This window comes from Macrotis lagotis, chromosome 3, assembly GCF_037893015.1.
Source record: "Macrotis lagotis isolate mMagLag1 chromosome 3, bilby.v1.9.chrom.fasta, whole genome shotgun sequence".
Classification (NCBI taxonomy): domain Eukaryota; kingdom Metazoa; phylum Chordata; class Mammalia; order Peramelemorphia; family Peramelidae; genus Macrotis; species Macrotis lagotis.
The window spans coordinates 183217265-183289353 of record NC_133660.1 but is presented as its reverse complement, the minus strand read 5'-3'; the positions used below and the strand labels follow the sequence as shown (position 1 = coordinate 183289353).

Below are 72089 nucleotides of genomic sequence, written 5' to 3'. Positions count from 1 at the left end.
ATAAAAGTTAAGTCAAATTCTGAATTTCATATGCCAACATGCTCCCTCAAGACATATCTAAAGTTCTGTCAATCTGAGCATAGCGGTCACTTTCTTTGGCTATCATAGCTGACCTTTTATGAATCCATAATTTTGTTTTCAAATATATCTATACTGAAAGAAAGGAATGTCAAACAAATTTAAACATTGAATTAGAAAAAAATTAAAGAATTGAAATCTTTCTCCCTAAGACTAAAAGAGAAGAGATAGACTTGGTCTTACATATGTTAAATTATATCTTCAACTTCTGAAGTTTTGCCCTGATGCTTCTATTCTCTAAGCTTAGAACTTCTACAGGACTCATATCTCTCATCTATAAAATGGGAATAATAATAATAGCATGTACCTCAAGGAGATATGATGGTCAGTTGATATAACAAATGAAAAGACCTTATAGATATTACTATAAAAATGATAATTATCTATAGTAGTGGTAACAGTAACGATAGTATCAGCAGGATTGTTAGTAGCAGTAGTTGTAGCAGTAGCAGCAACAGTCCTTTTCAGGGCTCCTTTCCAACTTTGAACCACCTAACTCTTACCTGTTGCTCCTGAAGTTGTAGCATGCACAACAACCACCCTAGAATAACTTCTCAACAGGCTGAATAAACTAGGATGGGCGAACTGAGGGAGTCTCAAACTCCTTGATGAGTTGTGTGTGTGCATGTGTGTATGGTAGATGTGGGGGGCAATTTCTACCCTAAACATGTTAAATATTCCACTGGGGAATGGGCAGATGAGAACACTTCATTCCACCCTTTTGAAGGCCACTGAAGCAGGTCCTGTGGAGCACTTAGATAGACATTTAAGATGCCAAGGTCATTTACTGCATCTAGAGCTGTCTCCAGTTGTCTTGAGTATCTTGCCAATTTGTACCACTCTGTCTTATCTAAATCCAATTTTTGCACAATTCAAAAGACATTATCTATACTATTTTACCATTTCTATCTCAAAATCCTACAGTGACAAGGAAGAGATGACACAGCAAGTGCGGATACATTGGGGCTCTAGTCACAATTCTGCACCTGAGTGGCCCAGACCATAGGGTCTTTTTCCCATTGAAAGAAGCGGTGTGATTTAGCAGCCTCCCTGGGTGTCTGAGAAGCCCTTTTAATGATAACCTCCCTATTGGGAAGAAGGGGCTAGAAAAGATGCCTTAAAAATTGTCTGTTTACCCGACCCTGCCTTGATTGCTGAGACAGGTGGGTATTCCACCCCAGAGTCAACATATACACAAAAAATCTACAAAGACTTCTTCAGAATTCCAACTGTATATTTGCTAAAGACAATTTTTTGGAGAACTCTCACAAGGCAAGTTCTCACAAGGAGACCAGAAGATACAATATCAGAACACCCTGAATTTCTCTCTTGAGAACTTTAGAATTGATTGTACATATGGAATATACTGGCACAGGATGGACCAGTATTGTATGCCCTCATTAGAGAGGATGTTGAGCTCTATGAATTAGGTAGAACTGAAACAATTCAAAGGAAACATGAGACATATAAGTTTAAAGTTACCAACCCAGGTGTTCATATGGCCTATATGTACCCAAATATTGTGCCCAAATTCTGAGCTCATATTGGCCTGATCAGACAGAGTCAAACACATTTCGATTTATCTGTAACGAAGTGATGTTATTTAGGTCTTTTTCAATAAATAAGGACAAGAACCAATCAAGTAATGAATCAATCAACCAACCAACCAACCAACCAGTAGTAGTAGTAGTAGCAGTAGTAGTAGTAGTAGCAGCAGCAGCAGCAGCAGTAGCAGCAGTATTAGTATTAGTGTTGTAGATGAGAATTAGCTTTGCCAATTAAAGATAGAAGAATGAAAGTTATTGAAAAGTAAAGACATTTACATGCCCCCCCCTCGAGATTTTAAAACAACTAAGGATTTATGATAAAATATTGCAAGGCATACAGTTAAAACATTTCTTCTCTAGGAGATGGGACAAGTACCTTGAGGACAGGGTGAGTAAAGAAAGACTAGTTGAGGTTGCTTGGGAGACAGAGACTGAAAGAGAGATAAGGAGGGAAAGCTGACTGGTCCAGCTCATGTTTTTATAGCCCTGCCCATTGTCTGGACACTGAGGGCAAAAGGGAATATTACTCACCCCTATGTGACCCAAACAAGGTAGAAGGTGGCAAGCTGGGGGTTGGGGAGGAGGCGACAGATACAAATTTTACATTTAACAATGGAACCAAAGGAGTCAATTTATATCTCAGAAGTAGACTGCATTTTATACATTAACAAAATTTGACAGCATAAAAGATTACAAAATTTATTTCTAATGACAAGTTTCCTATATTCATAATTCTCTGCATCAGTAGTAGTATATTGTCCAACAGTTCATTTCCTATAGACTCAGTTTTCCCTGAGAAAATTTTTTCAACTATTAAAATACTAAGAGTGATGAAACAGGCAAACCTGTTGTTATTCAGTTATTTCAGTCTTGTCTAAATCTTCAAAAACCCCATTTGGGGTTTTCTTGACAAAGAAACTAAAGTAGTTTGGCATTTCCTTCTCCAGCCCACTTTTACAGAAACAAAGGTGAGTTGCCCAGAGTGATTTAGTTACTTGAAATTATGTGAAACAAAAATTTTCAAATGTCATCCTACAAGTTTGCTTAATGTTGACCAATTCTGAGTGTATCTCAGAAGTTATCAATATTGTCAAAAAATTAGCTCCAAAGTGATAATTTACTAGTTTTAATCTCCATGTTTTTATTCTGAATGTAGAAATGAAAGGAAACTATGCATAGTAGGGAAAGAAAGAATTAAACTGTAGTAAGAAAGAAATCTGCCCCTCCTTACTGTCAGGATAGAAAACTGGTTTTAGGTTCAGGAAGATGTGAATTCAGACTGGAATTCAAGATCTCTTTCTAAAGCAGATTGAGTGCATGAACATGGACAAGTCACTTAACACTTAAGTCCTCCAAATGACTTTCTATAATTACAAAAAGCAGAGGATGTCTGACATTGAAAGAGACAGTTTCTTCATTCATAGTTTTCTATGAAATTGTATCACAGGTCTAAACACAAGAAAAGAAAACATCTGCTTGTCATGGAGTAAACATTTCTGGATTAAATGATCTCTAAGGTTCTGTTTTTGCAAGATAAATGGAGTTAAGTGGCTTGCCCAAGGCCACACAGCTAGCTAATTATTAAGTGTCTGAGGCTGGATTTGAACTCAGGTACTCCTGACTCCAGGGCTGCTGCTCTATCCACTGCACCACCTAGCCTCCCCTCTAAGATTCTTTATAGATCTATTATACCATGAGATTTGAATAATATAATTCACTTTATCAAAAACAAATACAAAAGAAACATGAGGCATAAAATAAATATACAGTGAAATAGTCTGAATTAAGGATCGGGGTTGTCTTTCATGCTGGTAAATTGCTGTGCAGCTGTTAATCCTTCCTACTTGATTGTCACAACACTGAGTAGAATAAAAAAAATCTTTGTCTCAGTGAATTCTTTTTAAAAAAACATTTGCAATTGAAATTCATTTAAAATTTATGTTCTTGATATCTTTATAGAAAAACTCAGCTCTACCCTGTGCCATGCATTCATTACTTATTACTATACTTACATGTCTCTGGGGGGAAAAAAAGTAGAATTCCAAAAACAAGATCTGACGAAGATACATTAAAAAAATAAAATAAAGATGAATATTCCACATATTGCCAAGTTTTCTGCTATTACCATCAACCAAAGGAAAGTATAAACAATCAAAGAATATGCTTCCATGATAAAAAAGGAAACATTTATTCTAGATGTTAATTTTTAAACTTGAAAATTTGTGATTAAAATTGCATATGAAAATGAAACTTTTAGGGGCAGCTAGGTAGAGCAGTGGAGAGAGCATGGGCTGTGGAGTCAGGATTACCTGAGTTCAAATCTGACCTCAGACTCTTAATAATTACCTAGCTGTGTGGTTGGGCAAGCCATTTAACCTCATCTGCCTTGCCAAAAAAAAACTTTAAAAAGATGAAGCTTATTTGAATTAGAGAATAAAATAAAGTTCTAGTCATTGTGGTTACCCACCCATCATCAACCTCCTCTCCTCCTCTTTATCATCATCATCATCAACAGTAGCAACCTTTTACTACAAGATTATTTTAAAACATAGTTTATTTGGTTTCTAAATATTTTTCTCCTAAGTTTTAATGGTCAATTATGATCCCAAATTGGGATCTACTATTTAATGTCTTCTAGGGTCTATTTGTCATTGTGAAAGACAATGTCTGAATGCATCCTCTTTGATTTATGAAAAGCTTGTGACATTTATAACTAATAAAAAAATTTTAAAAATAGCTTCAAAATAATTTAAGAATAAATGTTTAAGATTAGTTTTTCAACTGTTTTTCAAGCAATTGAACTATCTTCCAAATTAGCATACTGGATATGAGTTGCTTAATAATGTTTGTGATAAGGTATATGAAAAGTTTCCAGCAGCTAAATGCTTAATCCTCTAGCTTATAAACATTGTGGGTATTTTAATCTGTGAGCAGATAGTTTGTTTCTCTGATTAAGTGATTATCTTCATATCTTCAAATCAGATTTAGGATATTCAAATGTATAGTATGTTTGAACATTTCACCTTGCCTCTGGAAGCATTAAAAACTTGGCAAGAACAACTCTTTGCAATATAAACAGATAGGCCACACTCCTGATTTTCCATATAATTTTTTCAATAACTTAGGGAAAAAAAACTCTTCTATAAAGTAAATAGTATAGAACAAAATTTGCATATCAGACAGCATCTTTCAAAGAATAGCTGCAGATTATTTTTATGAGTTAGATGCATTTTTTAAATTCATCTGTCATTCGTTTTTTTGAAAGTGAAAAATCCAACAAAAAACATTCCATTCTTATAAAAAATAGATGCAGTTAATCATAGTTATGTTTTGAAGATTTAAACATTGTTGGATTCTACTGAATTCACTTTGTATAGTGAATACACTAATGCAAAAACTAGGACAACAACAATAACAACATCAACAACAAAGATTTATGTTAACGTAGTTATTTACTCTCTGCCAGACTATTGCATTTACAAATAGTAGAATATTTATTATTATAATAACAGCACTTGGAAGAAAGTGCTATCAATATTCTCATTTTACATATGTGGAAACTGAGCCAACAGAACTTAAATGAATGACCTAATTTTACAGAACTTTTTTGTCTGAAGCTAGATTTAAACTCCAGTCTTTCTCTGCTCACCCTGCCACCTAGTTTTTGAAATATTAATGCAGGGATAATTTATAAATATTATCAAAGCCATTGCCATTTTCTTACTACCTAATAAAATTTATTTTTATTGACATAGAAGATGTGATCACCCCAAATTCATAGATACAATTAAAATTTTCACATTATTAATCTTGCTGAAAAAGTAATTAAGGGTGATGAAGAGAAACAAAAGAAAAAATTCAAATTTCAGCTTAAATATACCATCAGAGATGCTTTCTAGGAAAGGTCATGAATTCAGTAGCCATTCTATGAAAAAGATTTTTTTTAATGATTAATGTGTTCTCAAGGTCTATAATTAGTAATTAAAGGAATTAATGTTCATATTTAGGTCAACCAAGAATGCAATGAATCAGTTTAATCAAAAGATGAACAGAATGACTTGAAAATCTAGTGCCCATTTAAAGACTGCTATTGTCCCCTACTATTAATTCTAAAGGATTTCTTAAGTATTCTGCAAAGTATTTCATTGTACTTCTTAAGTGTGAACCTGTCACATAGCATGTCCACAATAGATTGATGTAGTTTCTCAGATGAGTCAGGTACCCCTAATCAAATCTAAACCAGTTTAAATAAGGCAGTTAAATAGCAGTCATTTTCCTTTTCTCACTCTTATTCTTTACCCCTTCTCCTCTTCTCCTGATATTTCTTCCTACTATGTCTCTTTTTTCCTTATGTACCTCTCATGAAAAGATGGCCCTTCTCCTTATCAAGGCAAACCAATGTAAACATACCTTTCATCAGATTCCATCCCTTTTCTCCAGCACATTTCTTCTGTTGATACAGCATTAACAAATTTTCAGTCTTTTTGTTTTACTAATAATTCCTCTCCATGACAAGAGGGAGGTGATACTGAAGAACAAACAGGTTTTTAACTCTGAGAAGTAGGAGCTGCCCCTCTGGGGACTCAATTGGTCAATTCCAGTTGGGCAAGAGACTCTTTCTTTCCTCCCTTCCTCCCTCCCTTCCTTCCTTCCTTTCTTCCTTCCTTCCTTCCTTCCTTCCTTCCTTCCTTCCTTCCTTCCTTCCTTCCTTCCTTCCTTCCTTCCTCCCTTCCTTCCTACCTCCATTCCGTCCTTTCTTCCTTCAGGGGTTTTCACAATCATGGAAAAATTCACTTAAAAGACTGACTGACCAGAAGTCTTTAGGGACAAAAAAGGTTAAGTTGGGTATTGCATTGGTTATCAGAATTTAAGGGAAAGAAAGATTAACATCAGTAGCAATACAGTAATAATGGCAGGCGTGAGAGGATAAGCAGCAACTAGAAATATAGGAGCAAGAGAGTTTAGTTAGGGAATCATTCTCCTCAGGAATAGACTGACCTCCCATAGGAAGATGAGCCATCAGGGTGTAAGTAGAAAAGAAGGGTTTAAAGGCATGAAAGGCCATCTGGGAGATCACACACCCCAAAAGCATGAACAACTCAACTGAGTAGTGAGTTTCTAAAAGAGGCAAGAAGATGATATTATTAGGTTTATGTTCATGGGGACTATAACTCAAAGAACAAAGTTGAGATAATTAAAGAAAATATAGATAAGGGGCAGTAGTACAAAGGTATAATACCTTTAGGCTAGGGTTTTGTTGTTAGTGACTTATCATGTGCTTAGAAGCCAGGATTTTCTGAGTCCCTGCTAGAGAAGTTCAATGACTTCTACCTCAAGAGACACCATGCTCTTTCTGATGATGCAGCTGCATCCTTCTTCTCTCCTTCTACTTGTCTGATTACTCTTCAGTCTTCTAGATGCAGAGAAAAGTGGGCATGGGAGTAATGAGATCCATTGGAGGTGAACTTTGTAAATCTTTTGTTCCCATTGTAAAGGGAATCTTCCCTTATCATCTAATTTAGGCCACACCTGAGGGCCTGACCTTCAACTTGGATTGCACTGCTATTCTGGGGCAGCCAGGGAGCACAGGAAGACCACCCAAAAGAGACCCCTCCCCAAAAAGACAAAATCTCCAATGAGGAACTTGGGTCACTGCCAGGTCAGCACCCCCCCCCACCATGGACTGTGGGAGAAAATTTAATGAGGTCCAATGGGAGAGGTGGCCTTTTCCACCTTTTAATCTTTCGCTGAACCCTGGCTAGCTGGCCTGGCCAAATTCAATCAACAATCCTTGTGATCTTCTCTTAAAAACTCTAACTTTTCTATCACTTTCTTAATATGCTGTAACTTCCTTTAATAAATCTGTATTTTCTTTCCAAAATCCTGAATTCATGAGTCTGAGTCACTCTTCATGGGGCAGAACTGAACCCAAGAAACAAATCAGCAGCTACATTTTTTGCTGTATTTGCTATATTCTCAGGCAGATTATACCATCTCATCTCAGGTATTCTTCAAAAGTGAGTTCTGGAGGAGGCTAGGTGGTGCAGTGGATAGAGCAACCCAGGAGTCAGGAGTACCTGAGTTCAAATATGGCCCCAGACATTTAATAATTACCTAGCTGTGTCGCCTTGGGCAAGCCACTTAACCCCATTGCCTTGAAAAATCCTAAAAAACAAAAAAGTGAGTCCTTGACCCTATTCAATTCTTCCTTTTTACCAGGATAGTTAAACCTAGACTTCATGAATTTGTAGGAGTAGTAGTAGGAATAGTAGGACTAGTAGTAGTAGTAGTAGTAGTAGTAGTAGTAGTAGTAGTAGTAGTAGTAATAGTAGTGTATCTAAACATTGGTTTTCTTTGCAATCCCATGTATTTTATTTTAGGCATCTTAAAACATTATTTAAGAAAGGGGTCTATAGGCTCCAGTAGATTGCAAAAATGATTCATAACTTTAAAATTGTTAAGACCCCTGAGTGACTGTTTCTGATGTTGATGTCATCAACTCCCATTGATTCAATTGATATTGATCTTCCAGTCATTTTTAATTCAAATACATCTTTTATGCAGTGAGTTGTGAACATAATTGATATTGTGATTATAAACAAATTTAGTGGAAGGAAAAATATTGCTTGTCCCTATCTAGGGAACTCTATTGATCAAAGTGACTCTATTCCAGGATGGAAGTAGCCTTGGCCTCCTTCCTTTTCCTCATCTTCTATTCCCCTTTTCTCCATCTTCCAGTTTACAGCTACCTGATATTAGTCATTGATGGGGCAAACTTATATTGGTATGACAAGAAATAACATGTTAGAAGTAAGAAGTTGAGCACCTTGGGACAGGAAAGATTAGTATGCAGCTTGCCTATTGGAGAAAACCTGGAGCCAGGTGCTAGATAACACCACTAGCACCACCTTTGACCAGCCCACTAACAAAGTGCTTTGAAGTCTAGAAGAGAAGCATCAGCTAACTTCTTTTCACTCTTCCTGACACTACCTTTAGCTTGAAAGGATCTCTCTCTCTCTCTCTCTTTCTTAGACCATGTACTCCTGGCCTAGACCCAGAAGAGCACCATGGGCCCCTATGCCATGTGGTCAGACAAAGGCAGTCCTTATGGCTGGCTATCCTTTCTCTCTCTCTCTCTCTCTCTCTCTCTCTCTCTCTCTCTCTCTCTCTCTCCCTCTCTCTCTGTCTCATTCTCACTCTCACTCTCACTCTCAATCCTCACTCAAACTGCACCTAACCCTTCCTTAAAGTGCTTACTGCTTTTCCTGGAAGAGTTAATCTGTACACTCTGTAGGCCTATATAATAAATCCTGAGCAGTTTAAAATCCCAGGATATACTTGAATTCATTCACTATTCATGGCCTCTCAATCTTTATCTGACAACACCAATCTGTTTGATGCCATCTTCTGAAATTCATTTTCCATCTATCTCCTAGTCATCTTGTACTTAAAAGTCTATAGACATCTCAAACTAATATACTTAAAATAAAAACTACACAGGAAGGCAGAGCCAAGATGGTGGCATGATAATAGCCTTTCCTGGGAGCTCTCTCTAAAATATTTCAAAAACCTTAATGGCTCTAACTAAATTTTTGAAAAAGATCCAGTGAGGCAATTCTCCAGCCCAAGATAACCTGGAAGATGATGGGAAGGCTCTGTTTCACAGGACTGGAGAGGGTAGCACAGCTGGGACTATCAAGCCAGAGTAAAGTAGCTCCAACCTGCCTGGAATAGCACACAGGGTGCCTGGGTCCCTGGGAGCACTGGCTCTTGGCAGCAGAAGCAGTTTCCTGACCTGCCAACCCGGGGAGCACAGCTTGGAAGAGAAGCAGGGGAAACCTCTCCCAGAGTGAGTGGGATCCAGTATGGCCCTCAGCACAGCCCAGATGCCAGGAAATGAAAACAGGCCCACAGAGATGCCCAACAGGAAGCCGCCTGACAGCTGCTTCCAGAGTGCTTAGTCCATGGAAGGTAAAGGGTGGTGGGAGAATGTTGAGTTCTCTATACTGTCTCTGGGATAGGACTTTGGCATTTTGTCCACATTCGAACCCTGATCACAGTCTGGGCCCCCCATTCCCATAGAGCAGGGATGCTCCTCACAACTCCAGGTCAGAGGTGGGGACTTGTGGTTATTCACAGACGAAAGCACAGGACAGGAAAGCAATAAGAGCCTCTCATAATACTTTGGAAGAACTGAGGTCCTTGTGGGGGGTGTCCCAATAATACTCAAAAGCTCAGGAAGCACCCCAAACCAGGGCACAGGCTGGGCAAATAAGTAAACAGGAAAAAAAAGGAATTTGACAATAGGCAGTTTCTTTGGCTCCATGAAAGATCAAAATATATACTCAGAAGATGACAAAGTCCAAGCTTCTGTATCTAAAACCACCAAGAAATATAGGAGTTGTGCTCAGGCTATGACAGAGCTCAAAAAAAAAAAAAACATTTGAAAATCAAGTGACAGAGGGAGGGGAAAAATTGGGAAGAGAAATGAAAGAGATCAAGGAAAAAAACATTAAAACCAAGTCAGCAGCCAAGGAGATCCAAAAAAATGTGGAAGAAATAACTGTTAAAAACTAGTTTAAGGGGGGTGGCTAGGTGGCACAGTGGATAGAGCACTGGTCTTGGAGTCAGGAGTACCTGAGTTCAAATCTGACCTCAGATACTTAATAATTACCTAGCTGTGTGGCCTTGGGCAAGCCACTTAACCCCCATTGTCTTGCAAAAAGAATGCCTTAAAAAGCAGAATTGGCCACTTGGAAAAGGAAATAAGAAAGCTCTCTGAAGAAAACAATTCTGTCAAATGTAGAATGGACTTCAAGGAAGCTGAAGACTTTGAGAGGAATCAAGACATAATAATTCAATACCAAAAGAGTGAAAAACTAGAAAAAAACATGAAACATCTAATTCAATAAACAACTGATCTGGAAAACAGATCTAGAAGATACAATTTAAAAATTATTGAGCAACCTAAAAGTCATGATCAGAAAAAGAGCCTTGACTTGATTTAAAGAATTTCTACAGGAAAATTGCCCTGATATCCTAGAAGCAGAGTACAAAAATAGAAATTGAGGGAATCTCCTCCCAAAAGAGATGGAAATAAAAACAACCTCCAGGAATAGTACAGCCAAGTTTCAGAACTCCCAAGTCAAAGAGAAAATATTAGAAACAGCCAGAAGGAAACAATTCAAATATTGTGGAGCTACTGTCAGGATTACACAAAACAGCATAATCCATATAAAGGCTCCTAGGACTTAGAATATAATGTTCCAGAAGGCAAAAGAGCTTGGAATGCAATCAAGAATCAACTACCCAGCAAAATGGAACATCCTGTTCCGGTGGGAAAGATGGACTTTCAATGAAATGGGAATTTCAAATGTTCCTGTTGAAACAGCCAGAGTTGAACAAAAAGTTTGATCTTCAAGTGCAGGATTCAGGTGAAGCATAGAGACTTTAGACAAAAAGGGTAAATTATGGCGGATTTAAGGATGATGAATTGGGTGTATTTCTGCATGGGCAGATGATACTGATAATATTCAAATGAACCCTTTCATTTATTAAAGCAGTTAGAAGGAGCTTTTATAGCTGAGGCACAGGAGGGAGCTGAATTTGAAGGTATAATATATATTTTTTAATTCAGTGAAAGGGAAATGTACTGGGAGAAAAGAAAGGAGGAGTAGAATAGACAAAGATATTTCATGTAAAAGTGTCAAGAAATAGCTTTTGAAATGGTATGGAAGGGGTGAAGGTGAGGGGGAATGAGGGAGCCTTAATTCTGATTGGAAATGGCTCAGAGAGGAAACAGCATATACCCTCAACAGGGTAAAGAAATCTAGAAGAAAAAGGAGAGAAAGAGGATGGGAGAAAGGGAGGGGCGTATATAGGAGAAAGAGGAGAGGGTAGCTCATGCAAGATGATAGTCAGATATAACATTTTCTTTTTTACTTTTTGCAAGGTGGTGGGATTGGGTGGCCTGTCTGCGACCATGGGGCTGGGTAGTTGCTTGTCTCTGGGGAGGGATGTAGGCTTGGGGCCTTCTGGCCCCAGAGACAGTGCTCTGTCCACTGTGCCACTCAGCTATCCCACAGCACACTGTTGAAGAGGGACAGAATGAAAGGATAGAGAAAATATGATAAATGATAGTGGGGAGGAATGGATGGAGGGAATTTATTTCTTGTGAAGTTTTTCTTATTTTTGTGGGGGGGACAGAGGATTATGTTTACTCTTACAACAAGACTATTTTAGAAATTTGTAAATAAATAAAAATGTAAATATTCCAGAGTAGTAAAAAAACAACAAATAGAGCTACAAACATACACACACACACACACACACACACAAACACACACACACACACACACACACACACATACGTATACATAGAGACATACCTCAATCCTTCCTCTCTGCTAAATTTTATTAGTGGTCAAGATCCTGCCATCTTCTGAATCACTCAAACTTATAGTCATATATATATATATATATATATATATATATATATATATATATATATATATATATATGCATACATATTTACCCTACATCTTTGGTCTCTTGAAAATTTAGTCACCTTTATAATATATCTCCAATAAATTCTCTTTCTTCTACTCAAAACTCTTGACACAGAGGTACAAGGCATCATCACCTCATGCCCAGATTGATAAAATAGCCTTCTAGTAGTTCTTTTCTAGTACTAGTTAGATGGCACAATAGATAGAATGCTGCCCCAAAAGGATCATTAAATAGCCAATTATTTGGAAAAACCAATTTTTTCCCCCTTCCTTGATAATCTTTCACTTCTATGTCAATCTAGCATGTGAAGGCTATTGTGGATGGATGAGAATAACCAAAACCCTTTGGTACAAAATCCCTTTGATCTGGATGGGCATTGTTGCATTCCATTGTGTTTCACTCTGGCAAGTTAAGAATAGAGGGCAGAACTTTTGTCTAGATTGCCTGAACCTGGATGTTTTCTAGGAGCAAAAAATGATCAGTTATATCACCCAATTCCTCATTAGCATAGGTCCACATCTCATTTTTATTTATTCTTCTCATTGTTAACTAATCAGGAAAAATTTAAATTGATCACTTTTATTAATTATATGTTTGATATATGGTTGATAAAATGATTAGTTGCTCATAAAGCATGATTCCCAAACTCTATATATCACAACTTAAAGTCAGGAAGACATTTTCATGAGTTCCAATATGGCCTCAGACATTTACTGTGTGACCCTGGGAAAGGCACTTATTCCCATTCTTCTCAATTCTCCATCTGTAAAATATTGGGATAAGTAAATAGCAATAGCAGTTATCTTTAGCAAGAAACTCCAAATGAGATGACAAAGATTTGACATGTCAGAAATAACTGAACAACAACACTGGCTCCTTTACTAAAGAATCAATACCTTTGGCTTTTACAACAATGCAATCTGTATTTTTTCTCCCTATTTCTAATTTTATATTTCACTCATCTCAATACAATTTTGATATAATGACATTGGCATTATTGCTGTTCTTTGTATGGGATGGTTCATCTCCTTGTTGTAGTCTTTTTCACAGGCCATCCCCTCAAAACTAGAATATTGTCCCTCATTTCTTCCTTCTTCAAAACAATTGAAATCTCACCTTCTATAGGAGGATTTTCCCAGATTTTGCCCCTTTAGTATTCCTCTCTGAAATCACCTTCCATTTATACTTTAAATTTTCTGGTCTAATTTTTTGGCCTTTTGTTTCCATGATATCTTCCCCACTGGAAATATGAACTTCTTATGGAAAGATATAATGATTTTTTAAATTCCCAGAATTTTGTACAGTGTCTGGAAAAAAGTAAATATTTGATAATGTTTGTGAACTTTTGATTAAAATTGCTCATTGATAAGGACAATTATTAGAACATTTTATTAATTTATTTGATTAGTTAACACCGGTCATATAACTGGTATAGCAACATGCAATATCTAATTCTCATCTTATCCTTTCTTTTAATTTTGACTGTTGCTTTTCCACCTGATGAATGCACTTTACATCCATTAATAATTCAGAAATGACTGTTAGAACAGATCTGGTTAGTTTTTGTCTTATAAGATACAGCCTGTGCAACTTTTGTAATGATGTTCAAAGCTTACCTTATCCAAGGTCTTTGAAGTAATTTCTTTTTTTTGGCCCAGAGATAATTATCAATTATATAAATATTGTATTTGTTTTCCAATTATATACAATAGAAATTTCTATTTATCATTTTGTAAGGTTTTGAATTTTGCATTTTTCCCCTGCCCTCCTTCCCCCCCACAGAAGGCAATCTGATAATCTTTATTATTTCCATGATATACATTGATCAAAATTGAATGCATTGAAAGAAAAAAACGTATCTTTGAAAAAGAAATAAAAAATTACAGATAGTAAAATTATAACAAATAAAATTAAGATAAGTTTTTTTTTTTAAATTGAAGGTAGTAATCTTTGGTCTTTACAATTCTTTCTCTGGATATAGATTGTATTCTCCATTGCAGATACCCTAAAATTGTCCCTGATTATTGCACTGATGAAGTGAGCAAGTCCATCAAGGTTATTCATCATTCCCATGTTGCTATTAGGATGTATAATGTTCTTTGGGTTCTTCTCATCTCACTCAGAATCAATTCATGCAATTCTTTACAGGTTTCTCTGAAATCCTATCCCTCCTGGTTTCTAATAGAACAATAGTGTTCCATCACATACATGGAACATAGTTTGTTCAGCTATTCCTCAATTGATGGATATGCCCTCAATTTCCAATTCTTTGCCATCACAAACAGTTGCTATGAATATTTTTTTTTAATATAGGTGATGTTTTTACCCTGTTTCCATGATCTCTTCAGGATATAGAAGGGTAGTGGTATATATATCAGGATGCAAGTGCATGAACATTATTATTGCTCTTTGGGCAAAATTCCAGATTGCTCTTCAGAAAGGTTGGATCAGTTCACAGCTCCATTAATAATGTATTAGTGTCCTAGATTTCCCCCATTCCCCTCAACATTGATCATTATTCTTTTTGATCATATTGGCAAATATGAGAGGTGTGCAGTGGTAACTCAGAGATCTTTTATTATGTATTTCTCTAATTAGTAATGATTTAGAGAAATTTCTCATATGACTAAAGATAGCTTTGATTTCCTCATCTGCAATTTGCTTTGACATATCTTTTGACTATTTGTCAATTTGAGAAATACTTGTTTTTTTTTATAAATTTGACTCAGTTCTAGAAATGAGTACTTTGTTAGAAACACTAATTGCAAAAATAATTTCCAATTTTCTACATTTCTTTTGATCTTGGTTGGAGTGGTTGTGTTTTTTCAAAATCTCTTTAATTTAATGAAATCAAAATTATCTGGTTTGTTTTATATGATATTCTCTTCCTTGATCATAAACTACTCCCGTTTCCATAGATCTGACAGGTAAAATATTCCTTGTTCTCTTTGTTTTTTCATAATATTGTCTTATAATATGGTTATAATATGTCTAAAGCCTACACCCATTTTGATCTTATCTTGGTATAGGGTGTTAAATATTGATCTAATTCAAGTTTCTATACTATCTTCCAGTTTTCCCCAACAGTTTTTAATTGGTGAGTTCTTATCCTAGCAATTGGTCTCCTTGGGCTTATCAAATAGCAGACTGTTATAATAATTTCCTGCTGTCTCTTTTGTACCTAGTTTATTCCACTGACCCACCAGTTTATTTCTTAGCCAGTACCAGACAAGTTTGATGACAGATGCTTTATAGTATAATTTTAGATCTGGTAAGGCTAAACCACTTTCTTTTGCATTTTTTTTCATTAAATCCCTCGATATTCTTGACTTTTTGTTTCTCCATATGAAATTAGTTACAATTTTTACTAGCTCATTAAAGTAATTTTTTGGAAGCTTGGTCGGTATGGCACTAAATAATTTAATTAAGGTAGAATTGTGCTTTTCATTATATTAGCTCAGCCTATCCATGAGAAGTTGATATTTGCCCAGGTTTTTAAATTTGATTTTATTTGTGAGAGAAGTGTTTTGTAGTTGTTTTCATAGACTTTCTAAGTCTGCCATGGCAGGTAGACTCTCAAATATTTTATATTGTTTGAAGTTATTTTAAATGGTATTCTGTTTCTAGTTCATTCTGCAGTATCTTGCCAGTAATATATAGAAATATTGAGGATTTATGTGGGCTGATTTTATACCTTCAACTTTGGTAAAGTTGCTGATTGTTTCCATTCATTTTCAGATAACTTTTAAGGGTTCTCTAAGTATACTATCATGTCATCTGCAAAGAGTGAGAGTTTTATGTCTTCCTTCCTAATTCTAATTCCCTCAATTTTTTTCTTTTGAATTAATTTCTTAAAAAAGATATATATGGTATATTTGGAGGAGGTCTTTGAGTCATCCATAAGTCCTTGTAACATTTCACTAATTTATAATGATTTACATAGTTTCAAACATACTATTATGTTGTCACCTTTGTATCAAAAATTGAAAACATTGTTGTATGTTGAGTCAGGATGGAAACTGATTTTTTAATATAGTATTTATGTTTTTATTCTCTTCAACAAATGTTGGTACATGTTGCAAACATACAAATATATCTAATAATTCAGGACATGCTTTCCTAGATTACTGCCTCAGTTATCAGGAAGTTATTATGCAAACTTTTTTCCAGTTTCTCAGTAGCAAAGCTCTTACTAAATTCATGTCTAAGACATATGAGCAGGGAACCTCCATCCTTTTCTATTGGGACATTGATGCTAAACTGCAAACAGACTTTTCAAGTTCTCCACATGGGGAAATGCAATTTAAGACAATCTAAGAATACATTGTGTTCCCATTATATATTTGAATATTTTCTTATGGAAAAGTAGTACAAGTAATACAACATTTAGAATGATACAAAACTGATTGAATGGCTAGAAACAAAGTTTACTTATCATTTCACTTTCATTGTTTCAGGTATCATCACAATTTCTAATGTGCATTATTCTATAATTTGGACAAAAATTTCATGGCCATAATGATTCAGGACCAGAATTAGATGGAAAAAATAGATTGCACTTGAGGAGTACTTAAAGTTCTAAAAATATCTGGAGTATCTACTTGCTGAAATGGCCTGTCTTTTTAATAGCAATGATTTCTTTTGATGATGTGTGAAAGTTCATGATGAAAAATTATAATTTCATCAAAAAATTTGAATTGACAGCAAAGAAAATGAAAATATTTATAGTGAACATAGATGCCTTGCAGAGCATTACCCATACAATTTCTGCATGGGCCATAGGAAATATATCACTAAAAGGAAGTGGACTGATAGGATAATAAGATTAATAGATAAATTATAAATAGCTAGTGTTTATGAACCCTTTTGTTTCCTCTATATAATAAAACAAAAAGAAGAAGGCTTCTAGTATTTGGGTAAATATTCTTCATAAAAACTAATGTTGGGGAAAAAACACAACTTTTGAAAAAATATTATAGAGGAATTCATATGCAAATTGAACATTTTGAAAATTGTCCTATACACAATGTGGATAGGGAATTTATCTCAAAGATGTTAATTCAGTTTGTTAGTTTCTTTTTTTCTTGCACCAGTCTGGTTTTTTTTTTTTTTGCATTTTCATGGTAGTCATGGTGTGAAAGAAAACATAGACTTAAAAATAGAACAAGGAAGAAAGTAAAAAAAGTAAGCTTCAATCTGCATTCAGACACAATCATTTCTTTCTCTAAGGATAGATATCTTTCAACAAGTCTATCAGAGTTGTCTTGGATCATTGGATCATTCCATGCTGACTCATTCTTCCTTTTTCTTGTGTCTTTTATATGAGATAATTTATCCCAATCTCTCTCTCTCTCCCAGTACATTCACAGCTGATCATCTTACAATATTGCTCTTACTGTGTGCACCGTAAATTTCACTTTGTTTCAGCTCTTGTAACCAATTGCAGGTTTTTTAGAGAGTATACTGCTCATCATTTACCACAACAGGATAGTATTCCATCACAATCACATATGACAAATTTTACCAATTGATGGGCATCCCTTCACTTTCTAACTCTTTGCTCCAGAAGAGCTGAAGTAAATATTTTTGCACACATAAAGTATTTTCTTTTTTAAAGATGTCTTTTGGAATAAAGACCTGGTAATTGCATTACTAGAAAAATGCATGGTTTCACATCCCTTTGGGCATATTTCTAAACTGCTATATAGAATTAATGATTAAGTTTGCAAACAACATCATCAGTGCATTAATGTATCCTATTTTCCCACTTCCAACATTTGTCATTTTTCTATTCTGTCCTGTTAGATAATATAACTATGAGACTGTACCTCAGAATTGTTTTAATTTGCATTTCTTCAATATATATTGAATTAGAACATTTCTTTATATGACTATAGAGAATCTTGATTACTATCTGAAAACTGTTCATATTTTTGATTATCAGTTGGGGGAATGGATCTTTCTTTGTATAAATTTGATTCAGTTTTTTAAGTGTTTGAGAAATGAGACATTTATCAGACAAATTCAAAATTTTTTTTCATGGTTACTTTTGCTTATTGTAATTTTCTTCATCTTATCAGCACCTGTTTATTCTTTTCTCTTATCCCCTTCTTCTCTGATTTTCTTATATTGGCAAGATAGATTTCTATGAACAAATTGAATATATGTGTGTTATTTGCTCTTTGAGGAAATTCTATAGAAAGCAAAATTAATCCACCATTCCTTTTTCTTGTGTCTTTGATTTGAGATAATTTATCCCAATTTACCCCTCTCTCTCCCAGTACATTCTTCTCTCTCTCTCTCCCCTTTATACTCAACTCACTCCTGTGCTCTTTGTCTACATATATATTACTTCTAAGTGCCCTAATAATGAGAAAGTTCTTGAGTTTCAAATATCATCTTTCTATATTTAAATGTAAACAGTTTTACCTTGAGCTCCTATTGATTTCCCTTTCCTGTTTTCATTTTTGTGCTTGTCTTGAATCCTGTATTTGAAAATCAAATTTTTTATTCAGCTTAACTCTTATCATCAACAAAGTTTGTAAATCCTCTCTTTCATTGAATATTCATCCTTTCCTCTGAAGAATTATGGTTGGTAGGTAATTCTGGGTTGTAATCCAAGCTCTTTTGCATTTTAGAATGTTATCTTTCAAGTGTTTTTTTTTAAGTTTTTGCAAGGCAATGGGGTTAAGTAGCTTGACAAAGGCCACACAGCTAGATAATTATTAAGTGTCTGAGGCTGGATTTGAACTCAGGTACTTCTGACTACAGGGCCAGTGCTCTATCTACTTTATTTCTCCATATGAATTTGCTTACATTTTTTCTAACTTGTTAAAGTGATTTTTTTGGAATTTTGATTGGTAGGTCACTAAACAGGTAGTTTAGTTTTGGTAGAATTGTCATTTTTATTATATTAGCTCTACCTATCCATGAGCAGTTGATATTTGCCCAGTTATTTAAATCTGATTTAATTTGTGTGAGAAGTGTTTTATAATTGTTTTCAAAAAGATTCTGAGTCTGTCTTGGCAAATAGACTCCCAAATATTTAATATTGTCTGAATGGGATTTCTCTTTCTAGCTCTTCCTGCTGTTTCTTGCTAGACATATATAGAAAAGTTGAGGATTTATGAGGGTTTATTTTATAACCGCCAAGTTTGCTAAAATTGCTAATTGTTTCCAGTATTTTTTTGGATGATTTCTTGGGGTTCTCGAGGTAGACCATCATGTCATCTGCAAAGAGTGAGAGTTTTGTCTCTTCCTTCCCAATTCTAATTCCTTCAATTTCTTTTTCTTCTCTAAATGCTGATGCTAACATTTCTAATACAATATTGAATAGTAGTGGTGATAATGGGCACCCTTGTTTCACCCCTGATCTTATTGGGAATGCCTCTAGCCTCTCCCAATTGAATATAATGCTTGTTGATGGTTTCAAATAGATACTACTAATTAATTTGAGGAACATTCCATTTATTCCCACACTCTCTAGTATTTCTAATAGGAATGGATGCTGTATTTTGTCAAAAGATTTTTCAGCATCCATTGATATGATCATATGATTTCTGATAGTTTTGTTGTTGATATAATTGAGTATACTAACAGTTTTCCTAATATTGAACCAACCCTGCATTCCTGGAATAAATCCTACTTGATCATAATTTATTATCTTAGTGATGACTTGTTGTAATCATTTTGCTAAGATTTTATTTAGGATTTTTGCATCAGTATTCATCAGTGAAATAGGTCTATAATTTTCTTTCTCTGTTTTAACTCTTCCTGGTTTAGGTAACAGTACCATATTGCTTTCATAGAAAGTGTTAGGCAGAGATCCATCTTTCCCTATTTTTCCAAAGAGTTTATATAGGATGGGAACCAATTGTTCCTTAAATGTTTGGTAGACTTCACCTGTGAATTCATCAGGCCCTGGAGATTTTTTTTTAGGGAGTTCAATAATGGCTTGTTGGATTTCTTTACTGCGATAGGTTGTTTAGGTATTTAATCTCTTCTTCATTTTACCTGGGCAACTTATATTTTTGTAAATATTCATCCATTTCACTTAGATTATCAAATTTATTGGCAGAGTTGGGAAAAATAATTTCAAATTATTAGATTAATTTCCTCCTCATTGGTGGTGAGTTCACCTTTTTTGTTTATGATACTAGCAATTTGATTTTCTTCTTTCTTTTTTTTAATCAAATTCACCAGAGGTTTATCAATTTTATTAGTTTTCTCATAATACCAACCTTTGGTTTCATTTATTAATTCAATAGGTTTTTTTGCTTTCAATTTTAGTAATTTCACCTTTACTTTTTAGAATTTCTAATTTAGTATTTAATTGGGGATTTTTTATTTGTTCTTTCTCTAATTTTTTAATTGCATTTTTAGTTCATTAATTTCCTCTTTCTGTAATTTATTCATGTAAGCATTTAGAGTGATAATATATCCCCTGAGAGTTGATTTGAATGAATGCCATAGGCTTTGGTACGTTGTTTCATTATTATCATTATCTAGGATAAAATGGTTAATTCTTTCTATAATTTGTTTTTTGTTCCACTCATTTTTTAAAATGAGATTATTCAGTTTCCAATTTGCTCTGGGTCTATATCTCCTTGGCCCTGTATTGCATATGACTTTTATTTCATTGTGATCTGAGAAAGATGTATTCACTATTTCTGCCTTTCTGCAGTTGATCATGAGGTTTTTACATCCTAGTACATGGTCAATTTTTGTATAAGTTGCATGTACTGCAGAGAAAAAGGTACATTCCTTTCTATCCCCATTCAGTTTCCTCTATAAGTCTACCATATCTAATTTCTCTAGCAAACTACTTACCTCCTTAACTTCTTTCTTGTTTATTTTATGATTTGATTTATCTAGATCTGATATCAGGAGGTTGAGGTCTCCAACTAGTAGAGTTTTGCTCTCTATGTCTTCCTGTAGTTCTTTCAGCTTCTCCTCTAAGAATTTGGGTGCTGTCCCACTGGGTGCATATATATTCAATATTGAAATGACTTTATTGACTATGGTACCTTATAGCAGGATAAAGTTTCCTTCCTTATCTCTTTTAATGCTATCTATTTTTGCTGCTGCTTTGTCTGAGATTGTCTGATATTTTTACTTCAGCTGAAGTAAAATACATTTTGCTCCAACCTTTTACCTTTACTCTGTATGTATATCAATGCTTCAAATGAGTTTCTTGTAAGCAGCATATTATAGGATTCTGGTTTTTAATCCACTCTGCTATTTGGTTACATTTTAAGGGAGAGTTCATCCCATTCACATTCAAGGTTATGATTACTTCTTCTTTATTGCCCTCCATGCTATCTTCCCTCTGTTGGTATGTTCCCCCTTCCCCCTTTTATCCATATTCCCCAGTATTTTGTTTCTGAATACCACCCCCTTCAGTGTGTTTGCTCTCCTATATCACACCCTCCCCTTTCTTTCCCCTTTCCCTTTTTCCCTTTTCCCTTCCCTTCCTTTTATTATTCCCCCCTTTACCTCCACTCCCCTTCCCTTTCTCTGTTCCCCTGCTTCCCTTTTCCCCTTTTAATACTTGGAAGGTTAGATGTTTTATAAGTTAATGGAGTATGTGTAGGTTGACTTTAAACTAAGTCTCGTGAGAAGAAGATTCAGGTGTTTCTCCTCTGCTCCCTTCTTCCCCTCTATTACCATAGGTTTTTTGTACCTCTTAGTGTAATGAGATTTACCCCATTCAATCCCCTCCCTCCTCCTGTCTCTTTCCTGTTCCCCTTTATAAGGATGTAGTGTTTTTTTAGATCATTCTATCTAAGTCATAGAAAGTTCCCAAGTGTCTGTCCCTTCTAGTTCAGTATATTGTATCGAATAGAGTCAAAATTCCTGAGAGTTATTAGAGTCTTTCTCCCAAGTGGGGTTAAAGCCAGTTACATCCTACTACATAGCAGTCTCATGGCTAGGTCATGAATGTCCATTATTTCTGGCTAGGTGTATTCTCTCTGTTAGAGTTACAATTCTCAAGATTTACGAGAATCTACACCCCCCCATGGTAGGATATAGGTAGTTTCAACTTACTGGATTGCATTTTTTTTCCTTTTATGGCCCCCTCTTTTTTTTGACCTTTTCATGTGTCTCTTGAACCTCCTATTTGATGTCCAAATTTTCTGTTTAGCTCTGGTTTTTTCATCAGAAATTTTTGGAATTCTTTCATTTCATTAAATGGCCATCTTTTTTTCCCTGAAAGAGAAGGCTCACCTTTGCAGGAAAGTAGATTCTTTGCTGCATTCCAAGCTCCCTTGCTATTTGAAATATCTCATTCCAGGCCCTTCGATTCCTTAATGTTGATGCAGTCAAGTCCTGTGTGATCCTTACTGAGGCTCCTTGATATTTAAATTGTTTCTTACTGGCTGCTGGCAGGATTTTCTCTTTTATCTGATAATTCTGGAGTTTGGCCACACCATTCCTTGGTGTTTTCATTTCAGGATCTTTTTCTGGTGGGGATCAATGTATTCTTTCAATAATTACTTTTCCCTCCCATTCCATGATATCAGGGCAGTTTTCCATCACTAGATCCTGTAATGTCAAGTCCAGGCTTTTATTCTCTTCGATGTTTATAGGAAGTCATATAATTTTCAGGTTGCCCCTCCTCGATCTATTCTTGAGGTCAGTGGTTTTGTTGATGAGGTATTTTAAATTTGCTTCTATTTTTCCTATTTTTTGATTTTGTTTAACTGACTTGCTGTCTCATGGAGTCATTGGTTTCTGTAGACTACATTCTTTTTTGGGGGGGAGGAGTTTTCTTCATTAACCTTTTGCAACTCCTTTTCCAAATGGTCAATTCTGCTTTTGAAAGAGCTTTCCATTTGGCCAATTGAGGTTTTGAGAGAATTAATTTCTTTTTGCATTTGCCCATTTGAAGATATGAGAGATTTATTCTCATTTTGTATTCGTCCAATTGTACTTTCTAAGGTTTTGATTTTTTGTTGCAAGGTATTAATTGTCTCTCCCAAATTTTTAAGCTGCTTCCTTATTTCTTCAAGGAAGTCTTTCTGTGCTAGAGATCAGATTGTATTCTCCTCAGAAGTTCCAGGTCTCTCTGAGTTAGGGTCTTTCCCTTCCAGGAATTTTTCTATGGATCCACATTTCTGCTGACACTTCTTCATTTTGCTAAGACCTTGAGTTGGGGGGAGCTGGCTGGTTCACTGGGGCCTGGGATCACTAAAGGCTATACTCACTGAGTGCAGTTTATCTGGCTGGCTAGTGGGAGGTGTTGGTTGTTTTCACAGGAATGTCTGTGACCTTTGTTGAGACCTTCTACTTTTGATTGGAGTGAAGGGTTGGAGCTATTGAATTCTTTTGCCTTCAATCAATGGTGGGCTTTACCCTGGCCTGTCATTCCTCAGCTGGGCTGGTTCTTCTGCTCACACACTTGGGACTGAGGCAGAAGTAGTTTGCATTTGTTTCTTTGGTAGGAGTTCTGAGCAGCAATGGGACCAGAGAAGCCCAGGATGGTGTCCACAGCTCTCCTGCACCAGAACTCTCCAACCAGCCTGGTCCCCAAGCTCCAGGGGGACAGCACCAACACCAGCACTTCTGCTTCCCCATGGACCCAAGCCCCTGTCATTTAGCACCACTACTGATCCAGCAGGTCTGGCTCTCGGGCCCTCAGACTCCTGGTTCCAATTCAGCTGTTAATCTGGCTGATCTGGGGCTGATCCTCCCTCTGAGCCCAGACTCACCTGCCAGAATTGGGCCAAAGCTGCTGCCAGAGACAAATCCTGAGGTAGATGTTCTTTCTCCTGGCTTTTCTTTCTGGGTTTTGTGGGTCAGATTCTTTTAAGAGGTTTGTTTCATGTGATAGATGGAGAAGAGATTAGGAGAACTGTGCCTGTCTTCTTTCCGCCATCTTTGCCAGAAGTCTCTTTAATATTTCTTAACCCTGAGAGGACTTCACTAGGAATATTAACCCTGAAATGGATTTATTGGGCATATTCCACTCAATCCCTTCTCTTTTTTTCTTTAAAAAATGCATATATATATATATATATATATATATATATATATATATATATATATGCATGTATTGCATCTGAAGTCCTCTCATACTATCCTTAATACCCCCTCAGGTTCTATTCTCATTTTCTGCCCATTTGGAACCCATCTTCTTCGAGGAAGATGAACTCATCTGGTCTGTCTTTTCCTTTGGAGACATTAAATATTTTTCTGTATCTGCAGAGTCCATTCCATTATCCATTTCAGATGACTTGTTGAGATCTTCTTGTAAAGGAAATTCTTTACACAACATCTTATCAGAGAAAGACTCATATTTTTTTCATTAGACCATAAAATTCTAAAGCTATTACCATTCACATTTTGACATACTCACTGTCACATTGATATAGATACTTTACTTTAATAAGAATACAAGTTCCACATTTGTTCACTTCACAAGTGAATGTGTTGAAAATTGTCAAGTTAACTTGAGCTTACAACATTTATATTGAGGACCATCTTAGTACATGTTATCCAGCAAGTGATATACAAATAACCGTAATCTCTTGGTCTTCCTTAAAATTATAACTAAATCATCTTTGACTAAAATAAATTATTTTCTTCCCACAATATTTCTATAGGTGATTCTTCTGATTTACTCAACGGACCTACATTCCCTTCTCAAAGTAGGACTTGAAACTGCTACTGCACAGAAGTGTATCTTGAGATAATATAAACCTTCTTTATTCTTCATGCTGGCCTATCTAGCTATTAAACTCCAATTGACCTAAGGTTTCTATATCACATTGATCTTTAGTGATTTAATATAAGGATCGAGGACATCAAAGGAAAATTTGTTTATAGATATAATTTTGAGTGTCAGTTTCCAGACAGAGATCATGTACATAGTCAAATGCCTTAAGTCAAATTTTAGATTTATCCGGTGAGATATTATTCAAATGTCATATTTCAGGAAGTCAAGTCAAAAGGGTCCAACCTGAGATTGCACCGAAAAGTCATCCCTTCAGCTTTTTATCCCAATACAGTTTGGTGCATTGGCCAGGAAATTAACCCCTTCCTTAAGACTCTCCTGGGCACAGACACAAGTGGACACCATGATGAATAATGTCAGTGTCTTGTGATTTTGTGCCCAGGAATATCCCTTGAGGAGCAAGGGAAGAATCCTGTTGAGAGACTTAGTTTAAGCAAAATTGAAAGCCAGAGGACCTCCAGTGACAGCACTACAAGGGAGGTGCCCTGCCACAGGAGAAGACCCAGAGATAGCACCGTAGGTCCATAAAATTTTGTACACAATCCTAGGTGTAACAATGGGTGATCCAATGCTTTCCACTCCCAAATCTGCAGATTAGAAGCTAATGCCACCAGGAGAATAGACCTAATAATTGAGTCATGAAACATTATTTGTGAAGAAGCTTTTTTTTTTGGAGGGGGGTTATGTGAATGAATAATCCAGATGCTGGGGGAACTTGACTATTTTTTGAATGCTTAGAAAGTAATCTTATTTAATGTATTGTAATGACAGGGACACTCAGAGTATATATATGTGATATATGTGCAAGGAAGGGGGCTGATTGATTGTGACCCCCCCAATCCATATTAGAATTAGCTTTTAATTCTTGTTAAGTGGATTCACTTGGAGATCTAATTAGATCGAATTACAATTTTAGACTTTTAATTGGCTTTTGTTTTGTGTCTGATATAAGGTATGAACAAGCAAAGGAAGTGCTGTTGAGTCAATGTTTTCTTGAAGTCTGGAAACCTGAAGGAGATTTATACACCACACAGGCAACACTTCCTTGAACCAATTAAATCATGGTCATTCCTCTCAATTTCCTCTCAACATAGCCTCAGTTTCCCCTCCATTCTAAAAGCTCTGCCTGGGAACCTTTTTGATATGAAATGATATCCTCAATCCTCTTTCTAATACTTTTCTTAGGGTATACCTGATTTGTATCCATCTATTTTTATACTATCCCAACACAATTAACTTACTAGCAACTCTCTATCTATGAAGAATCCTTCTATATTCTCCAGTATGGTTTTTCCTGAGGATATGTGTCATCATTTTGATTTATAAAATATTTAACTTGGTTGGAAGTTTAACTGCATTAAATTCAAAATATTTTTATATTCATCATCAAAGATGAATGAAATAAACATAAGAAAATACATACATTATAAAATTTCTTTTTAAAACTTGATGGTGTTTTAAATATTACAATGTTTATAATGCTACAAATAGTGATAAATATATCCCTATAGAGAAAATTAAAATAAAACCATTATTTTATCAGAATTGAAATAGATGATAATGTAGGTAGACATACTGAAAATTTCCTTCATTTTCAGGATTATTCAATTTTGTGCCCTGTAAGATTTCTTCTTGACTTGAAGGATTCCAGAATTCCTCAGGGTAATAAATACAGGTATACAAAAATTCTCATAGCTGCTCTGTTCTCTTTTCTGATGAGTCATTCTAAGAATTAAAATTTTAAAAATAATGCTGATAAAGTACCCAGTTCATTTTTCACTTGAGACTCTCACCCAAATTATCCCAAAGAAATGAAGACTGTTATTGAAACACTTCCAAAGATATATTCCTACATTTTGCTTCAAATTATAAATCCTCAAATCCTTTCTACCTTATTATAGTATGGTACAATGTCACCCTTCATATCTCTTTTTTTTTGACTTAGACATCAAAACTCAGTTATTGTCCTTCAGCAAAGAAAAAGATGAAATAAAGTCATCACTATTGACATTTAAGAATTGGTACCAAGTTGATGTCTGTTTCTAAATGAATTATAAGAGACATTAAAATGAGAAATAGGATTTTCTGATTATTTTCCTCTTGATGTCAAAGGCAATATTACACACAGTAGGGGATATATAAGTGTTCAGCAATAAGACTAATAGTCTGATTCTTTAGAAAAAACTGTCACTTCTTACTGCTATCATGACAAAATTCATTTAAGAACTATGTCAGGTTAAGTTCAATGAAGAATTTTCAGTGTATACTTCAACTCTCAGTAAAAGACAGATTTTTCTCACTCACTTTGTCATCCCACCAATGCATAAATATATCCCAGACTTGAACTAAAAGAAGAAACAGATTCTCTTTCAGGTAACATTTAATTAGTGTGATTTATATTTGAGGATCAGGTTTAGTAGTCAGCTCCTGAGTGTTTGCATTGTTCCTATTAGATTCACCCAATGACCATGATTTAGTCATTTCATTCAGTTTCCTGGATTCTGTTTTCCTGCTTTCAAATAATTGTTATACAATTACTCTTTGAAAAACTCAAGTTATTGATTTATTAATATTAAGTATTTTAGTTGAGTAGAATTGTATATGATTTGCTCAATCAACAAATATTCATTGAGTGTTTGCTATTTGTAAGGCTTTCAATTAGGCTATGAAATTTGCATGGTTAGGCAATTAAAGGTAGTATGCTAGAACTGAAACGAATAATTATGTTGCAAATACAAAAAACACTGTAAATGCTAAAGGATTTGGACTTTTAAAATTTTATGTAGAATTTTGCTATAACCAGGAATTTGTTCATTATTTTATTCATATTTCATATTTCATATAGGAAAGAAGTAGATGAATTGCATATTTAATAATAATAGCCAATTGGTTTAGTTTTGAACCATAAAGTCAAGATATAAAAAGATCCTTTTTCACATAATCCTTCCCATATAATAACTTTTTCAGAAGATAATATTTTATATATCTCATTATTGAACAAATAATCATTATTTAGTTGGTTATAAGTATGCAGTATTATAGCCTCCAATATAACAAAACATATAAAGTTAGAAAAATTCCCTAAAACATTTTTTAACCTGAAAAATGATATTCAAATATTTTGTCATGGTTCCATACAAACTCAAGCGACATTCATTGATTTCATCTGTTTAACCTTTGTGTTACTGCTTTCTGATACATGATGTAGGTGTATATAAGCAATAAAAACATGAAAAAGAAATCATCTAGAAGTCCCAAACAAGATTTTAGAAATTCCAAACAAGGCTTCAGAAACAAAATCCAAGGGTGATATTAGATAGGAAAAAAAAAACCTCCCATAAACTAATATCCTGATGCAGAATATCCAGAAATGCCCCCCAACTGAAAATATCTCAGTAAAATTATCATATCAGCAATTCTATTGATGACTGATCTAGCATTTGCTAGGAATGTTTAATTATAGGCATTAATATCTTAGTATCCTGAGTCTCAAGCAGTTTCTTCCTGATATATGTATATATTTATAAGCCTATCGGTATAGTAATGAAAGTGAAACTGATCTCTACTGCATGCAACAAGGACATGGTCACTTACTCTTTCTATGACTGAATCATCCATTTTTTAAATTTTCATTTACATATTGTTCTTTGAACATTCCAAATCTGCCACTGGGAATGGCAGTCACCTGTTCACATCTCTTCCCCTACCTTAAGGCACCAGACAGTCAAAGAAAAGCTTCAGGGAAAGGGTCAGCCAGACGCTTCATTGGTGGACCAGCAGGAGCATGGGACAAGGGTCCTATAATGCACCTCAACTGGCCAATACCTTTTGGGCCCAGCCCTGAGTCCCACAACTGATCCATCCTCCAGTTATCCTCATTTTATGCTTCAGAAACACAGGACTAGGGAAATTTCACCATGATATAATTCAATAATTCTTAAAGAATCTCTTTTCAAACTTTTTTTAGATCACTTGTATGATATATTATATATTTTCTTCTTTTTTATTATTCTTTTGATTTTATCTTATTATTTGTTGGCTGATGTCTCATGAAGTTATGTGCTTCCACTTGCCCAATTTGAATTTTTAAGAATTTGTTTTCTTCCTTTTATGGAGGATTTTCAGGCAAAGCAATTGGCATAGTCAGCAGAATTTTCAAGATAGGTCAAGGTTAGATGGGACCAAACTGGGAAAAATTCCAGGAAGGCTTAGGATCCTCATGTGGGTAGGGTATTTTTTTTAGGTTTTTTCAAGGCAAATGGGGTTAAGTAGCTTGCCCAAGGCCACACAGCTAGGTAATTATTAAGTGTCTGAGACCGGATTTGAACTCAGGTACTCCTGACTCCAGGCCCTGTGCTTTATCCACTGTGCCACCTAGCCGCCCCATGGTATTTCATGTATTATGCAGATGTGAACCACTGTAGTAAATATAGGGATTCCCCAAATAAGTTAGTAGTTCTAGAGATACTCCTTGTGGACATATACTTTACATTAGACTGGGTGAAAATTGTAGGCAGATAGTAGAAGATGTGGAGGCAGCTGCCTCCTTATGTCTTGAGAAACAAAAGTGAAGATTAATAGAAAAAATATAGCAGAAAGAAGTAATTAAGGGAGGAAAGTATGTAAAAATTATGACTTCTTCTTAGTTAAGCTGCATTTTTAGAAAGTTTTTGTTCTTTTCCTTGGCATTTCTAAACTGGAAACAGGCTGTGTTTATTTTGGATATTTTTGTATTTTCTTTTCCCACAAGGCCCAACCCTGAAAGGACTGCTTCATTGTTTTGGGGCTGAAGAAAAAGGCTATTTCACTGATAATAGAGAAAGGTTTGTCATGCTGTGTTAGTGAAAGCTCTAAGACTTCAGAATTGGCCAATAACTTGACCCTTTTCTGACTCATGTAAAAAAAAAGGGAAATTCTTTTATAAACTGAAATATAATTAAAGGAATATTTACTTTTTTTGGATTAACTAATGTGATATTTTGGAATCATACAAGTCAAAATTAAGCATTGATTAACTTTTTGAATTTAAATTTGTACCATAAAATTGTAAATTTGCTATAATTTATGAGACAGGAGATTTTGTTATTTGAAGAAATTTCTTGCTCCTTCCCTACAAAAATTAGTTCATAAGTAAGCAACTTGAAAATGCTTTGTTGCTATTTTTGTGATTAATATATGACCTTTTAACTATAACTTGAATGAATCAAGTTCGTAAAGCTGTTAATGATTTTTGTAAAGCTTAAAATATTTTTTAAAAAGATTTTAGTACTCCTATCTTTTTAAGAAATCCCTGAATTGGGGCAGCTAGGTGGCGTAGTGGATAAAGCACTGGCCCTGGAGTCAGGAGTACCTGGGTTCAAATCCGGTCTCAGACACTTAATAATTACCTAGCTGTGTGGTCTTGGGCAAGCTACTTAACCCTGTTTGCCTTACAAAAACCTAAAAAAAAATCCCTGAATTAAGACAAATAAAAAAAAAGGTATGATGTGATAAGTAAATTCAAGAAAAACAAGAGATCAATTGAGTTTAACTAAACAGCTGGTAAAAGAAGGTCATAAGTCATTAGGTTTGTTCAAAAACAATAAGTTCTAAAATTATAAACAGATTATTCAATAAAATAATTTCTGAAATACAGTCGAATTAAAAAAGAAATTTGGATAGTCTGAATAAATTATCTGAAAGGTTTGGAAAGAAAAATAGTTTCAGAGAAATAATGAAATATATTCAAAAGGCTAGGGTTTTGAAGAGAGATATAGGAGACTAAAAGATGTTTTAAGCATATTGAAAAGATATGAGAAAGTTTGACTTTAAGTAGAAAGATGAATAATGAACATTTTGCAATGTGATTGAAAATCATTATTAAAAAATCATAGGGAAGAGACTTCTTGGGCAGAGTCAGGATGGTGGTGGAAGCTAGGAAACTGGTAGCTTTTCCAAAAACAACATTAATGAAGCTTCTAAACAGATCCTAAAGTGACAGAACTCTCAAAAAAGAAAAACAAGTGAAACAAGTTCTCATCTCAAGGTTTCATGACGAAACTTCAGAAAAGGTCTATCCATGTGGCTAAGAGGAATGTAGCCCAGCTAGGCAGGGGATCTGAGAAGCCATAGTGAAGTTCAAGCCCTGTTTCAGTAGACCAGCGATACTGACCAGTGAGTGTCCCAACCCTAGCATGGAAAACAAAGTTCAAGCCCAGGAATACTGGTCTAGGAGTTGACTGGTTTGGGCTACACTAATGCAGGGAACAACCCCTTAGCACCCAAAATGCCACAGCAGAAAACCAGAACCAGACCATCTTACATTCAGCACAACAATCTTTGCACTCTATCCCAAGGCAAACAAGGAGAGGGGGAAAGGACAGATTGAGGCAGAAACAGTCAGAGCAAAGTATTGGTGAGGATTGATAATGGAAATGCAGATAGAGAAGTACAAATGAGGGAAGATAGGATAGAGAGAAATATAGAATTAATAATCATAACTGTAAATGTGAATGGGATGACTCTCCCATAAAGAGAAGTTTTATGGAAACCAGAAGGGATTAAAAATCAGAATTCTACAATATGTTGTTTACAAAAAAACACATCTGAAGCAGAGAGATACACACAAGGTAAAAATAAAAGATTGGAGCAAAATATGTTAAGCTTCAATTGTAGAAAAAAAGAAAAAAAGCAGGGGTAACAATCCTGATCTCAGATATAGCAAAAGCAAAATCAGATCTTATTAAAAGGGACAATGAAGGAAAGCAAATCTTCCTAAAAGGTATCATAGGCAGTGAATTAATATCAATGCTAAACATGAATTCACTACATGATATTAAATCCAGATTCAATGAGAAGATACATGAATTAAAGGAATATGTGGAAAGCAAAATAGTCTTAGTGGGGGATTTCAATCATTCTTTCCCAGAATTAGATAAATCTGACTATAAAATAAAAAAGAAGGGAGTTAAGAAAGTGAATAGAATTTTAGAAAACTTGGGTATGTTATACATATGAAGAAAACGGGGCACAGAACAGAACATAGCTTCTTCTATGAACCTAAACTAAAATTGACATTTAGTATTGCATAAACCCACACAATCAAATTTTTTTAAAAAAGAAATTTTTAAATGCATACTTTTCAGACCATGATGCAGTAAAAATTACATGTAATGAATATCCATGATAAGATTAACTAAAACTTAATTAGAAAGTAAATGACCTAATTTTAAAGAATGTGAGTGGATCAAACAAAAATTTATAGAAATAATCAGTTTCATCGAAGACAATGACAATGATGAGATATCATACCAAAATTTGTGGGAAGAAGTCAAAACAGTTATTACAGAAAATTCTATTTCTCTGAATGCTTACTCGAATAAAATAAAGAGGAGATCAATGAGCTGGGCATGTGACAAAAAATTACAAAAAAAATTAAAGTTATGCAATTAAATACTGAAAATCAAAGCAGAAATTAATAATTTGAAGGTAAGAAAACTATTGAGCTATTAACTAAAATAATTTTATTAAAAACAGCTATTAAAAGCAATAAATTATTAAAAATCTTTGATTAATTTGATTTAAAAAACAAAGATGAAATTATCAGAATCAAAAATGGGAAGAGTGAACTCATTACCAAAAAAGGGAAATTAAAGCACTAATTTTGCTTTTACTCAACTGAATGTCAGCAAATCTGACAATATAGGTGAAAGGACATATATATACAAAAATATAAACTTCCCAGAATAATATAAGAGGAAATAAAAAATCTAAATAAAAAACATTTCAAAAAATAAATTTAATAATACATCAATGAAACTTCTATGCAATAATCTCTAGGTTCAGGTTGTTTTAAAAGTGAATTTGACCAAATATTTAGAGAGCAATTAATTCTAATTCTATATAAAGTATTTGAAAAATAAGAGGTGAAATTCTGCAAAATTCCTTTTTTATGACACTAATAGGGTACTGATAACTAAAACAATCTCCTCAATGAATATTGATACAAAAAAAAACTTATCAAAGAGATACAGCAACTTATCACTAGTATAATACACTGTGATCAGGTAATATTTATACCAAGTATACAGGTTCAACCTATCAAATATTGTATTTCAATATATAGGTTCACATTAAAAAACAATTATAAGAATTGACTGATTTAATATCAAAATTGACAGACATTTGATTAATTCAATAAATGCTGGAAAATCTTTGACAAAATACAGAACACATTCTGAATAAAAAGACTAGAAGAATAAATGCAATTTTGTGTAAAATGTTAAATAGTATTTGTCTAAAATCATTAGAAAGTATTACATGTATTGGACATATATTAGAAGGAATACTATACCTGTAAGATCTATGGAAAGGGCAGTAGTTTATGACTAAAGAAGAGATAAAGAACCTTATAAAATTCAAAATGGATATTTTTGATTGTATTAAATTGATGATTTTGTACAAACAAAATCAATGCCACCAAGATTAAAAGGAAGTCACTAAGTCGGGAAAAAATTTTATATGTGTTTATTACAATGGATTCATTTCGAAAATATTTAGAGAACACATTCAAATTTATTAAAATACAAGTCTTTCCTAAATTTATAAATAGTTAAAGAATATGAAATGGCAATTTTCAGATAAAAAAACTAAAACTCTCTCATATTAAAAATGCTCTAAATCATGATCATAGAAAAGCAAATCAGAACAACTGTGAGGTAGAACTTCAAACCTATCATATTAGTTAAAATAACTGTAATGATTGATGTTGGAGATGATGTGGGAAAAGTGGGACATTTTTTGGTGGAGTTATGGGCTGATCCAGTCATTCTGGATTGTAATTTGGGACTATGTCCAAAAAGCAACAAAGTTGCATATATACTTTGATCCAACCATACCACTCCTAGGTCTATGTAAAGAGATCATAAAAGGGGAAAAGACTCACATGTAAAAATACTTACAGTTGCTCTTTCTGTAGTAGCAAAGGATTGGAAATTGAGGGTATGCTCATCATTTGGGGAATGACTGAACATGTTACGGTTTATGAATGTTATGGAATACTATTGATCTATAAGAAACCATGAAAGGTCAGATTATAGCAATATATGGAATGAATTCCAGGATCCAATGCTGAGAGAAGGGAGCAGAGACAAAAGAACATTCTACCTATTAAAAACAAAATTGTGAATTTTTTTATTTTTATTTTTTGTACAAATGCTATTTTTTATACATTACTACAATATTCTTGTTTAAGATAAACATAGGGATGGCTAGGTGGTGCAGTGGATTGAGCACTGGCCCTGAAGTCAGGAGTACCTGAGTTCAAATCTGGCCTCAGATGCTTAATAATTACCTAGCTGTGTGGCCTTGGGCAAGCCACTTAACCCCATTGCCTTGTAAAAAAAACAAACAAAAAAAGAGTAAACATAATACCCCTTCCTCCCAAAAATATAGACCCTCATGAGCAATAAAGTAAAGGAAAGAGGAAAAAAATTAAATTAAAATAAAAAATAATAATAGGGGCAGCCAGGTGGCACAGTGGACTGAGGACCAGCCCTGGAGCAAGGAGCACCCAAACCCAATTATGGTCCCAGACACCCAACAATCACCCAGCTTTGTGACCCTGGGCAAGCCATCCCAACCCCATTGCCCCACAAAAAAAAAAAAAAACTCAAAATAGAATGAAACAAAATAAAATATAATAATAATATTATTGTTATTAACAACAACAACAACAACAACAATAATAATAGGGGCAGTCAGGTGGCACAGCGGACAGAGCACCAGCCCTGGAGCCAGGAGCAGCTGGGTCCACATCCAGACTCAGACAGTCAACAATCATCCAACTGTGCAGCCCTGGGCAAGTCACCCAATCCCACTTTCTCTGCACCCCCCAAAAAAATAATAATAAATGTTCTTCAGTCTGTGTTCTAATACCTACAGCTCTGTCATCTGTCATGGGTGAATCACATTCTTTAACATCAGTCCCTCACAAAAGCTGCTTCCACATTTTTCCATTCTTTCCATTGCTGATCTCAACTCCCTCCAATCATACTTCCCCACTACCATATTCTGTATTTTCTCTCTCCTTTCACTCTGTCACTCTTCTTAAATATGCTATAGGGTAGCTGAGTGGGGCAGCAGACAGATCACTGGCCCTGGGGCCAAGAAGCCCCGAGCCTACATACCACCCCTTGGGGCCTAGCAACCACCCAGGCCTGTGGTCCCGGACAGGCCATCCAATCCCAACCTCTTGCAAGAAGAAAAAAAGAAAATGTCTTATAACTGACAACTCTCCCCCATGGCCCACCCTCTCCTCCATCACTCATGCCCCCCCCCCTTCCCATATCCCCCTTCTCTCCTTCTTACTCTAGATGCCTATACCGCATGGAGCATATATGCAGTTTCCTCTCCTAGCCACCTCTGATTAGAGCGAAGGTTCCCTCATCCCCCCTTGCCTTCTCCCCTTCCATATCATTGCAACAGCTCATTGTAACCAAAAAAATCTTATTATATGAAATATTTTAACCTATTCCAACTCTCCTTTCTCTTACTCCCATTACATTTCACTTTTAGCCATTGACTCCATTTTTACAATATGTTATATTTTCAAATTCAGCTCTCTCCTGTGCTTCAGGTATAAAAGCTCCTTCCACCTGCTCTATTAAATGAGAAAGTTTTCATGAGTATTATCAGTATTATTTTTCTATGCAGGAATACATATAGTTCATGATCATTAAGTCCCTCCTCTTTTACCCTTCTCTTCCACTGTCTATGCTTCACCTGAGTCCTGTATTTGAAGATCTAATTTTTAGCTCTGGCCATTCCAAAAGGAACATTTGAAATTCCTCTAGTTCATTGAAATTCCATCTTTTTCCCTGGAAGAGGAAATTCAGTTTTGCTGGGTAGTTGATTCTTGATTACATTCTGAGGTCTTTTGCCTTCTGGAATATTATATTACAAGCCCTATGAGCCTTTAATGTAGTTGCTGCTAAGACCTGTGTGTTCCTGACTGCAGCTCTACAATATTTGAATTTTGTCCTTCTGGCTGCTTGGAATATTTTTGCTTTGACTTGGGAGTTCTAGAACTTGGCTATATTATTCCTGGGGGTTGTTTCTTGGGGATCTCTTTATGGGGGAGATTGGTGGATTCTATCAATTTCTATTTTGCCCTCTGCTTCTAGGATATCTGGGCAATTTTCCTGTAGGAATTCTTTAAAAATGATCTCAAGTCTCTTTTCCTGATCATGACTTTCAGGCATCCCAATAATTTTTAAATTATCTTTCCTGAATCTTTTTTGCAGATCAGTTGTTTTTTCAATGAAATGTTTCACCAGTCTTTTTGTTTTTGAAGTATTGTCTCTTGATTTCTCGTAAAGTCAACAGCTTCCCTCAGTTCCATTCTACATCTGAAGGATTTGTTTGCCTCAGAGTGCTTTCTTATTTCTTTTTTCCATCTGGCCAATTCTTCTTTTGAAAACATTCTTCTCCTCAATAACTTTTTGAACTGTTTTATCCATTTGAGCTATGCTGCTTTTTAACATGTTATTTTCTTCAGCATTTTTTTAGATCTCCCTGACGAACCTGCTGACTTCTTTTTCATATTTGTCTTGCATCTCTCTCATTTCTTTTCCCAATTTTTCTTCTGTCTCTCTCACTTGATTTTCAAAATTTTTTTTGAGCTCTGTCATATCCAATTTCTGTTTTTCTTGCAGTCTTTAGATTCAGGAGCTTATACTTCCTAATCTTCAGATTGAGCAATTTGATCCTTCTTGGGATCATAGATCATAGTGGTGTTCCTCTTTTTATTATGTTTACTCATTTCCCCAGCCTGTTCCTGGACTTGGGGTTCTACTTGAGCTTTTGAGTGTTATTGGGATACTGCCCCCCACACACACACAATGATCTCAGTGTGTGTGAAGCTCTGTCTTCCCTCCTGGTCTGCGAAAGGCCACAAGCATACCCCTCTGCCACAGGGCTGAGGTGTGGGGGTCCTCTGCTGTTCTATGGGGGGCCTAGACTGTGACCATGATCTGAATGTGGTCAGAGCCCCAGAGACCTCTTCCACGGACAGAGGCTAGAGCTCAGAAGTCTCTCTCCACTCCCCTACCTAGGCTAAGTACTCAAAGCTTAGTTGCCTGGGGGATCCTGCTTTCCTTCTCCACCTGCTTCCTGTTATTCTGGGCTGCTTTAGCCATGCTGCTTCCTGAGTGCCATAAGGGCTGGGTTTCATATGCTCACTCTGGCAGAGCCCCCCCATCTTCCAAATTGTGCCCAGTGCTCCCCAGGGTTGTAGGTCAGGAAACTGCCTCTGCTGCCATGAGCCATGGCACCCAGTCACCCTGGGGCTGCCTCCAGGAGGCTGAAGCTCCTTCACTCTGGCAGGTAGCACCTCCAGCCCCATGGAGCGGAGCCTTTCCACTATTTTCCAGGTTACTTTGTGCTGGAGAACTGCCTCGCTGGATCCCTCTGTGGGTTCTGTCTCTCAAAAAATTAGTTGGGGTGCTTATTTTATAAGTTTTGAGAGAAAGTACCTAAGAGAGCCTCTTTGTCTATCACCATCTTGGCTCCCCAACATTGTGAATTTATCAATCTTTTTTTTAACGTTTTTGCAAGGCAAATGGGGTTAAGTGGCTTGCCTAAGGCCACACAGCTAGGTAATTATTAAGTGTCTGAGAGGTCAGATTTGAACTCAAGTACTCCTGACTCCAGGGGTAGTGCTCCATCCACTGCACCACCTTGTTGCCCCTGAGTTTATCAGTCTTGATGGATGCAGTTCCTCTCAGAAATTCATAGGGTTAAGATGAACCTGATTAGACTGACTATGGACAATGGTATCATCAGTGGAAGAACCAAACAAAACAAAAAATTCTTCAGAATCTGATGGACAAGACATTCACTTTTTTTTAAAGAAACAATATGATAACTTATTATATATTTCAAAGGAATAGCAAGTTTACATGATAGAAGTATCATCTTTATATTATACTATGTTGTGGGATTTATTCCATAGTTAAAAATAAAATTAAGACTAGTTCAATATAAAAATTGTCAGCTATTTTCCTCAAGTTCCTGAGTATTAGGAGTTCCTATTCTGTTCTCCTCCCCTCTCCCCAAGTTGCTTCTTCTGTTTTTAACCTAGGGGGGCTAATCAGTGCTGTGGTGGTGTCTCATATCACTTCTGTTACCAGATGTGTGTTACTGCCTTCAAGGAAAGCAAAGACACCTGTCTTTACAAGGAAAACAAAACCAAAAAAATCCACAACAGGTAGAAAATGAGTTAGGTAGTGGTCATTGGGGGTAGGGAAGACATTCACTTTTTTATAAAAAAAAACAAACAATTTTCTTATGTATTTCTTTCTTATCTCATGGCTTTCATTTTTTTCTGCTTAACCCTAATTGCTCAAATCAAAATGACTAATCTGTAAACATATTTAACAGAAATGTGTATGTATAATACTTACCTGTTTACCAATGAAGAGAAGGGGGTGGGAAGAAGAAGAAAATTATGTGATGTAAAAATATGCATATGCATATGGATGAATGTTGATAAACTTTCATAACATGTTTCTGGAAAAATAAAATATCAACTAAAAAGTTTGCATATTAACTTTTTTCTTTCTTTCTCATTTTTTTACCCCCTTAGCTCTAATTTTTCTATCATAACCTGACAGATATGGCAATAGTTTAAACAGGATTGCACATGTACCACTTATGTCAGATAGCTCCTGCTATGAGGAGGGGAGAGGGAAGAGAATATTATAGTAGAATATGGAACTCAAATGCTTGCAAAAAGATGATTGCAGAAAACTTTGCTTATAACTGAGAAAATTTAAAAAATAAAAATAAACTGCTAGATAAATTGAGCTTTTTTAATTATAGAGAGCTATGAGTCAATTTATAAGCTATGGGTTCCTTCTGACATTATAGTACTAAGATTTGAATTAAATTAAAACATGCTCATAAGTGTGATCTTTGGGGCAAATTAAATCCTAACATCAGGTTACCATTTTCATAATCTTTGGCAAAAGATTGCTTGGAAATATAGGCCCCATGATATAAAATGTTTAGAGTAATAAGATTTGTACAATATATAATATTACAATCAAATTGTGATTTTTGTGAAATATTTGAAAGGTACAGGTGGAATTTTCTTTTATTTTGATCACATTTTAGGGAGATTTGTCTCCTAATTTGTTGTCTGAGATGTCATAATTTCTTATCCTATTTAGCAATGAGAAAAAATGGGTTAAATTGGCTTTGAAATTTACTAACTGGATAACCTTGACCACATTACATAATCTCTATTTACCTCAGTTCACTTGATATGTAAAGTGCTAACATGTTGCCTGGCACAGGGCAAACATAAATTTTTTAACTTTTATTATTGCTTCCCATATTAGGTATAATTGCATCATACTTGATAATTTTACATAGGGTTTTATGAACAATATACAATGACAACAGTGATGAGATACTTGATATTTTGTGTCAGGTAATTTGGAAATGCATTCAATTGGACTATGTAATGGGTGATATGAGTAATGAGTTTGTTTCGACTTTTAAAAAATAATAACAATCATATATAAAACCTGTGCAATCTGGTAACCTGTTTTATCAGTCAAAACAGTTTTATTACTTGGATGTTATTGGTATGAACTGAAGCAAAAAAAGTGAAATTTTTAAAAAACGTTATTTTATCAATACTTCTAACCCTTTTTAATGTTTTATAATTGTCATTTAAGGAACTAGATTTTTTTCCATATTTGCCTAAACTTAAGAGGAAGTACATCTACAACTTTTTTTAGTTATCACTTATGAAAGTGCAAGTTATTTGAAGTTGTAGCAATATTGCTAAAATGCAAAATGGGTAATTGATTTCTAATGGCTAATGACCAAAGATAGGTGTCAAAGAGTATAGCCCAGAGCAGAATAGAGGGACAGGTAGGCAGGGTTAAAAGACTATCCCCTTTCTTTGGGGTTCCTACCTATTTCCCTTATTTTATTAACTTGTCAGATTTCTGGAAACCATTTGTGTTGGCAAGGTCATTAGCCCTGGGAAATGAGCTAAGCTTGAGTTATGAAATTCTTAAGCAAATAACTTGACTTGCTGAAGATTTGAAAATTTATATGGAATGTAGAAATCATTTCTAAGATTGATTTTTACACCAAGACAAATTAAATCTTGGAAAAAAGAAAAGAAAAACAAGTGAAGAACATGAAGTGAAATCTTGAGTCCTGGTGAACTTTTATTGCTCATTGCAACAACATGAGAGGAATAAGAACTATACCTCATCTTAAAATGGGACTGCTGAAATTTGCAATTTGAGATAAATGTTCTTGGGATTGCAGTTGATTTTATTTTGAGGTTTGAATTCAGCATAAGTGTCTGATGGATCATTAAGTTAGTAATTTATCAGTTCAAAGTTTCCACAATTCATAGGGAATGTGATCCTTAATTGTTATAGGTGGATGCCTGTTTCTGAGGAAAAATCACCTTTGACCTAGCCTTGTTTCCCCATTGTGTAAACAGAAGTATTTCTCATCTGGCTATTCCTGAGTCTGACTATGATGTGGGATTTTTGCTCCATGATTGACAGGCAACCATGACTCTGACCTCAATTTTTAATATGAGAGAGTTTTAGTTTTTTTATCTGAAAATTGCCTTTTCATATTCTTTAACTATTTATCAATTTAGGAAAGACTTGTATTTTAATAAATTTGAATGTGTTCTCTAAATATTTTCGAAATGAATCCTTTGTAATAAACACATATAAAATTTTTTCCCGACTTAGTGACTTCATTTTAATCTTGGTGGCATTGATTTTGTTTGTACAAAATCATCAATTTAATACAATCAAAAATATCCATTTTGAATTTTATAAGGTTCTTTATCTCTTCTTTAGTCATAAACTACTCCCCTTTCCATAGATCTGACAGGTATAGTATTCCTTCTAATTTATGTCCAATACATGTAATACTTGCTAATGATTTTAGACAAATACTATTCAACATTTTACACAAAATTGCATTTATTCTTCTAGTCTTTTTATTCAGAATGTGTTCTGTATTTTGTCAAAGATTTTCCAGCATTTATTGAATTAATCAAATGTCTGTCAATTTTGATATTAAATCAGTCAATTCTTATAATTGTTTTTTAATGTGAACCTATATATTGAAATACAATATTTGATAGGTTGAACCTGTATACTTGGTATAAATATTACCTGATCACAGTGTATTATACTAGTGATAAGTTGCTGTATCTCTTTGATAAGTTTTTTTTTTGTATCAATATTCATTGAGGAGATTGGTATAGGCTCTTCCTGTTTTAGTTATCAGTACCGTATTAGTGTCATAAAAAAGGAATTTTGCAGAATTTCACCTCTTCTTTTTTAAATACTTTATATAGAATTAGAATTAATTGCTCTTATATTTGGTCAAATTCACTTTTAAAACAACCTGAACCTAGAGATTATTGCATAGAAGTTTCATTGATGTATTATTAAATTTATTTTTTGAAATGTTTTTTTATTTAGATTTTTTTATTTCCTCTTATATTATTCTGGGAAGTTTATATTTTTGAAATATATATATATATATATATATATATATATATACATATATATATATATATATATATATATATATGTATTTATATGTCCATTCACCTATGCTGTCAGATTTGCTGACATTCAGTTGAGTAAAAGAGCAAAATCAGTGCTTTAATTTCCTTATTTTGGTAATGAGTTCACTCTTCCCATTTTTGATTCTGATAATTTGATCTTTGTTTTTTAAATCAAATTAATCAAAGATTTTTAATAATTTATTGCTTTTAATAGCTGTTTTTAATAAAACTATTTTAGTTAATAGTTCAATAGTTTTCTTACCTTCAATTTATTAATTTCTCCTTTGATTTTCAGTATTTAATTGCATAACTTTAATTTTTTTTGTAATTTTTTTGTCACATGCCCAGCTCATTGATCTCCTCTTTATTTTATTCAAGTAAGCATTCAGAGAAATAGAATTTTCTGTAATAACTGTTTTGACTTCTTCCCACAAATTTTGGTATGATATCTCATCATTGTCATTGTCTTCGATGAAACTATTGATTATTTCTATAAATTTTTGTTTGATCCACTCACATTCTTTAAAATTAGGTCATTTACTTTCTAATTAAGTTTTAGTTAATCTTATCATGGATATTCATTACTTGTAATTTTTATTGCATCATGGTCTGAAAAGTATGCATTTAAAAATTTCTTTTTTAAAAAAATTTGATTGTGCAGGTTTATGCAATAATACATGTCAATTTTAGTTTAGGCTCATAGAAGAAGCTATGTTCTGTTCTGTGCCCAGTTTTCTTCATATGTATAACATACCTAAGTTTTCTAAAATTCTATTCACTTTCGTAACTCCCTTCTTTTTTATTTTATAGTCAGATTTATCTAATTCTGGGAAAGAATGATTGAAATCCCCCACTAAGACTATTTTGCTTTCCACATATTCCTTTAATTCATGTATCTTCTCCTCATTGAATCTGGATTTAATATCATGTAGTAAATTCATGTTTAGCATTGATATTAATTCATTGCCTATGATAACTTTTAGGAAGATTTGCTTTCCTTCATTGTCCCTTTTAATAAGATCTAATTTTGCTTTTGCTATGTCTGAGATCAGGATTGCTACCCCTGTTTTTTTTTTCTTTTTTTGTACAATTGAAGCTTAACATATTTTGCTCCAATCTTTTATTTTTACCTTGTGTGTATCTCTCTGCTTCAGATGTGTTTTTTGTAAGCAACATATTGTAGAATTCTGATTTTTAATCCCTTCTGGTTTCCATAAAACTTCTCTTTATGGGAGAGTCATCCCATTCACATTTACAGTTATGATTATTAATTCTATATTTCTCTCTATCCTATCTTCCCTCATTTGTACTTCTCTATCTGCATTTCCGTTATCAATCCTCACCAATACTTTGCTCTGACTGTTTCTCCCTCAATCTGTCCTTTCCCCCTCTCCTTGTTTGCCTTGGGGGGGGGGGAGATAGAGTGCAAAGATTGTTGTGCTGAACGTAAGATGGTCTGGTTCTGGTTTTCTGCTGTGTCATTTTGGGTGCTAAGGGGTTGTTCCCTGCATTAGTGTCGCCCAAACCAGTCAACTCCTAGACCAGTATTCCTGGGCTTGAACTTTGTTTTCCATGCTAGGGTTGAGACACTCACTGGTCACTATCGCTGGTCTCCTGAAACAGGGCTTGAACTTCACTATGGCTTCTCAGATCCCCTGCCTAGCTGGGCTACATTCCTCTTAGCCACATGAATAGACCTTTTCTGAAGTTTCTTCATGAAACCTTGAGATGAGAACTTGTTTCACTTGTTTTTCTTTTTTGAGAGTTCTGTCACTTTAGGATCTGTTTAGAAGCTTCATTAATGTTGTTTTTGGAAAAGCTACCAGTTTCCTAGCTTCCACCACCATCCTGACTCTGCCCAAGAAGTCTCTTCCCTATGATTTTTTAATAATGATTTTCAATCACAATGCAAAATGTTCATTATCTATCTTTCTACGTAAAGTCAAACTTTCTCATATCTTTTCAATATGCTTAAAACATCTTTTAGTCTCCTATATCTCTCTTCAAAACCCTAGCCTTTTGAATATATTTCATTATTTCTCTGAAACTATTTTTCTTTCCAAGCCTTTCAGATAATTTATTCAGACTATCCAACTTTTTTTTAATTCGACTATATTTCAGAAAGTATTTATTTTATTGAATATTCCATTTATAATTTTAGAACTTATTGTTTTTGAACAAACCTAATGACTTATGACCTTCTTTTACCAGCTGTTTAGTTAAACTCAATTGATCTCTTGTTTTTCTTGAATTTACTTATCACATCATATTTTTTTTATTTGTCTTAATTCAGGGATTTTTTTTAGGTTTTTGTAAGGCAAACAGGGTTAAGTAGCTTGCCCAAGACCACACAGCTAGGTAATTATTGAGTGTCTGAGACCGGATTTGAACCCAGGTACTCCTGACTCCAGGGCCAGTGCTTTATCCACTGTGCCACCTAGCTGCCCCAATTCAGGGATTTCTTAAAAAGATAGGAGTACTAAAATCTTTTTAAAAAATATTTTAAGCTTTACAAAAATCATTAACAGCTTTACGAACTTGATTCATTCAAGTTATAGTTAAAAGGTCATATATTAATCACAAAAATAGCAACAAAGCATTTTCAAGTTGCTTACTTATGAACTAATTTTTGTAGGGAAGGAGCAAGAAATTTATTCAAATAACAAAATCTCCTGTCTCATAAATTATAGCAAATTTACAATTTTATGACACAAATTTAAATTAAAAAAAGTTAATCAATGCTTAATTTTGACTTGTATGATTCCAAAATATCAAGTATGTCATCTAACTACACCACAGATTGCTCCAATGTAAGTATCCCACCTTGTTTGTTAAAATAATTTAATTAATATGGAACTAGTCAGCCTCTTTCCTTTAGTACCATATTGAACCCCTTATTTTAGGGAAGACTTGAATAGGCTGAAGAGGAGGATTTTCAAGAAAGACATCTCCTAAGTTACTACAAGCATTCCTTTCCCCTAGAACTGCAATCCCAAATGATTTACTCCTTTTGGCTCTGGGATGGTGACCTAGTACTGTATATGACAAATCCAACACTTGAACTCAGGCACAATAAAGCATCCTCTGAAATCTTCTTCTGACCAGGGGTATGATGGGGACATCATAACTGGGTTGAATTCCCAAAGTTGCTGCTGTTCCCAATGTAGTCATCTTTGAAGTCAGTCACCAGGCCCTGCACTGAATGGCCTATATTGTTCTTCAGCACTGCCCATACCTCCCATCCCTGAAAATAGACATTTTTTATTGACTCTTTAAGTTCTCTTCAGTTGGAAAAATGTTTCACCTGGCCTTTTGTTGCTTCTGTCACTCTGGAATTTTATGACATATTATTTTAGAGTTGTTTTAAAAAATTTGAGGGAGCTCTGCTGAATGTCTCTCAAGCCCATCATCTTGACTCCACCTCCTCCACATCAAGCAATTCTTGCTGGGTTGTATATAATTCATTTTTTTATTTTATTTGAGATTTTGCTTTTAGCCATTTTGACTTGTCTTCCGAGTTTTTGTCTTGATCCTTTTTTAACCAATTTGATCATTTTTTATGGTAAAGTTCTTTCTTTTTTGTTTTGCTAATTTTATCACCCAATTTCTTGAATTTAAACTGTATTTTAAAGTTAGGCTCTTTTTGAAGCATGGAGGATGGACACTGTCTCCAATTTTTTTACAGAGCTTTTTTTTTCAGAACTTGTTCTGGAGGATTGGAAGATTTCAGTACTTCCAAGTTGATGAATTTAGGAGAGTTGTGGTCACTGTTTCTCTAGTCTATACTCTGGTCCTTTTCCTAAAAGTGCCATTAATCCCTTGGTAATACAATACATATGGTTCTTCAATGACTCTGTATTTATGGAACTGGAAACAAAACTATTTTTCAGGGTCCCTGATCACATTCAGGGATAAGAAATGATGCTGAAATGACATGATGGTGTACCTAGAGAATCCCCCAAAACATCTAAAAACTACTAGAAATAATTAGCAACTTTTGCAGAGTTGCAGGATATAAAATAAACCCTCATAAATCTTCAAGATTTCTAAATATGACTAGCAAGATACAGCAGAAAGAACTAGAAAGTGAAATCCCCTTCAGAGTAACCACAGACAATATAAAATACCTGGGAGTCTACCTACCAAGGCAGATTCAAAAACTTTATGAAAACAATTACAAAACACTTCTCACACAATTAAAATCAGATTTAAATAACTGGGTAATCAACTGCTCATGGATAATTTGAACTAATATGATAAAAATTACAATTCTACAAAGGCTAAACTACTGTTTTAGTGCCCTACCAATCAAAATTCCAAAAGTTACTTTAATGAGTTAGAAGTTGTAAGTAAATTCATACGGAGAAATAAAAAGTCAGGAATTTCCAGGGCTTCATTGAAAAAAGAGCAAAAAGTGGATAAGCCTTACCAGGTCTAAAATTATATTATAAAGCATCAGTCCTCAAAACTGCCTGGTATTGGCTAAGAAATATAGTGTTGGATCAGTGGAATAGACAAGGTGCAATAGCAGGAACTGATTATAGTAATCTGCTGCTTCATAAACCCAAAGAGTCCAGCTATTGGAATAAAAACTCTGTCTTTGATAAAAACTGTTGGGGAAATTACAAGTTAGTATGGAAGAAACTTGGATTAGACCAGCACCTCACACCCTATACCAAAATAAGATCAAAATGGAAACAGGATTTAGACATAAAAACAATATTATAAGCAAACTAGAAGACCAAGGAGTAGTATGCCTGACAGATCTATGGAAATAGAAGCAGTTCATGACCAAGGAAGAGATGGAGGACATCATTAAAATCAAACTAGATAATTTTGATTACATTAAATTAAAAATCTTTTGCACAGATATAACCACTGTAATCAAGATCAAAAGAGATGTAGCAAACTGGGAAACAATTTTTACAGCTAGTATTTCTGACAAAGGATTAATTTCTAAAATGTACAGAGAACTGAATCAAATTGTCAAGAAAAAAAGCTATTCCCAATTGACAAATTGTCAAAGGATTTGCAAAGGCAATTTACAGATGAGGAAATCAAAATGATCCATAATCATATGAAAAATTGCTCTAAATCAGTACTTATTAGAGAAATGCTAATTAAAGCATCTCTGAGGTACCACCTCACACCTCTCAGACTGGCAAATATAATCAGAAAGCATAATGAACAATGTCGGAAAGGGATGTGGGAAATCTGGGATACTAATACATTGAGGGGTTTTTTTGTTTTTTTTTTTTTAGATTTTTGCAAGGCAATGGGGTTAAGTGGCTTGCCCAAGGCCACACAGCTAGGTGTCTGAGACTGGATTTAAATCCAGGTACTCCTGACTCCAAGGCCGGTGGTTTATCCACTACACCACCTAGCTGCCCCCACACTAATACATTGTTGATGGAGCTGTGAACTCATCTAACCTTTCTGGAGAGCAATTTGGAATTATGCCCAAAGGTCAACAAAAATGCGTATATACATGGATCCAGCAATACCACTACTGTTTCTATACCCTGAAGAGATTATGAAAAAAAGGTTAAAAACATTACTTGTACAAAAATATTCCTAGCTGTCCTGATTGTTTTGGCAAAGAATTGGAAATTGAGTGAATGTCCATCATTTGGGGAATGACTTAATAGACTGTGGTGTATGTATGTAATGGAACATTATTGTTCTATTAGAAACCAGGAGGGATGGGAATTCAGGGAAGCCTGGAATGATTTGCATAAACTGGTTCTGAGCTAGATGAACAGAACCAAAAGAACATCCTAAAAGGAACATGTGGGTGATGATTATCCTCCATGGACTTACTCAGTCCATCAATGCAAGAATCAGGCACAATTTGGGGGTATCTGTGATGCAGAATATCATCTGTATCCAGAGAAAGAATTAGGTTTGCTATCTCTTATACTTTATTTTTCTTCCTTAAGGATATGATTTCTCTCTCATCAGTGGATACCATGGAAACAATGTAAAGACTAACAGACTACCCTCTGTGGGGGGTGGGAGGGAGGGAAGCAAGAATAGGGGGAAAATTGTAAAACTAAGAATAAATAAAAATCTTTCTTTTAAAAAAAATGATGCTGCTCCTAGAGCAACTGAACACTTATAATTGAAAGTTTTATTAAAACTCAGGGTCCTCACTCCCGATTGATAAAAATGCTTTTCTCTGCCCTTGAACCAAAATCTAGAAATGGGTATAGGCAGTTGAGTTTTTAAAGTGTTTGGTCATTCTTTCAGTACTAGCACAGAGTTACCTGCAATCTCTTTATGACCAATTCTCAGAACCCTTTACCATCTCTGGCTGGAGAGCTCCCAAAGCTGCTCCTATTTCTGTCATCATCATTAATCCAACTATTTTTATTTTCATCCAGGTTGGTTTCTGCCAGCATCACTCTGCCACCCTATATCATAGACCTCTCACCCAAGTTGTACTGGACTGGAAAATTGTTTCACTTTGTCTTTTTTGTTGATTCTGCCATTCAAAAGTTTGATTTTAGGGCATAGATGGAAGAGTTCAACTGACTATTCTATCTACTTGGCATTTTGACTTTATCCATTAAAGTCTTCCTTAACTTGATCTAAATCAATGATTTGGAGCAGGGAAGGACTAGGAGCAAAGAGTGAAATATTTTGAGTAATAAGGTTTCTAAATTAACATGGTAACAATAAAAATTGAAAGCAGGAGAAGGAAGTAAATGCATCCAAAAATTAGAATTGCTTGTTTATAATTCACTGATAAGAGGAACTGAACATTCAGAGATGACAGGGTCTGAACCTGATTTGTAATATGAGCATTTCATTAATAGATTTTGGGCAGTCCAAAGGAGAAAAAACATTTTGGCAATAAGATGAATGTGTTTGTGTGTGTGTGTGTGTGTGTGTTTGTGTGTGTGTTTGTGTGTTTGTGTGTGTGTGTGTGTGTGTGTGTGTGTGTGTGTGTTGAGGAGATTGGAAAAATTTTAAATCTACCAATTATCAGAAGTCTGCATAAAAAAAGCTGAGAACTGGCAGCTGTTGCAAGCACTTGTAAGGTGCAATACTAGATTACAATAACACGATTATGGTTTAGGATAGCATTATATCTAAGGGATTTAAAAAGGGAATTTTTGCAACAGTAATAAAAGAAAAGTGTGTTTTGTTAAGCTATCAGTTTTGGTTGCTTCAGATGCAGCTTAAACTTCAGGATTAATATAGAAACTCCTTCTGAAAGATCTGAATACAAGACATTTCCTTGGTTTGGGGATGGCACTGAAAATAGTCTACAGAGTCAGACTGGTATAAAATAGAAATAACACTGGATCTGGAAACAGGAGAGAGACAAGGACTCAAATTTCAGATCTGACAGTTGCTTATTATGTAACCTTAAGCTGTGAATCATAACTTTAGCATGAAGATATTGATGTCTACACTACCACTTCCTAGGATTATTGCAAAGAATATACTTTTTGCCTAAACAGGCCATTGTGTTAGCATCCAAGATCTTTTCCCTTCTAAGGAAGAGCTCTTATTGTCTCAATCCTTAAGGATGAGTTTAGTTGACTGAAGTTAATTGTATTAGCTAATTAACACTAATAAGGGATAATGGTTTAATATTTTAACCTTCACAGACAACACAGTACCAGTTTAAATGAAACTTTCAGAGTTGTAACCCAAGTAATTAAGTGAATTTCACAGTCACTTTTGAAGGCTCCCTCTTATACAAAGTTAATCTATTCCAGTCAAAGATATTTTGGTGTTCTTAAATAACACAAACTTCTAATCAGATTTAAAGAGTGGTTAGCCATTCATGAGTGGTTAGGAAATCTAAAGAGATTTTATCAAATTTTATTTTTTCAAAAGAAGCGAAGAAAAACTTAGTGGTCATAATAGCTTACAAAATGTGTATGAAATCTGATGAAATGGTCTTAAGTCTTTGCTTGTCATACATAATTCTATATACCTACAACTACTTCAAAAGCAATACAGCTGCAGCACCTGAAAAGATTCACAGAAAAGAAAGGATTATCAAGGTTAACTAAGATCTTTTACATTTTTGTTATTTTTTGTTTGTTTTGCGCATGGAGCAATGTAACTCTGGAAGCTAAGGAAAAAAAAAAACAAGGGAAGCAACATAAGATATTTTAGAATTGCTTTAAGTAAACTCAATTTGCTTCTCCTATTTTCTGAACACAGGAATCTGAAACTGAACTTTAATTTAGCATATTTATTGAATTTCTAAGACAACATTAAGCTCCTCTGTCAGTTTTCTAGTGTCACCCTTCCCTCTAACCATTTATTTGACACTCCTATTCCTTCTTTCTTTATATATTACTCTTGCTTCGGTTATCTCTATCTCTATCTAGATTTCATTTTCTCCTTTGACTCAGTAGAAGGTTGGTATCCTTCACATGTTCAGTTTATTATAAATTTACTAGCTGGTAATCCTACATATATTTTCTGTCATTTCCATAGGCTTGCACATGATATGGTACAGGCCAGTGGAATATTTCCATTGGCATTCTCTGAAAGTAAGGAAAAGGATAAATGGGGACATTCTCATGCTGTGAACTGAAATACTTAAACTACAATGTGTGCTTGCCTGAGGTCCTCTCCAAGACATGTTATTTTTACATGTTATTTTTACATCACTAATAGTATGCTAATCATTAAAATTTGGTTTTCAGTTTGTCAAGGTATCACAGACCTGTAAACTCAACTACTAGGGGTGGCTAAGGCAGGTTGATAGCTGGAGTTTGAAAGTCCTGATATATATAGTAGCATATTTATTCAAATGAGTTAACAAATGCAAAAATATTTAATGTGTAAAATGCCTTGTGTGTTATTATTATTATTATTATTATTATTATTATTATTGTAGAAGGATTAAATCTAATCTTGTATCTACAGTAAATTTGGCATCAACATGGTGAGTTCGTGGTACAGAGAGTCATCAGGTTATTTAAAAAAGCAACAAGCTAGTACAGGTCAGAAAAAACTCATCTAATTTGTGCAAAACAATGGTGATTTGAGCCATTAAGTGGTCACTTCTAGAAAAAATAACAGAAAAACTGAGATGAAAAGAACACTTTTGATCATCATTATACAATTCAAAAATGTTCAATGACTTCACATTAAATATAAAATATTGATTTAGTGTATAGTCTCAAAGACAGCTTCAATTGCTCCCTCTTCATCATCTGACCTCTTCCCTATTTCTAATGACATTTCAGGACTTAATGATTTCTTCTTCCACAATATCTCTACCACCTATCTCCTTTTCATCTCTTACATAGCCACTATTGTAGAAGAAAGCCCTCATAATATTTGTGTTTGGTTATTATAATAGATTCATAATTAGTTTTCCTTAATCTAGCTTCTCCCTTCTCCAATCCAACCTCTATCTGACTTCCAAAATAAGCTTGAAAGAGTTTTATTATGTCACAACCCTTCTCAAGAATCTTTGGTAGTTTCCACTTCCTCTTGGGGTCATTTTTGACTCCTCATTCTTTCCCATTGCCCCTCTTCTATATATTCAATCTGTCCCCACGTTCTATTACTTTAATCTTTTTTTATTTTTATTTTTTTTTACTTTTAGGCTTTTGCAAGGCAATGGGGTTAAGTGGCTTGCCCAAGGCCACACAGCTAGATAATTATTAAGTGTCTGAGACCGGATTTGAATTCAGGTACTCCTTACTCCAGGGCTGGTGCTCTATCCACTGTACCACCTAGCCATCCCTATTGATTTAATTTTAACATTTCTATCATTCCCCCATTCTCACTACTTTGACATTTCACCATCTTAGTGCAGGCCCTCATTACCAACTGTCTACTTCAATCCAATAGACTGTTTGTTAAAAGGCTGTTTCATATCTCTCCCTATAAGAGTTGATCCTCAAGAGGAGGCCAGACCATGCAAATATTTCTGTTTATTAACTTCACTTTTTCCCTTCCAGGATCAAATATAAAATTAATCTTGATGTCTATTATAGCCAATCAAAACCTGATTGCTCCTCTACAAGTTTTCCATTTTTCTTACATGTCTTACATATCTTACAATTATATGCTCTGCAATCCAATGATACTAGCCTTCTTGCTATCCCTGACAGAAGATATTCCAACTCCATGAATTTTCACTGATTATTTCCCATATGGAATTCTCTCAGGTTTTCATCTATCTTCCCTATGACTTTCTTCAAGTTCCAACTAAAATCCCATCTTCTATTAAAAGACTTTTCCCAATCTCCATTAATTCTATTGATCTTCCTCCCCCATCCCATTCCAATTTATCCGACACATATTTTGGTTATATATGGTTGTTTTGCATGCTGTTTGAAATATTAGGTTCTAGCTACTTGAAATCAAGTTCATTCTTTTGCCTGTATCCTCAGCACAATGTTTGGCAAATTGATAGCATATTATAAATTTTTAATGATTAACTTAAATAGCCCCTGAAAGAATGCAAGTTCCTTGATAGAATTAATTATTTTAGTAATTAGTTTTGTACCTCCAACACTTAGCACTGTGCTTTGCAATTAAGTTACTTAATGAATATTATTTGAATTTATTCATACATATTTTTCATTATTTCTTCCACATCTCAGTTCATGTGATTCCCTTGTATAGAATATCTTCATTCTACTCTATTTATCTGAATCTTTTTCTTCCTGGGAATCAGATTAAAGGTCACCTTTTCCATTTAGCTTCTAATGACCTCAACCCTCAGGAAATCTGTTCCTCCTCTGAATTCCTACAATATTTAATAATAATAATGTTAATATGTAAAATAAGGCTACATGCCTTCTAAGATACTTTCCAATTCTAAATCCATGATCATATATGAACCTATGATATTTTATAGCACTTGACACTGAGCATATGCTAAGATGTTCACCATCTTCCCCACTGCCATAAATAATAAGCCACTTGAAGGCAAAAATTTTGTCTTATACTTGCATTTATTTTGTGGAACTAATTTACCTAATGATTAAACATTCAATAATTATTTTAATAATGATGTGGAAAAAATAGATTCAGGTATAAGGAGAAGAGCCAGGTTATTAGAGTAATGAACATAGCAACCATAAATGCTTCCTTCTCAGAGTCAGGTCCTGCTTTAGACCTTTTTTGTTTGTTTTTCTTTTGGCAAGGCATTGGAGTTTAGTGACTTGTGTGAGGTCATACAACTAAGGTAATTATTAAGTGTTTGAGGCTGCATTTGAACTCAGGTCCTCCTGACTCCAGGACTGGAGCTCTATCCACTGTACCACCTAGCTTCCCTAGACCACCTTTTACTTTCTGCCTTTCCCTGCCTCTTGCTACATCACAACCATCATGTCAGAATTCAAATATTTAGCAATTAGAATAAAATAAATAAATTTTGAATTTGGTTTGGCCTTCATTTGACAGTTCCCTTATTTTTATGCATGGGACATTATTTGCTATAAGTAAAATGATTTTAAAGATTTCAAAATGATTTTGAAGATTCCAATTTTATTGGGAGCAACTAAATTTTACTTTTTTTTTCAAAATTAAAAAGCACCAATTCTTCCAGCTTCTGTTTTTCAGACCTGTGTAGTTTTTGGACAAGCATAGTAAATACTAGAGATAAAATTATTACTTGTCAAATGTGTCCTCTACTTTGTTTATGATTATATTCCTTTTCCTCTTTATCTCTTTTCCCTTCAAAATTCTTCCAAGTCTACTTGGTAACTAAATTAAATTCAATGAGATTCATTGTCTAAGCAGTTTGCTGATATTTCTGAGGCACAGGGAAATGATAGTTAATATTCAAGAAGGTTTAGAATGACTTTCAAGAAGGCTTAGCCACAGTAATATGTAACTAAGTTGTTGAAAATATACACACATGGGGATAAACTATTAGCATATTCATAAATTAAGTCAATTCTTGTATATACTTGAATTTTCTTGGAATTCATATGTACTTCAATCAATTAAGAAATCACTACCACATTTAATAGCTATTTCATATGTAACTGTTGATTGTTTTTCTACAATTTCACAATAATATTCAATTTTAATGAGTAATTTTTTAATCCCTTAAGTTTTGAGTATTAAGGGTAGATATTTTATATTTAATCATATTTTAAAAAAAATATTTTTTGAAGTAGTTATTGAAATCAATTGCTTATTATATTAAGTTTAACATTAATTATGCAAGAATCCTCTAATGATTAAATGATATTTGCTTATTAATTGCCTGGATAAATTGCTGATGAATTTTTATAAGACTAATGAAATGCTTATGTAATTTAGTTGAAATTCATAAGGATGAATCCACATATTATTATAGTCCACAAACACATTGTAAAAGAAAACCACTACTCATAGAAACACTAAGTAGAAATCTAGATGAATACTAGGAAACTGCAGAAAAAGAGCGAATACTCCTCACTAAACCAAATGTTTAATCTGAATTGTTTGTGTTAGCTTTTTAGAAACTTTTTAATTAAATAAACAATCTATATTGGGGTTGATTATGTCTGTTATTTCTATGCCATAGACGTGCTTCATCAGAATAGATATAGAAAATCCTAAACAGAAAAAAATGTTGCTACTTTAGTCAGATTAAGAGTCCTAAGTGACCCTATTGGGTAAGAAATGTCCAAACCTGGTGCCCAGTAATGCCTCCTCGGACATGCATTTGTGGAACTAGGGCAACTTACAGTATAAATTCATTCTTCAATTGTTAAATTTCTAAAGGCTTGAACTTCATCAATTTAATTTGAGCAGAGAATCACTAGTTTATTTATTACAGCTAACATCAATCAAAAATCACTAAATGAATGGATTGTGCCTAAGCGGATACGTCTATTTTAAACCTAATGCTTTGTTTATTAAAACTTTTTTTCCTTAGGGACTCAGCATATCAAGAAGTATCAAGGGGCATTTCCAAAGAATCATAGCTTTGGAGAAAAATGAATGAACATATGCAAAATGTTTCCTTTGGCAAGCTCCACCAATATAGCTTGATATATTAATAGCCCCTGAGGAGGAAGCTGTCATCAATTGCAAAAACAGGCTATTACTTTGAAAAAGAAGAATATCAAAACAGACATATTTTGTTGCCTATTGATGCTAAGAGAGAGAGAGAGAGAGAGAGAGAGAGAGAGAGAGAGAGAGAGAGAGTTTTTGATAAAGGTGAATCTCCAAGTAATGGCAAAAATTTGAATTTTCTTATGACCAGAGTTTGAATCACAACTTCAGATAAAAAAAATCAGGACAATACCTGATTTCAGTTTGATTGATTAAAGAGTACTTTATTTGGTAAATTAAAAATTTTGATTCAGCTTAAATAAACTCATGTATTTCATAAAAATAAAATTAAAAGGAACAATGTAGGTTTTGGTTCATTACTTTATAGTCTCCACTCATGACTTTCTGGAATTTCTCTCTCATTCCCCTGAAGCCTCCTCATCCTGGAAGTTGACCTTATTTCAAAATTTCTAAAATTGGAAATAATTGGTAGTCACTTTTTCCAAACAGTTTTTGTTGACTGATTTTTTTCCTAGAACATTCATTTTAAAGAAAATACTCAATTCACGTATGTCTTCATTCTTCTACAGATATATTCTAGACTTTAGAATTTCTCTTCCAAGATTCTATTCAGATACTCTGCTTCCACTGTTTTCAGGTTCCTTTTATGTATTATCTACTCCTATTGGAATTTAAGCTTCTTGAGAGCAGGGTCTATTTGTGGCTTGTACCTACTACATAATAAGTGCTTAAATAATCCTTGTACACTCTTTTTATTTAGGTTTTTTTTTGCAAGGCAAATGGGGTTAAGTGGCTTGCCCAAGGCCACACAGCTAGGTAATTATTAAGTGTCTGAGACTGGATTTGAACCCAGGTACTCCTGACTCCAGGGCCGGTGCTTTATCCACTGTGCCACCTAGCCGCTCCCCTTGTACACTCTTAACTTGAATTCTCTCACCAGAAAATTTGCAACTTGTCTATAATTTATCTTCTCAGATTTGTCTGAGTCTTGGAGAGTTACCTGAATTTTCCTCCATCATTTAATAAATTTGAATCCAGATCTTCCTGACTCTTGTCCAGTCCTTTTACCATGTTCTTTCACCTCATAGTATAGAAACAAACATTATTATTAAAGAAGGTGATTCTTTACATGCCATTTATTCAACCTCTTTCATTATAAAAATGACGAAATTGAAACCCAGTGAAATGAAGTCACTTGCTCAAAGACATACATATAATCAGGGTTTTGAATTTCCAATAGCACCTTGTTCTTTTCTCTGCACCAAGCTATTTGATTTCTCATTTCTTTTATCTATAGCACAGAAATAAAATGTTGTTTACATCATGAGGAGGTTATAAGAAGAAAATCAGGTATATTGCAAGCATCTTATAAGAAAGGTTTTCCAAATGTCAGAGGCATTAGGAAATGATGTAATTTTGAACATTATAAAGTCAAATTTTAATATGGTATTCTATAAACACTACAACTCAGAAAAAAAGGGAAATGACAGGAAAAATATTTTGTCCATATTTATGAGAATTGACAAATTTCTATAACAGCCAAATTATAGATTCAAAAAACTTATTTTATTCAGCTGATAGATTATAATGACTTCTTTAGGGCTTTTATAGACTATTATGAAAATATATAGTCACTGACATGTAGTATGGTATTCCATATTACCTAAAGATTCCATTGGAATCATTATGGAATGTTGTATAAATATAAAATTATAGGCATTTTTAAGATGATTATTATTTACTTTTTGGTCTGAAATGACTCCCATAAACAGGAAATAAGAAAATGTATTCTAAATGCCCATTGTAGAGCAGATTTATTTTTTAAAATGTCATTTTATGTATACATGTGTACATATATGTGTTTGTATACATAGGCAGCATATGTGAATAAACATTCATAAATGTGTATTTCTAGGAATATATGTTTGTATATATGCGTTGATATATAGATGCATAAAACATATATTTGACTTGCTTTTTAGGTGTTTAGAAACAGAGATTAAGAGACAGAGAGGAATGATGATACTATATTAGTGTGAGATAAATCATTTTTACTGTTTTAAATGATTTTAATTTGCTTTATCATAAATATGTAAATGCTTTGCAAAATATTACACTTTAAGGAAAATCTGTCACAATAGTTTTGTTAGGAAGGTGCAAGGATTTCTACCTCAGAAAACTGAGGCAAATTTCTAACTGACATGTTTATATTCATATTAGTAAGCATCTAAAACTCATGAGGTAAACGAATCTCCATTTGAAGCAGGTCATAAAATATTTTAAGGTTCTAATCAGAAAAATAAATAAAGTGCTAATCAGAAAATATAATAAAAGAGAATAGAATTTCAATGAGTGTTCTAGATAAAATATAACTTTGGTTTGAGAGCTTATGGAGTCCTTTTCAGGGCAGCTCAAGTACCTTTGGCACACATATGACACTCAACTCTAACCTGTGGCTATGAGAAAATGTTGCAAACACAGCAGCCAGACCCCAATAAATTATCTTGGCCAACAGATTAAACTAAGTTAAACGAAAATGACAGGCCAAAAACTCATTGTTAATTAAGGAGGTTTCTACTCAAAGTACATGAAGACTTCTTATTACAAGAGGTGGATAAGAACAAATTATTCCAACAACTATGACAGTGGCTGAAGCAAGTGCTATGGAGAACTTAGAGTTTGATCAGATATTGAAGGTAACAATGTCATCTACTTCATCCATTGCCCATTGTCCTGATTTTTGCCTTGTTACTAAATTGTAATGACTCAGGAAGAGAGATTGAGACTGATGACTTTGTTCAACTCTACCTTACTCTGAATCACCTGTGAGTCAAGACATCACCTCATGATATCATTGGTTCTCTTTAAAAATGAAGGACAATCAGCAAAAGGACAGATTATCTCATATTATATGCCATATGTTTCAATGTAAAGCTAACTTTATGTAATCTTTGTTTTTAATTTGATAAACTCAGACATGTTGCTCTTCTGCTCAAAAATTTCTAGTTTCTATCACTAAGTTAAAATTTGTTTATTTAGAATTTAAGAACCTCTACAGTCTGTTGCCATTATTCCTTTCAAGTTACATCATATAATTTTACTTTCTTCATCATCATTACCCTAATTAATTTGTCTATTCTGTACCCCCAGAAATTCCTTGTGTTCTCCAGTCTCCATTTCTTTTCTGAGTCTATTCTCAGTGCCTAGAATATTCTCTCTCTCTCTCTCTCTCTCTCTCTCTCTCTCTCTCTCTCTCTCTCTCTCTCTTTCTCTCTCTCCTGAATTATTTTTATCCATCTTTTAAAGCTTAAAGGAAATACAACTTCCATCAGGAACTCTTCCCTAGTTCCTTTGAATATCCCATAGCAATTTGATCATTGCCTTCACATTCACTTCCTATGCAATAATATTTGCATATATTTATCCCTCTTACCCACTAGACTATACACATATGAGGGCAAAGTAATTTTCTTATCTAAATTTTCTATCTCCCCTAATACTTATGTAGAACAATTTTTTTACATAATAGGTGATTATTTAATATTTGATGAATGAATGGATGAAAGAGTTGACTTTTGTATAAAGACTTCGGTAAAAGATTACTGAGTCATTTTTCCCTGCATGCTTATCCAAATGGCATCACTATCCAGATTGGAGAGGCATTCATATGTCAATACAGTAATAGATAAATTTAGATATAATTAAATATTGTCTCCTTAATTTGACTCTTAGCTATATAAAACTAATATCTCTAATATTTATCAGTCATTACTTTTCTGAATATATTCCTAGATTTGAGATTAAGAACATTGTAGAATAATAGAAAAAGTGTTCTGGATTTTAAGTCAGAAAAGTTGAATTCAACTCCAGGCTTCCTCTTGTCTACTTATATGACATTCAGCAGATTATTTTAGTTCCCTGACCTGGGTTTCTGCATTTTTAAAAAAGAGGGTGATAGAATAGATAATCTGAAAGGTGTCTTCTGACTCTGTAAAATGAGTTTCCTTGAATGAGTGGAAAATAAGGATATAATTGTGTAGACCAAAATTGGTCTGATGAAACAGGTGCGGATATATCTATTTTATGTAAATGAATACACAGCAATTTCTCAAATTGCCCTAACTCCATCTCTTGGTTTTAAATTCTTCTCATTTTTCAAAATCCAGTCTAATGACTTCTTCCTTGAAGAAGTCTATTTGGATTTCCATCAACCAGAAACAAATCCTTTTACTGGATTTCTTTTTTTTTTTTTAATGTTTTTATAAAATTAACTTATTTGATTTCAGTTTCACAATTTTCCTCTCTCTCTTCCCTCACCCTAATCCCCACAGAAGGAAATTGGTTATTCTTTATGTTTTTTCCATGGTATGCATTGATCTAAGTTGAATGTGATGAGAGAGAAATCATAGCCTTAAGGAAAAAAAATAAAGTATAAGAGATAGCAAAATTGCATAAGAGGGTAATGGTTCTCTTTTTTTAATTGAAGGTAATAGTCTCTAGTCTTTATTCAAACTCCACAGTTCTTTCCCTGAACACAGATGGTATGATCCATCACATATATCACAAAATTGTGCCTGATTGTTGCACTGATGGAATAAGCAAGTCCATTAAGAGTGATCATCACCCCCATGTTGCTGTTAGGATGTACAAAGTTTTCTGATTGTGCTCATCTCACTCAGTACCACTTCATGCAAATTCTTCCAGGCTTCCCTGAATTCCCATCCCTCCTGGTTTCTAATAGAACAACAGTGTTCCATCACATACATATAGAACAGTTGGTAAGTCATTCACTAGTTGATGGACATTCACTGAGCTTCCAATTCTTTGCCTCCACAAACAAGGCTGCTATGAGTATTTTTGTACAAGTGATGCTTTTACCCCTTTTTCATAATCTCTTCAGGGTATAGACCCAGTAGTGGTTGCTGGATCAAAGGGTATACAATTTTTTGTTGCCCTTTGGGTATAATTCCAAATTGCTCTCCAGAAAGATTAGATGAGCTCACAGTATCCCAGATATCCCACATCCCTTCCAACATTAAACATTGTGGTTTCTGGTCATATAGGCCAGTTTGAGAGGTATAAGGTGGTACCTCAGAGATGCTTTAATTTGCATTTCTCTAATAAGTAGTGATTTAGAGCAATTTTCCATATGACTATGGATCTCTCTGATTTCCTCCTCTGTAAATTGCCTTTGCATATCCTTTGACCATTTGTCAGTTGGGGAATGGCTTGTTTTTTAAAACATTTCACTCAGTTCTCCATATATTTTAGAAATGAAGAAGTGGCTAGGTTGCACAGTGGAGAGAGCACCAATCCTGGAGTCTGGAGTACCTGAATTTAAATCCAGCTTCAGACATTTAATAATTACCTAGCTGTGTGGCCTTGGGCAAGCCACTTAATCCTGTTTGCCTAGCAAAAATCTAAAAAAAAAAAAAAAAGGAATGAGTCCTTTGTCACAAGTACTAATTGTAAAAATTGCATCCTAATCTACAATATTTTTTTTTATCTTGGTTACAAGGGTTTTGTGCAAAGCTTTTTAATTTCATGTAATCAAAATTATGTAGCTGATTTTTAATGATGTTCTCCATCTCTTCTTTGGTCATAAACTGCTTCCCTTTCCATACATCTGATAGGTAAACTATTCCTTGATCTCTTGGTATATTTATAATATTGTTTTTATGTCCAAATCCTGTATCCATTTTCATCTTATCTTGGTATAGAGTGTGAGTTGTTGGTCTGATCCAAGTTCCTGCCACACTAACTTCCAATTTTCCCAACAGTTTTTAATGAAGAGAGAGCTTTTATTGCAATAGCTGGATTCTTTGGGTTTATAAAAAACCAGATTATTATAATCATTTCCTATTATTGTACAAAGTCTATTCAACTGATGCACCACTCTATTTCTTAGCCAATACCAGACAGTTTTGATGAATGATGCTTTATAATATAATTTTAGATCTGGTAAGGCTAAGCCACCTTCTTTTCCACTTCATGACTGCATTCCATGGTCCCTTGCTTTTTGGAATATCTCATTCCAAGCCCTTTGATCCCTTAAGATTGATGCAGCAAGGTCCTGTGTAATCTGTACTATGTCTTCTTGGTATTTAATTGTTTCTTTATGGATGCTTGTAGATTTTTTTTCTTTTATCTGATAGTTCTGGAATTTGACCCAATATTCCTTGGTGTTTTCATTTGGAGATCTCTTTTTAGAGGTGGTGGATGTATTCTTTCTTTAACTATTTTGCCCTCTGGCTCCATGATTTCAGGGCAATTTTCCATCACTGAATCCTGTAATCTTAAATCCAGATGTTTTTTCCTCTTCAATGTTTTCAGGAAGCCCAATGATTCTTAGGTTCTCTCTCCTCATTCCATTCTTGATGTCAGTGGTTTAGCCAATGAGGAATTTTACATTTTCTTTAATTTTTCAATTTTTTTTGGTTTGTTTAACAGATTCTTATTGTCTCAAGAAGTCATTAATTTCCACAGACTCCATTTTTTTTAGAGCAGAGTTTTCTTCATTTACCCTTTGCAACTCCTTTTCCAATTGGTCAATTCTATTTTTGAAGGAGCTTTCCATTTGGCCAGCTGCGTTTTTAAGAGAATTATCTTCTTTTGGCATTTGTCCAATTGTATTTTCCAAGGATTTCTTTTCTCATTGCAAGGCGTTAATTTTCTCTCCCAAATTTTCAAAGTGATTTTTAAATTCCTTTCTGATTTTTTCAAGTACATTTTTCTGGGCTGGAGACCAAATCACATTCTCCTTTCATGTCCTAGATCTCTCTGAGTTAGGGTCTTTTCCTTCAAGGAATTTTTCTATGGGCCCTCTTTCTATGACCTTTCTTCATTTTCCTGAGGTTTTGTGTTGGGGGAGCAGGGGGTTCATAGAAGTTTCATTCTGAGATCCCTAGAGGTCTTAATTATTGAGTTTACTAACTCCAAGTGAACTGGACAGTAGAGGGCACTAGAGGCTTGCTCAATTGCCTTAGTATCTCCAAGTGGGCCAGCCAGTAAGAGGTGTTGATTACTTTCTCTGGAATGTCTGTCACCTTGATTTGAGATCCTTTCCCTTGGCCTATAGGGGGTGGGTGGTGTTGACCTCCTGAATACTTTTATCCTTGAACAATGTGTGCTGTGCCCTGGGGCAAGGTAATTATTCTCCCTATTCAGCTGAGGGAGTTCTGCTGCCCATGTCTGAACCTGGTTCTTGGTGGTGGTAGTGGGGAACTGTCACTGCATTTGTTCTGGGAAGAGGACTCTGTTGAAGTGAAAGTTTGGAGTCTGAGGTCCTCCTGAACAGAGGAGCTCAGCAGATCCATGTCTGTAACTCTCAGTTTTGTAACTGGCCCTCCAGCCCTGCCAGAGTGCCCAAGACTTTCAGTCCCACAGGCAATGCTTCTGTGTCCCAGTTGCCTCCTAGACCACAGCTCACTCACACAGTCAATGCCTCAGTGACTGATCCCAAGCTAGTCCAGCTCTCACTTCTCCTGGCAGGCTCTCTCCTTTCTGATCTCTGCCCCTGGCTCACCCACGATCCCTGAAGAGAGGGGAATGTTCTCCTAACTTCTTTTTCTGGGTTTTGTGGATCGAATTTCTGTTAAGATGCTTGTTTCATATTATATATGAGGGAAGATCAGGAGATCTTAGCACAGTGACTGTCTTCTCTCTGCTGTCTTGGCTGGATGTCCCTGGATGTTTTATAATATCTTTTTAATTGTGGGTTATAAATCTCCTATATCGTTATTATATTTTAATTTTCTTTATCATTATATTTTTACCTAACTGTTTTATTTCACAAACTAGATTGTAAACAGTAAGTTTAGTTCAGTTCTTATTCATCATTGTTCTACTTAGCGCCTAAACATTGTGTTTTATTGAAGACAAACTTCCTTGAACTTTTCCTTTAACCTCTTTTTATCAGACTCCATCTCTCAAAACTAACTTTCCCAGAGGACATCATAAACTAATGAAGTCTTAGGCTACATTAACAGAATCATCATAGAATCATATAAATTTAGAATTGAAATATAACTGAGAGGTATTCTAATCCAATCTCTATCTAAATTCATGTATTCACTGAAAAAAAAATTAAGATTTTGGAGGAAGCTCTAATGCCAATACTCTCTTAGTTCAGGTTTGATATTAGGATAACATGAAGTACTCATGTCATGAGCAATTAATAAAAAGGAGTTTACATTGCCCTGAGAGAAAGGATTTCCAGCAAATTATATATGTATATATATATATATATATATATATATATATACACATGTGTATAAAGGGATCCCCCTTTTCAGCACACATCTATATATGTACGTGTATATGCATCTGAATATCAATCCAGGATATAGTAAGGGACTTAATGAAGCTTTAGAAAACTACAAAATTAAAGGGAAGGGTCAAATTACATGTGAGCGGAACTTTTTAGGTGCCTAGGAAGCTGTGTCTATTAACCCATGTTGGCAAGCCCTTTAAATATGCATAACATGAATGTTCATGTATAATTATATGAAAACACTTGTGGTCTTGGGGAGGAAAAGGTAAGGTTTGGAGGGAGAAAAATGTGAAACTCAAAATCTTATAAAAAATGTTGAAAATTATCTTTACATGTAATTGGTAAAAATAAAATTTAAAAAATAGAAAAAAGTCATGCTCTCTAACCTAAGTGAATATTATACTGGTAATAGAAAAATGACAAAGTTTGTGTGTTTTCAAAGAGATTTTATTGAATAATGTACCATATACTACTGCCTGTTAAACATATTACAGAGTTTAAAAAACAAGCTATCATGTTAATTTTATGTAACAGAAATCATTATGAACCGAATGTATCAATATTGATGTCAAATAGGAATATTATGTATAATATTATGTGTATATTACATCAATAAATCTTTCAAATCCAGATAAAAAAGTTTTATTTCTGAATATGACTAGTAAAATGTCCTTTGTATGTTTTCTACTGCCGACCTTCCATCTCCTCTGGAATCACTACCCTCTATGACTGAACCAAATTAGGATGGAGGTATTTTGTGAGGAGCTATTGGAAGGTGAATGGGGACAAGAAATTTCTGGGGTAACTCATCTCTACAAGCAACAGGGCCAGTGTGACCACCAACAATGAACATGATGTGTGCAGCTCCTTCTATTTTTCTTGATTTTGTTCATCAGAAATTAGATGAAAAATTAGGTATAGCTGCTCAGAACCGCTACAAAGTACCCAACAGTGCATTTATTGGGGAGATCAATCTTGCCATGATTAAGAAATGTGAGACCAACTGGGTAATCCTGTGATACTCTGAAGGGAGACATGTGTTCGGGGAGTCAGATGAATTTACTGGGCAGAAAGTTGTTGTCAGAAGACCAACAAATGTTTTCCTGTATTGGTGAGAATTTGGCTGAGAGTAAACTGGGAATCACCGAAAAGGTTGTTTTTGACAATGTGAAGGATTGGAATAAAGTTGTTCTCACCTATGAACCAATCTGCGCTATTGACAGAAGCAAGACAGCTATCCGTCAGTTCTAGGATGTACCTAAGAAGCTTTAGAACTGACTTAAGAACCATGTCTCAGAAGGTACATCACAATGTAACAGGATCATTTATGGAGGATCTGTGTCAGGTTGAGCTATATCGATCTGGTATGTAAAGCTGATGCATATGGCTTCCTGGATGGTGGAACTTCTCTTAAACTCCTGGACATCATCCAAGACAACTGATCTCTTCATGTGGTCCCCTTGACTCCCTAATATACATAACTAGCACCAGGTTACACTAGTCTGGTTTATCTCACCCCCCCTCACATGTGATTGTGAGCTTGATTCCCTAACCCCCTATGTTCTAATTCAACCTATACCTTTGTCCACCATGTAGATTGTGTGCACCACTTCTCAGATCCCCAGCTCTTCCTCTAATGGACTAGGTCTTTCTCCATCTATGATAAATTTGATGGAAGTAAAATTTAAAAAAAAAAGTCTTTCATTCCATTTTTAAGCATTTCTATATTGCAATATTTGCTAAAATTTAACTAAAATGAAGATTGTAAAAGAACCTTCAAAGCCTAGAAAAGAAGGTATAGCCCAGTTGTGAAAAGTTTTAAATATTACATGGAGGAATTCAGAGAGCAAAAGGGAACTACTAGATCTTCTTAAGATGGAGAATGATAAGGTCAGTCTTTTGTTTCAGAAATAAAAATTTGGCAAGACAGATGGCCTGGAGGTTGGATATATAATAAAAAAAGATTATAAGTTTATCATTATAGTCCAGTCAAAGGACAAAGAAGCATGTTTCCTTCTTTGCCTTCACTATAAACCCGAATCAACCCCAATAGGATAGTTTCCATTATCTAACATCCTCTATTTCTTTAACCTTCTAAGGCTGAATGGATATCTGACTGAATTCATTCATTCAGGTTTGACAATGACAAGGACACTTCCTTAAGTTGTTATCAGTACAATTGCTTTGAGTTTAGAAAAAATTGAACTAGAATTAGATCTCTTGCTATTATTAAACATTATTAATTTTATAAGAAACTATTGTGCTAGTACCCTTTTCTCAAAGTCATCTTCCATTTACTCTGTACTTAATACATGCTTATCATTTGATTAAGCTTTAAAATGAACTAGTTAGGAGTTCTGGCTTAGTCATCTACAAATTTGTTGGATAATTGTACAAAAATCATCATGAGCCCAAGGATGTGTGATCATGCATTTCAGTAAAATTGAGAATAATAGTCAGTCTTCTTTCTAAGGACCTAGACAGTCTACTAATAAGACTTGGAGCTGCAGAAGTAGCTCCAGAGGAGAGTTACATTTGAAATTTTCTCATTTATCATGTTGACTAGCAAAATCCTTAGTTTTCTTTAAAGTTCAATTCAAGAACAAAGTTCTTCTTTAGACTTGTATCATTGTTGTTCAGTCATTTTAGACTGTTTCTGATTCCATAGAGTCTTTCTTGGCAAAGATATAGGAATGATTTGTCATTTCCTTCTCCAGTTATTTGACATATGAGAAAACTGAAGCAAACAGAATTAAGTGACTTGCCCAGGGTCATACAATTACTAAGTTTTTAAGACTGGATTTGAAGTCAGATTTTCCTAACTCACAACTTAGATCTCTATTCATTGCTGTTTTCCTCGATCTGTTCCAATCCTATAAATTGCTGGTGTTCTACTACCTACAAATAACTTTGAATTGATTATTTGCATTTATACAACAATATTATTGAATCTTAAATAATAAGGGATACAAAAGAAAGACAAGAAACCTATCCTCAATCAATTTATAAAATACATGAAGATAATATATACGATCTTTAAAAAAGCATTAAATAACATTCTAAGATGTATGAGAAAGTTCCAAAAACAGTGTTACAAACTAGTATATGACTGAATCATCACTGTGACTAGAAAGTATAAGGGGAATAGTTATGGAGGAAGTGAGATTTAAACTAGATTACAGAGATTAGCAGGATCTATCTCATCAAGGATAAATGGAAAGAGTAATCCAAATGGAAGGAAGCATGAAATGGAGCCATATAGGATTCAAACACATATGGAACTGTGTTTTTTGTTATCAGAACTGGAGCCCTGAAAGGATTATATGTTAAAAATCTGAAATTATTTTCCAGAATAGACAGGTCAAAATTTACTCCAATAAGAAGTGATTTAATATAAATTATATATTCAAGGAAATAGAAAAAAACACAGATATTATCTTAATTTCCTTTCATCCAACAAATCCCATCTATTATTTGAATATAAATATGACCACCTACATTTTAAGCATCTTTGGGCATAGTTTCTGTTGCTTATATTTTGAAAGGCATGTAAGTGTTAGGGGATAATTTTGTAGGGCTGAAATTAAGTCAAAAAATCTCAGAGTTGCTCTAGTCTAGCCCAAACCTAAACTTACATCTTCTCTGTATAGCACCTGAGAAGAGTACTAGAAGAATAAGTTAGCACCTCATGAGAAAATCCATTCTGCTTTGGTGAAGCTTTCCCCAAGAGAAAGTTTTATTTAAAAAAAAAAAGGACAACTTTGATAACTTCAATGATTGGTTCTATGTCAGAAAGTGGAATGATGCATGATTTAAAAGTATTGCCAAGCTTTTGGTCTTGTGCCATGTTGTGGAGCAAAAGTATGTATAATTCAAAATATCAGAAAATCAATTTCAGTTTTGTGGGATGCACTTTCCACATGATTTGATAAAGAAATTGTGGAAAAATAGAATATAAGGAACAAAACAAACAAAAATGAAAAACCTTTCAAAAATAATGAGAATATCAGACTGCTGTTTTACCTATAATAAGCAAAATCAGTGATTTGTGATTTTATTTAATTTAACCTGCAGCTGATTGGCATATGTGGGCAATTTAATTTGCTGTTTAATTAATTTCCAACACCTCACTTCTGATATTTCTTTAGACTGTCACTTGAAGGACACCATGAGAATATTATTTTAATTAAGTTATGATTCCATTGTAGCCCCAAACTTGGATTTCCCCATTCAATTAATTTTGATATTGTTCCCTAGGTAAAAGTGTCTATGTCTATTTTTTTAATAATGATAAAAGTCTTATAAATTTTCTGGTAAGAATACATTACAGGAAACAAATCATCATTAATTACTTCCAAAGTTGTCTACTTTGGGGGTGGGGTCTTTCTCTTTCTTTTTCTCTCTTTTTGTATCTTTCTTGCAATTCCTAAAACAAATTTTAATTTATTAAAATATACTTTTTACAAATTTATATATCTGTTAAAATATTCATCCCCTTAGCTGGGCCATCACCAGTCACCTTGACATGTTTTGTCATTAGTCTCAGATGAGCCTGAGGACAAGATTGAGACTGAAGACTGGATAGTTATACTCCACTTAAATCCAAGCCTCTTGTATGTCAAGACATCACTTTCTTGATATAATGGTGTTTTTGAGAATGAAGGATGAACAACAATCAACATCCTTTTGTAACTGCTACACAATTAGTTGAACAATTTCATACTTGAAAAAAATTTCAGAGTTTTCATTCATGTGTGTGTGTGTGTGTATTATATATAAGATATAATATATAAGGAATAACAGTAAAATAGTCATGTTAAAATCTACAATCTTCAATACATGAGGATGTTTAATTTGTTCTTTTATAAAAATGTTTATTCACAGACTATATATTTATACACATACATACATACATACATATATACAATACAGATACATATACAGAAACATACATAAATATATGAGTTTTGTGCTTTTGTTTTCCACAGGATGAAAAAGTGTTTGAGGTAATTTTAATTTAAAATATATTAGCTTTTTGGATTTTTATTTAGGATGTAATATTTCTTGGAAATAGTCATTTGTAGGTCACTTTTCCTTCAAGTATTATCTTAATCATATTCTTATGCAAGATATCTTATTATTAATATTTTATTCTATATTCAAGATAGTCTTATTTTTACATACTTAACATCATTGTTATCTGTCTATTGATTATATTCTATTTCCCCAAATTTCTTCATCAACTCTTTCTGGAAAGTTGCATTGTACAAATACTTAAAGAGATTTCAAGCTAATTTGACTGAAGTTACTTTTGCTTCAAAACATAACAAGATACAAAAAAGTATTCCAGAACTCTTAAATTACCCTGCATCTTACTTTCTGTAGTCTGATATAATGGTGGAAGTTGCAGGTGGCAATCTTCATGAAGAGCATTGCTCATGATTTTTCTTCTGCAGTAAAGATTGCCATTTCTGAAAATTCTAACTCTTAGTATCATAGGGTAAATTTAATTTGAGAATGAATAGGAAGCATTCTTGAAAGGACTCTGTTGCCAGAGATCTGAATCGAAGAGCATCTGTCTCTGATTTTATTCCCTTGATGTTTTCCCATCCCTAACCACACTATTTTGCATTTTAGGTGCATAAAAAGTACTATGTCCTGTGGCTTCTTTCCAAATACTCATGTAAGTAAATACAAGAGTAAAAATCTTGATTTTGTTACTAGTCAATGTCTATGAAAAAGGCTAATAGAGAATCTTCCTATAAAGCAGAAAGTCCAGGAACTAAAGGGACCACCAAGTTTGCCTCTTATCTTGTCAATATTTTTTAACTCACTTCATAGGAAAAGTAAAGAATGGCAATTGACATTGAATAAGAGGTAAATGAATGTGAAGGTGGATTTTATCTTGCCAATTTTGAAATTTCTCTATAAATCCCTAGAACAATGGAACCAGATACTTTTTGAGCAATAGGTAGAGTGGAAGACTAATTCACTACTATGAACAGAGTGAGGGATTTCAATGTTAGAGTGTTTGAAGAATTGTTTGAGGTATAGAGAAGTCTCCTAGTATGAGGGCAGGAGTTGAGGACGAAAGACTGAGCCAGATTGTCTGTTTTATTATAATTTTTATACTGCTCCCTATTGCATCCCTTCATACCAGTCTCAATAAGGTTTCTTGATGGCTTCATTTGTAGCCTTTTTTTAAGGTGGCATTTGTATAATTGTTTGTTACTGCAGAATCTTCAAGAAAATGTCTAAAAATTCATTTCCATCTAAACACTAAAAATAGTCAAAAATTAAGAAATATATGGATGCTTCTTGTCTATTAAAGTTTATACTTTCAAGTTCAAGTGGCATTACATGATAATTCTTTGAAGAGATTCATATTCATATTTTTAAAATAAATTTAGTTAATCATATTCTTGTATTTGGTTCAAAACAAGGTCATGAATTAACAGATGCTAGAAGTTCCTCTCACATTAATGTGGGGGTGATTAATGAAGCATGGGTTGATGAGATTTAGGGGAGGATATGAACAAAAGGCACATATGAAGAATCTGAAATGAGTTCTAACAAGTGTTTAAATGGAACTTTTACACAGCATATTACTTATTATTTATTACATATTACTTATGTAAATAGTAAAACTTTCCTAATCTACTTTTGCCTGATCTATATTTGCTCACTTTTCCTCTGATAATATTATGTCTGCAGTAATAACACAAATCTTCTTGGTCTGTTACAAAGCTACCTTAAGGGAAATGGTACAATAGTAGTTACCTAGGAAACAGTCTTGCTAAACATATTTTGGTGTAGGGTATTGGTTCAACCCTGGCACCTTCAAAGGTTAAGAAGGAGAGATGGTAAACAAAAAAAGTGAGAAGAAGGAGTTATGGATTGTTCAGTGGCCTATAAATATGGGCTTTTTGACTTTTTAGGATGTCTTTGGTGGTGGAAGAAAAAGAAATGCCATATCCCAGATATAATTTTATCCTTAGAAGCTACTTTTATCATTTACTTGTCTTTTGGTTTATTTATTTGTTTGGTTATTCAATTATATGTAGAGTTAATTTTCAACATTCATTTTTGTAAACTCTCTCACCCTTCCCACCTCCCACCCTAGAATAGCAAGTATTTTAATAAAGGTTATACATGTACAATCATGCTATACATATTTCCATAGTAGCAATACTTTGAAAGTGAAATCAGAAAAAAAAGGCAGGGAGAGGAAGTCATGAAAATGGAAAAGTAAAAACAAACTGAAAGAGACAAAAATAGAATGCTTTGATCTGCATTAAGATTCAGAAGTTCTAGGGGCAGCTAGGTGGTGCAGTGGATAGAGCACCGGCCCTGGAGTCAAGGAGTACCTGAGTTCAAATCTGACCTCAGACACTTAATAATTACTTAGCTGTGTGGTCTTAGGAAAGCCATTTAACCCCATTTGCCTTGCAAAAACTAAAAAAAAAAAAGATTCAAAAGTTCTTTCACTAGTTGCAGATGGTATTATTCATCAAAGATTTTTAGAATTGACATTCATCTCTGTACTGATAAGAAGAGCTAAGTACATCATAATAGATTATCACACAATGTTGCTATTAAGTGTATAGTGTTCTCCTGGTACTGCTCACTTCCCTCAGCATCATTTCTTTCCAGGTTTTTCTGAAATCTACCTGCTCATGGTTTCTTGTAGAGCAATATATTCCATTATATTCACATGCCACAATTTGTTTTGTCATCCTCCAATTGATTGCCATACCCTCAATTTCTAATTCTTAGCCACTACAAAAAAACTGTTATAGACATTGTTGTACATGTGGGGAGTTTTTGCCAATTTTTGTCATCGCTTTGAGATAGAGACCTAGTAGTATTGTTGGATCAGAGTAAGCACAGTTGTATTGCTAATGGGTGTACCGTGATACCTCATAGTTGTTTTAATTCAAATTTCTCTAATCCATAACAATTTGAAGCATTTTTTCATATGATTATATATATTTTTAACATTTTCATTTGAAAACTGTCTGTTTATATCATTTGACTATTTACTATTTGGGGAATGACTTGTAACCTTACAAATTTGATACAATTCTCTATATATTTTAGAAATGAAACATTATCAGAACCCCTACCTGTGAATACTATTTCTCTGCTTTCTATTTTTCTTTGAATTTTGGCAGCATTGACTTTATTAGTGCAAAAGCTTTTTAATTTAATTTATTCAAATTCATTCATTTTTCAATTTATAATGTATTCTCTTTCTTGCTTAGTCATAATTTTCCACCTTTAGTTAGAGCTGATAGAGTATTTCTTGGTCAATTAATTTATTTATAGTGTAACACTTTGTGTCTCAATCCTACATCCATTTTGACCTTATTTTGGTATAGGGTTTCCTAGTGTTTATTTTTTTTTAATTTGAATGGGCGTTGTATTTTGTCAAAAGCCTTTACAGCATTTATTGAGATAATCATATGGTTTCTATTAATTTCATTATTGATGGGATCAAATTTTTTTTGCTAATATTAACCAGCTCTATAGCTGGTATAAATCCCACCTGGTGATAACTTGCTATAAAATCTTTTTGATAATATTTTATTTAAATTTTGCATCAATATTCACTAGGGAAATTTTCTCATAATGTTATTTTCTCTATTTTTGTCTCTCCCTCATTTAGGCAATGGCACCATATTTATGTCATAAAATAAATTTGATAGAACTCTGCTTTTTTCCCCAATTGTTTTATAGGATTGCAATTAATAGTTCTTTAAATATTTGGTAGAACTCACTTGTGAATACATCTGAAGATTTTTGATGATAAAAAAATCTGAAGATTATTTTTCTTAAGGAATTCATTGATGATTTGTTCAATTTCTTTATTTAAAATGGGGTTATTTAAATTTGTTATATCCTTTTCTGCTAATCTGGACAATTTTATTATTCTATTTACTTAGTTTGCCAGATTTATTGGCATATAGTTCCAAATTATTGCTTTAATTTGCTCTTCTTTGGTTCCTCTTCATTTATTGATTTCATTTTTGGTTATCTCCTTTCATTATTTTAATGAAATTAACAAAAAAATTATCTGTTTTGTTGTTTTTTTCATAAAACCAATTTTTATTTTTATTTAATAATTACTTTTCTTACTCTTAATTTTATAAATTTTCATTTGATTTTTAGGATCACTATTTTTCATTTAATTGGATATTTTTAAATTTGCTCTTTTTCTAGCCCTTCTAGCTATATGCCCAAATAATTGATCACTTATTTCTCTAAATTATTAATGCTTGCATTTAGAGATATAAAATTTCCCCCAAGGACTGCTTTGACTGCATTTCATAAGTT

The 72089-nt window shown here is 34.1% G+C and overlaps 1 pseudogene; it reads left to right on the top strand.

The window, feature by feature from the left end:
- The first annotated feature begins 28544 nt into the window (after positions 1-28544).
- LOC141519266 (triosephosphate isomerase pseudogene) lies at positions 28545-64103 on the top strand (annotated as a pseudogene).
- The last annotated feature ends 7986 nt before the right edge of the window (positions 64104-72089 follow it).